The 59,230-nt window shown below is 34.9% G+C and overlaps 4 protein-coding genes, 2 long non-coding RNA genes and 3 pseudogenes across 14 annotated transcripts; 4 read left to right on the top strand and 5 right to left on the bottom strand.

Annotated features, from left to right (window-relative positions):
• The first annotated feature begins 3,794 nt into the window (after nt 1-3,794).
• On the top strand, nt 3,795-4,667 carry LOC147944730 (uncharacterized). Its single transcript, XR_015598144.1, has 2 exons — nt 3,795-4,008; nt 4,154-4,667. It is a non-coding gene; the product is annotated as an uncharacterized LOC147944730 (long non-coding RNA).
• Nucleotides 4,668-6,002: 1,335 nt separating this feature from the next.
• On the bottom strand, nt 6,003-6,983 carry LOC147944729 (uncharacterized; annotated as a pseudogene).
• Nucleotides 6,984-18,035: 11,052 nt separating this feature from the next.
• On the top strand, nt 18,036-18,974 carry LOC147944728 (uncharacterized). The gene is made up of 2 exons (XR_015557701.1): nt 18,036-18,207; nt 18,545-18,974. It is a non-coding gene; the product is annotated as an uncharacterized LOC147944728 (long non-coding RNA).
• Nucleotides 18,975-23,495: 4,521 nt separating this feature from the next.
• LOC104787721 (F-box/LRR-repeat protein At1g67190) lies at nt 23,496-25,214 on the bottom strand. 2 transcript variants are annotated; one of them, XM_010513332.2, is made up of 2 exons: nt 25,062-25,214; nt 23,496-24,875 (listed from the first exon to the last, which is right to left on the bottom strand). In XM_010513332.2, exon 2 carries the CDS (start codon nt 24,868-24,870, stop codon nt 23,611-23,613), a length of 1,260 nt encoding a protein of 419 aa, XP_010511634.1. In that variant the 5' UTR covers nt 24,871-24,875; nt 25,062-25,214; the 3' UTR covers nt 23,496-23,610. The 2 variants fall into 2 exon arrangements, with proteins under 2 accessions (XP_010511634.1, XP_010511633.1); XM_010513331.2 differs by having other exon boundaries at nt 23,496-24,885; nt 25,062-25,195.
• Nucleotides 25,215-29,063: 3,849 nt separating this feature from the next.
• LOC104789657 (mitogen-activated protein kinase kinase kinase 20-like) lies at nt 29,064-30,021 on the bottom strand (annotated as a pseudogene).
• Nucleotides 30,022-32,777: 2,756 nt separating this feature from the next.
• LOC104789656 (MADS-box transcription factor PHERES 2 pseudogene) lies at nt 32,778-33,783 on the top strand (annotated as a pseudogene). The gene has a single exon (XR_015557700.1). The product of XR_015557700.1 is annotated as an MADS-box transcription factor PHERES 2 pseudogene (transcript).
• A 638-nt stretch (nt 33,784-34,421) lies between these two features.
• LOC104787720 (uncharacterized) lies at nt 34,422-37,154 on the bottom strand. 2 transcript variants are annotated; one of them, XM_010513329.3, is made up of 7 exons: nt 36,867-37,154; nt 36,505-36,630; nt 36,272-36,408; nt 35,996-36,176; nt 35,094-35,690; nt 34,817-35,002; nt 34,422-34,709 (listed from the first exon to the last, which is right to left on the bottom strand). In XM_010513329.3, exons 2-7 carry the CDS (start codon nt 36,625-36,627, stop codon nt 34,533-34,535), a joined length of 1,401 nt encoding a protein of 466 aa, XP_010511631.1. In that variant the 5' UTR covers nt 36,628-36,630; nt 36,867-37,154; the 3' UTR covers nt 34,422-34,532. The 2 variants fall into 2 exon arrangements, with proteins under 2 accessions (XP_010511631.1, XP_010511632.1); XM_010513330.3 differs by having other exon boundaries at nt 36,505-36,645; nt 36,867-37,082.
• A 205-nt stretch (nt 37,155-37,359) lies between these two features.
• On the bottom strand, nt 37,360-39,597 carry LOC104787718 (protein FLX-like 2). Its single transcript, XM_010513328.3, has 5 exons — nt 39,436-39,597; nt 38,624-39,235; nt 38,328-38,473; nt 38,138-38,229; nt 37,360-37,899 (listed from the first exon to the last, which is right to left on the bottom strand). The coding sequence occupies exons 2-5, from the start codon at nt 39,205-39,207 to the stop codon at nt 37,624-37,626; spliced, it is 1,098 nt and encodes a 365-aa protein (XP_010511630.1). The 5' UTR covers nt 39,208-39,235; nt 39,436-39,597; the 3' UTR covers nt 37,360-37,623.
• Nucleotides 39,598-42,231: 2,634 nt separating this feature from the next.
• On the top strand, nt 42,232-58,731 carry LOC104787717 (protein SWEETIE). Of its 6 annotated transcripts, none has more exons than XM_087451053.1 (48): nt 42,232-42,559; nt 42,877-43,084; nt 43,328-43,434; nt 43,859-44,095; nt 44,208-44,297; nt 44,375-44,462; nt 44,619-44,683; nt 44,981-45,085; nt 45,196-45,285; nt 45,406-45,486; nt 45,599-45,667; nt 46,280-46,405; nt 46,753-46,856; nt 47,300-47,432; nt 47,511-47,617; nt 47,921-48,022; nt 48,167-48,334; nt 48,468-48,554; nt 48,668-48,761; nt 48,886-48,954; nt 49,049-49,171; nt 49,576-49,644; nt 49,750-49,854; nt 50,076-50,164; nt 50,338-50,489; nt 50,847-50,996; nt 51,160-51,209; nt 51,324-51,423; nt 51,518-51,574; nt 51,672-51,739; nt 51,854-51,947; nt 52,192-52,376; nt 52,706-52,850; nt 52,940-53,008; nt 53,256-53,312; nt 53,400-53,486; nt 53,559-53,687; nt 53,763-53,966; nt 54,067-54,501; nt 54,783-54,848; nt 55,174-55,271; nt 55,405-55,501; nt 55,606-55,768; nt 56,161-56,471; nt 56,556-56,690; nt 56,814-56,978; nt 57,072-57,197; nt 57,386-58,731. In XM_087451053.1, the coding sequence occupies exons 24-48, from the start codon at nt 50,122-50,124 to the stop codon at nt 58,433-58,435; spliced, it is 4,236 nt and encodes a 1,411-aa protein (XP_087307179.1). In that variant the 5' UTR covers nt 42,232-42,559; nt 42,877-43,084; nt 43,328-43,434; nt 43,859-44,095; nt 44,208-44,297; nt 44,375-44,462; nt 44,619-44,683; nt 44,981-45,085; nt 45,196-45,285; nt 45,406-45,486; nt 45,599-45,667; nt 46,280-46,405; nt 46,753-46,856; nt 47,300-47,432; nt 47,511-47,617; nt 47,921-48,022; nt 48,167-48,334; nt 48,468-48,554; nt 48,668-48,761; nt 48,886-48,954; nt 49,049-49,171; nt 49,576-49,644; nt 49,750-49,854; nt 50,076-50,121; the 3' UTR covers nt 58,436-58,731. The 6 variants fall into 6 exon arrangements, with proteins under 6 accessions (XP_087307179.1, XP_087307174.1, XP_087307173.1 ...); XM_087451048.1 differs by having other exon boundaries at nt 42,243-42,559; nt 50,333-50,489; XM_087451047.1 differs by having other exon boundaries at nt 42,298-42,559; nt 50,333-50,489; nt 54,064-54,501.
• The last annotated feature ends 499 nt before the right edge of the window (nt 58,732-59,230 follow it).

Here is a 59,230-nt window from a genome sequence, read left to right as displayed (position 1 = left end):
GAGAGAAATTTATATCCGCAGAAGGATCGGGATAATGAATAAAAGAGAGATGGAGAGAGAGGATTCTAACTTCTTTATAATTGGAGTTTTGTGAATTGTATTCGTATCTTACAACGATCGAATTCGATCGTTTATATAGAGGTAAAAAAGTAAGTTATTATGTGTGCATAGTGACGGTGGGCTCCACACAAAATAATAAATAACGAATGATTTTAACCATGAGATTTTTGTGTTGCCTCTTTTATTGACTTTCACAACACTCCCCCTTGGAGACCAGTGTCACTATGTCCCTTGCGTAATATCTTCTGTTGCCTCGTTAAAAACCTTTCTAGGAAAACCCAATGGGAAAAACCTTAGTAAGGTAAAAAGAGTACAAACTCGCAAGCTCCCCCTCGACTGATCAGGATCGCATCTTACAAGTCTTGTTGACGACGCATTCCAATGTTATGAACATGTTTCTTGAACATAGTCGTGGGTAATGACTTTGTGAAGAGATCTGCAGAATTCTCGGATGATCGAACATATCTTACTTCAATGGCTTTATTCTTCACGAGTTCTTGGGTGTATGAAAAGAACTTTGGAGGGATATGTTTGGTTCTATCACTTTTGATATACCCTTCCTTTGTTTGAGCAACACATGCAACATTGTCTTCATATAAGATAGTTGGCTATGTATTCTGATGAATTCCGCTACTTGATTTAATGTGTCGACTTATCGATCTTAGCCACACGCATTCTCTACTTGCTTCATGAAGTGCGATAATTTCAGCATGATTCAAAGAAGTAGCTACGAGTGTCTGCTTTTGAGAACGCCATGATATAGCAGTGCCTCCAATCGTGAACACATATCCTGTTTGTGAACGAGCTTTGTGTGGATCTGATAGATATCCTGCATCTGCAAAACCAATCATTTGACCATTTAAATTGTTAGGATAAAATAATCCTAAGTCAATAGTCCATTGAAGATAACGAAAGACATGTTTAATCCCATTCCAATGTCTTCGTGTAGGTGACGAACTAAATCTAGCCAAAAGATTAATTGAAAATGAAATATCAGGTCGAGTGCAATTTGCAAGATACATAAGGGCTCCAATTGCACTTAGATACGGTACTTCAGGACCAAGTATCTCTTCATTTTCATCAGGTGGTTGGAAAGGATCACTCTCAACATTTAGTGATCTAACAACCATTGGAGTACTAAGAGGAGTTGCCTTATCCATATTAAAACGTTTTAACACTCTTTTAGTGTATGTGGATTGATGCACAAATATACCCTTTTGAGTATGCTCAATTTGTAGACCAAGACAAAACTTTGTCTGTCCGATATTTTCATCTCAAATTCCCCTTTCAAATAGTTTGTTGCTTTCTATATTTTATGTTGAGTCCCGATTATATTAAGATCATCAACATATACCGCGATTATAACAAATCCGGAGTTTGTTTTCTTGATGAAAACACATGGGCATATAGGATCATTCACATATCCTTCTTTTGTTAAATGTTCACTGAGACGATTATACCACATACGTCCATACTGCTTTAACTCATATAATGATCTTTGCAACTTTATTGCACATAACTCTTTGGATTTAGCTTTTAATGCTTCTGGCATATTAAATCCATCAGGAATTCTCATATAGATATCAGTATCTAATGATCCATATAAGTATGCTGTAACGACATCCATGAGACGCATCTCTAGATTTTCGCCAGCTGCTAAACTCATTAGAAATCTAAACGTTATTGCATCCATAACGGGGGAATATGTTTCCTCATAATCAATCCCGGGTCTTTGAGAAAATCCTTGAGCTACAAGGCGAGCCTTATATCTCGTAATTTCATTTTTCTCATTTCGTTTTCTAACTAATACCCACTTGTATCCAACTGGTCTCATATTTTCAGGCGTGAGTACAATAGGTCCGAATACATTTCGTTTATTAAGCGAGTCAAGTTCGACTTGTATTGCATCTTTCCATTTTGTCCAGTCATGTCTCTTTTGACATTCATATAGAGACTTTGGTTCTGGATCCTCACTTTCCTCATCTATTTCCCTTGAAACAAGGTACGAGAAAGTGTCATCAATATCATTGATTTTATTTCGATTCCATATCTTTCCAGTATGGATATAGTTGATAGAAATCTCATGATTTTCTTTAGGCTCATGATGCTCAATACTTTCATTAGACTCATGATTTGTATCTTCCAAAATGCTTTCTGCTATTTTGGGCATATCATGCTTTTCAGCTTCCTTTTGTTTTCTAGGATTTTTATCCTTAGAACCAACTGGCCTACCACGCTTCAAGCGTGTTTTAGACCCTCGTGTATCATCTGCTTTTCCACATTCTTGTGGTATTTCAATTCTAGCAGGAACATTTTCAGCTGGTATATATGATTTAGTTACTGTTTTGGTATCAGCAAATGCATCAGGAAGTTGATTTGCAATACTCTGCATATGCATGATTCGTCGAACTTCTATTTCAGACTGCTTGGTAGGAGGATCAAGGTGTAGCAAAGATGGTACACACCATTTTATATCTTTTCCTACTTGTTTATTTTCTCCCCCTAGAACCGGGAAAACTTTGTCATCAAAATGACAATCGGCAAAACGCGCCGTAAAGACATCACCAGTATGTGGTTCTAGGTATCTTATAATTGATGGAGAATCACAACCAATATATATACCCAACCTTCTTTGTGGTCCCATCTTGGTACGTTGTGGAGGTGCTATAGGCACATATACCGCACAATCAAAAATCCTTAGATGGGCTATATTTGGTTCTCGACCAGATGCTAACTGTAAAGGGGAATACTTATGATATGCACTTGATCTTATCCGAATAAGCGCTTATGCATGCAAGATGGTATGTCCCCATACAGAGGTTGGAAGTTTTGATCTCATGATCAATGGTCTTGCAATCAATTGCAGATGTTTAATTAATGATTCCGCCAAACCATTTTGTGTATGAACATGAGCTACAGGATGTTCAAATTCAATTCTTGTTACCATGCAACACTACAAGAAAAACTCTTCAAAGCCACAAATCAGCCACAAACCTTCTATAGCTATCATATATTAGACAGAAAGCAGACACAAAAAATATTGTGGCCAATTTGTAGCTAAATTGTGGCAATTTGTGGCAATTTATAGTTGTAGTTAATTAGCCTCAAATTAGCTAGAAACAAGTATGTGGCTAATATGCAACAATCTTTGCCATAATTTTTTTGTGGCTAATTATCAACACATTGTGTTTCAAAGATATTTGTAACTATTTCTTGGTTAATTTGTGACTTTTTATGTTTTTTTCTTCTCATATTCTGTAAACCTTAAATTAAATTTAAAATCCAAACATTAAACCTCAAATTCAAATTCAAAACTCAAAATAATAAACAACAAACCTAATATCAGTGTAATAGTGATATTTCAATATGATATATATTATTTTTATGTATAAACCACAATCTAAACAAAGTATATAATTATTATATATATTAAAAGTCCAAATTTTTTTCCTAAAACATAAATTGTAAACCTTATACTATAAATCATAAACCATAATTAAGACCAAAATATAACCAATATAAAAAATCAGTTACATATATTACTTTACATTAAATCATTCAAGAATGTTAGGCTTTCTTACAACGCCATATATGGTACTGAATTCATTTTTGGCTAAGTCGAACTTTCTAGTTTTTTTTTTAAAACATAGCCACGAATGGCCACGTAAATGTTTGTGGCTATATTATCAATTTTTAAAACCCTAGATCATTTATTTACCTTTCTCTACTTATACGTTTATCTTTTTCATTTTACAGCGACCTACCCTTCTTTTCTCTTTCTTTCCCCCAAACTAAGTGAATCATACTTCTTCTCTTTTATTGTCTGATCAAGTTTGGTCATGTTGTTGTCTTCTAGTTTTTACTGGTTTTGGAGGCCAGAAGGATTTAGATTCTGTCAAAGTTACGGAGAATTGGAAATCGGAGAAAGCTGATGAAATTGAGACAAAGGTTAGTATTTTTTTTCTTATGGTTGTTTACAGATCTGAGTTATCGGTAACTAGATCTAACTTCTTTGTACATATCTCTTGTCTATTGATTTTTTTTTATTTTAGTTCTTAGTATAACTAATAAAAATTTTATTCTTAATTAACAGATCTGGCTTTGGATCTTCATGTGAGATGTCGTCACATATGAAAATCTGTGAATTGGTGATGATGCGGTGATGAGATCTGGAGATTTGGAGACGAATTTGTTATGGAAAGTGTTGGAGATTGTGGGTCTTGGAATCTGTCAACTCTTTGAGATCTGAAATTGAGAAACAAGACATGAAGATACAAGACCATGTAGAGGGAGAAGGAGCGAAGAAGATGGTGGGAGAAGGAGTGAAGACGATGGTGGGAGAGTAAAAGAGCTATCAGAGCCATTATCCGGCGGAGTTATAGTGCCAGTGGTTCATGTGATGGCTTTTGGTCCTGTGGCGGGTTGTTGGCGGTGGCTGTGCTAAGAACCGTTCCATTCCGAGATGGAATTTTGTTTTTGTATTTTATGTTTTAATTTAGTTTTTTTTTAAATCAAATTTATAAGATAGCCACAACTCTATTTGTGATTATTAGTGTCAAATATAATCCATGAAAAGCCACTAAATTTTAAATAGCTACAAAGCTATAGCTATAACATTTTTCTGTTGCAATTTGTAGCTATAATAGATACAAATATGTTTGTGGCATATTTGTGTCTAATTGCCTCAAAATATTTTGTGGCTAGTTCGTAGCAATTTGTCCGCGGATAGACACAAGTATCAGATAGCTACGAGCTCAAAGACACAAAAAACATTTGTGGCTTTTTGTGGATATTAGCGTAATAGCCACAAATATATGGACAAAGCCACAAAAAAATTTATGTCTATATGCAGTTTTTCTTGTAGTGCAATAATCATTAAATGCTTGGGATGTGAATTCACCAGCGTTGTCCAGTCTAACTCTCTTAATAGGATAATCAGAGAACTGAACTCTTAATTTGATAATCTGATTTAGAAATCTCGCAAATGCCAAATTTCGAGATGACAATAGACAAACATGTGACCATCTGCTAGATGCATCAATCAACACCATATAATAGTGGAATGGTCCACATGGTGGATGTATCGGTCCACAAATATCGCCATGAATTCGTTCAAGGAACTTTGGTGATTCTTTATCAATTTTGGTTGGCGATGGTTTTATGATTAATTTTCCAAGAGAACACGCTTCACATGTCATTTTATTCCCCTGATATATCTCATTAATTTTCACTGAATGACCATGTGAGCTCTCTATAATTTTTTTCATTATTGTAGTGCCTGGGTGACCAAGACGATCATGCCACAATGTGAAATCTTCTGGATTTCTTTTGATCACAAGATGCGATTCTATTGCATCTATATAAGTATGATGCGAACCAGAAGGAAGTTCTGGAAATTTTTCCAACACATGCCTTTTTCCAGATTTATTAGAAGTTATATACATACACTTCTTTCCATTCTCAGTGGCAGACTGAGTTTCATATCCTTGAAGGTATATGTCTTTAAAACTCAACAAATCACTTTAAGAATTCGGAGAATATAAGGCATTCTTTATGGAAAACTTTGTTCCATTAGGCAATACAAAGTTAGCTTTGCCACTTCCTTCAATCAAGTCTGTAGGACCGGATATTGTATTGAAAATAATTTTTGTCGGTTTTAACTCAGAGAAAAATCTCTTTTGTCTCAGAATAGTATGTGTTGTTCCACTATCTGGTATACAAATTTCTTTGATATTTTTCCTTGTAATTGTTTTGTTTGAATCCTCATCCATTTCTATAATAAAGATAAACGTTTAATAATATAAGTAAATTTCATTCATAGAGAAACATATAATGATTATACATTATCTTATTTTAAGAAACAACATTATTTTAAAACAACTGAAATACATAATACTTATATAATGGTATTACTAGAGACTACTAGTCTCACTACAAGCATTTCAGTTATCCGCATGAGCGGTCTCGTCGAACTCGTTCACGAAGTCAGATGCATCGAGGTAAGATGTACCCTCAAAATGCTCTGTGAGGTTCACTTCTTTCCCTTTTCCCTTTTGGGACTCTTTGAACAATTTGCAAAGATGTTCGGGGGTTCGACACACATGGGCCCAATGCCCTTTCGATCCACATCTATAACAGATGTTCTCACGCTTCTGTGTGTTACTTCCTTGGGATTCTTTTCCCTTAGGACCTTGTTCAGATCGAACCCATTTATAAGACCTTTTGTTTTGTGGGTGAAAAAATCTTCCACGTCCGCGATTAAATCGACGACCACGACCTCGATAGGTTTAACTTCCTCTCTCTAGATTTTTCACATCCGTTGCATTTACTTCTGGAAATGCCTTTGTTCCCGTAGGACGAGAGTTGTGGTTTTTGAGGAGAAGTTCATTATTCTTCTCCGCCAATATGAGAGTCACAATTAACTCAGAAAATCTCTTGTATCCGCAATTTCGATACATCTCTTGGAGAACTCGATGTTCTTTATGAAAAATGAGGTAAGTTTTCTCGAGCATTTCAGCTTCGGTAATAGGCTTACCACAATATTTTAATTGCGATACAATCCTCAGCATAGCGGAATTATAATCCTCCACTTTTTCAAAGTCCTGGAATCTCAAAATTTTCCAGTCCTCTAATGCATGAAGAAGAGTTATTTCTCTCTGGTTGTCAAACCGTTCTTTTAAAGCTTGTGACAGCTCTGCTGGGTCTTTTATGTGCGCATAGTTATGTGTCACATTTTCATCAAGATGTTTTCTCAGGAATATTATTTCCTTGGCCGTATCTTTGGCAGGCGACATATTTTCCAATTTTATGGTCTCCGACAATTCTTGCGACTCTAAATAGAGTTCCACATCTGTCGTCCATGCTATGTAGTTTGCTCCAGTAATTTTGAGAGCCGGAAACTTAAGCTTCTCAATGTTTGCCATTAGTTATCTAAACACCAGCAATACATATTATTAGCAAAATAATTTTATTTATTTTAGAATGCACCATTTATATTAATAATGCAAGCGATTACAAAGAACACAAATGCATAGAAAAGTAAACCAATGTTAATGGTAAACTCTTCGTGGGTAAATTCTCCAACGAAGAGACCATAAATACAAGTGATAATTGCAATTAAACAAATAATTAAAAACAAGCTAATCATTTTCCAAAATGAAAACTTAAACAACTTTCTTTAGAAAATTTTATGAGGAGTGATGCGGTTTTAGATGAATGAAAGAGTAAAAATATGAGTGTATTTATAGATGGAAAATTACTGTTCATAGCCGTTTGAAATGTGTAAGATTTTTTGAAAATTTTTCTTTGTGACCGTTGGTGAAAAGTATTAAGCATAAAATAAATCATAAATTGAACAATCGATCAGTTATAATTTAGCAATTTCAAGTATATGTTAATATACAGGTGGCTGAGCCTCCTTATATATTAATCATAATATAAATATAATTTAACAGTAATATTATGGTGACGGAGTCATCCATGATATATCATGGTTTTTGTGGTTTTTAACCATGATATAAGGAGTCTTTTAGTGTCTTTTCATTTGTTTCTAGATTGTTTTTGAGTCTTTACAGGTTTTTAGCATGGAAGGAGCAAAATGGAGCAATTAGGATCAGTTTGGAGCAATAATCCACAAGAAATCAACTTGGAATCGATCAGAGGAGATGGTGTCGATCGACACTGCCTTAGCATCGATCGACACCCAGTCCAAACCGATGAGAGAGCCAAATTTGGAAGTTTTACAAAGTTGCCCGAAGTTTTCCATATTTGCAAGACTAGTCCCTGACGTGTTGTTGGACATATATATATAGTTTTTAGGTTTTCCAAACCCTTAAGTTTTATTCTAGCAAGCTTTTATTTTCCCCTGCAACTTTTGAGAGCAAAACCCTGTGAGAGATTTTAGAGAGCTTTTGGAGAGAAGAATCAAGACTCCTTCAGAGAAGATTCAGAACTCATTTTCTTCTCCCTTTAATCTTTTAATGTTATCTATTTTATTCATGATTTGTGTTCATACAATTATGTCTGAGTAGATCTGCTTGTTAGGTTTAGGGTTTTTCACAGGGATTTTATGAATTATTAGATCTGTTTATTTAGGATTCATTATCTATCTAGATCTTCATCTTAGGTTGTTCTTCATATTAATCCTTGATTGGCCATCTAGAATTAATACTCTAGGAAAATAAATTGATATGAGAATATAATTGATTTTCCTGATAAAACCTTTTGATGAGCAAAATTATTTCTTGCAAAGAGATTTGATTTAATAATTTTGTGAACAATCTAAACCGGATTTTATTGCTGATTTTTTACCTAGAATTTTACAAAGAGATTTGGACTTTCTGGTTTTAAATTTAGTTAATATTTGCAGTGAGAACTGATTTATTTTACAAAAGTGTTTAGAGTTCTAGATCTGTTCTTAATTGCTTGAATCCTAATTTATTGATTAATTTAATATTTCATAATTTCCTGAGAAATTCCCTAGGCCTAGCTTTTTGATCCATTGAATTTACAACAGTTTTTATTTAATATTTTGCATTGTTTATTTTAATTCAATTTAATCTGTTTAGCATAATTATAAAACTCTATAATTTACTGTGTAGTCTTGAGTCCTTGTGGAATTCGACCCCTAAGTAATGCAGTGATCTCTTAATTTGAGAGAGTAGCTCTAGGGTAAATTTGAGCATATCAAACCACGTAAGAACAGTAAATAAATTATGGTGACGGAGTCATCCACATTATCGGCGGCTGAGCCGTCCATTGTTATGGTGCGTGAAGCAGCCACTACAATAATTACTTATAGGGGCGGAATACCTCCCACTATAGTAACAGATAAATAATGGTGTTTTGAACAACCACTGAAAAATATATATAACTTTTTTTTTTAACGAGGCGACGTACCGCCCAGTAGAATAACGTATATAGTATAATAACATACATATTATAAATATATAATTATAACCCACCGTAGAGTGATCGTGCTGATAACGTGTTATAAATAAATGTTTGATTCTGTGGTGAATATAATAAATAATGTAGAGAGAAATTTATACCCGCAGAAGGATCGGGATACTGAATAAAAGAGAGATGGAGAGAGAGGATTCTAACTTCTTTATAATTGGATTTTTGTGAATTGTATTCGTATCTTACAACGATCGAATTCGTTCGTTTATATAGAGGTAAAAAGTAAGTTACTATGTGTGCATAGTGACGGTGGGTTCCACACAAAATAATAAATAACGAATGATTTTAACCATGGGGTTTTTGTGTTGCCTCTTTTATTGACTTTCACAACAATATATATATTGTCTACAATATGCATAGGATTAAAACATTTGTTTTGCTTGAAGTGGGTTTGTTATTTTAAATCCTTTTGCTACTTAACTCCCATCACATTTATTGATAACAATAACATAATATTATTTTTATTAATTATTGGGCTCATTATAAACCATCCCATTAGCCAAATTTTTACATTTGTAAGAAATGTAATTCAATCTTTGATATGATGATGCATTCTATAATTGGATTGATCACTGGCCATTGCATTAAGATCACTTCATATTTAAGTAATCACTAATTTTATATATTTAAATATGATTAGGTTTTGATGGATCTAAAATTTAACTATTTCAATTCAAGATCCAAATTTTTACGTAGGAATCCTCGAATAGACCAAAATATATCGGATCATAGATATTAATACCGTATTATGATCGACTTAGGGGCCAGGGTAAGTCCAAGTGGACTAAAACTGATATTAGATCATAGATACTACTACTAAGTACTAACTACTAACTATGCCTGATTTAGAGGGACAATGGACATTAATAAAATAAATTACTATTGTTTCAATTCTAATAGGCCTACTAAATGAATGAATATTAAGATCCATTGTAACAATTGTAAGGCCCAAAATCAAACATCAATGTTTTTCCTTTATAAATTACCTTTTCAATCAATTTTACTAAATACAAGGTTCTCTTTCTTTCTTTTTTTGTTAAACCTCATACAAAGTTAGAAACCACTAAACTAGATTATTTATTTACAGAAAAAAATCACAAAATTGTACATTACAAAAAAATACGGATAGGAATTGTTAGATCGCACGTTTAAGATGTTTTTGGCCGACTTGTAAAACATTTGCTTTGTCTTTTATCCATCATTAAACAGTTTTCTGGATTAAAAGGGTGAAATGAAAAAATTGTTGTTCTCTTGATTAAAAAGGTGAAATATGGATATATATATTTTTTTTGGCTGAAATAATTATGCCTTTGCTTAGAAACCCGACTAATAAATAATCGACATTAACAACATAATAAAATCTTAAATTTCCTAAGCCTTAAACCCTAATTTCAGTAAGAACTTTAACTTTGATTTTGGATCCTCTATGCTTGGACTTACATCCAACGAATTCAGCTTAATGAATAACTCTCTACATCTTCTTCTTTTTCTTTTTTAGTCAAAACTCTCTACTTCTTTTAATTCAAAGTCTCTACCAAAATAAAAAGTCTCGCATCACCAACCTCCTACAGAGTAATAATATTATAATAAAAGATTGAAATAGACGGATTTAGTTTTAACCAATCCACATTTTAAGGAAATTTTACGTTGAAAACTGATGTATTTCTGAAAGAAAGACAAAAAAAAAAAAAAGACGAAATCAAGAATTAAACAACTAACTGTTTTTTTTGTTCATATGGATTTATATATGTTGACAGCTGACCAAAAATGTATACGATATAGCTGTTTGCATAATGATGTACACAACTGCACATGTTTCATGCTTCTAACTAGTTATTCAACATAAAATACATTTTTCCAGTTGTCGATAAAATAATTTTAAAAAACTTTTACGAACGTGAATTAAGAAGTCGCGTGGTATTGTGGTAACCGATATTTTCAAGATCACACAAAATTTTCAACTCCTTTGTATGTCCTTACAAAATTGTGTATAATTTTAGACTTTTGTTGAAGATTTTTTTAATGACAAGTTCTCTTTAAACAGAGAAACAGAGGAGGAAAGATTGGTTTTCTTATTAACTCAATCGATGATCTGTAATACAGAGACTTGTTCCTTTTATATTAGGATACAAGAGATACAAGGTTTTAACCTAGTTTCTAGGTTCTTCTAATCTTTATTACTCGTGGCGTTATTGTTGTCGTCCGATTGTAAAGCAGCAAAACGATTCTTGACTGTGATAGTTGTACTCTCCGCAGATATTGTCTTATTTGCTAACTTCCTTTTTTTGTCGTTTGTTGCAGGTATCCGTTGATCCTTTGGAGGACATTGTTTGTCTTGTGGCAACATATTAGGCCTTGGACCTAATAGGCCTTTTTGCAAAGACATATGGTTTTGGGTTTTGGTCTTCACATTCCCCCGCAAACTTGGAGTGGGTGGCACACCAACGCCAAGTTTGAGCCTGAGAATCTCGAATGGTCTTTGAGGAAGTGACTTGGTGAATATATCAGCGAGTTGATAATCAGCTGGGATATGATTCATGATGAGGTTTCCAAAAGCGACCTGTTCACAAACGTAGTGGTAATGTGTTGCAATGCAGGTCCGGTCTTGTCAAAGTCAGATATTGCAGACGTCCGGCCAAGCTACGAAAGTATTTTGGATTGGAAAACAGAGCAGATTGTTGTTGCTTTCTGTTAAGTTGCTGAGGGAGAGGTGTTGCAACTGATGCACAAGTAGACATTCCAGCTGTAGCAAGGAGATCTTCTGCATATTTTTGTTGTGACAAGAACATTCCAGTCTCGTTGTATTGAATTTGAATCCCGAGAAAATAGTGAAGCTTACCGAGATCCTTCATTCGAAATTGTGTGTTCAGTTGAACAAGGAGATCAGAGAGCAGTTCAGAGGAGTTTCCTGTGATAGCCATGTCATCAACATATAATAGAAGCATGATGACATTGTTACCTTTGTAACAGACAAAGAGAGATGGATCTCTCAAGCTGCAGGTGAAGCCAAACTCTAGTAGAAATTTGTTGAACTTATCAAACCAAGCTCTTGGTGACTGTTTGAGTCCATACAGAGACTTGTGCAAGAGACAGACATGATCTGGATATCGTTCATCAACAAATCCAGCAGGTTGCTTCATATAAACAGTTTCAGGGAGATCGCCATGTAAAAAGGCATTCTTCACGTCCATTTGTTTTACTTCCCAGTTCATCATTGTGGCGAAGTGAAGAACAGCTCTTACTGTTGCAGTTCTGACCACTGGACTATATGTTTCAAGGTAGTCAATGCCCTCTTCTTGCTTGAATCCTTGAGCCACGAGCCTAGCTTTGTATTTGTCCAGTGAGCCATCTGCATTTAGCTTGACGCGAAAAACCCATTTTGATCCTAGAACATGCATATCTGGAGTATGAGGAACTAATGAGAAGGTGTTTGCTTCTTTGCAATTACACATTTCTTCATTCATTGCTCCTGTCCAATTTGGATCCTTTAAAGCTTCAAATACTGTTGCAGATTTGGGGTAAGAGACCTTTTGAGTGAGAAGAGCATATCTGGGATTCGGTTTAGATATCCCTGCTTTGGAGCGAGTGTTCATTGAATGGGTGGAGACTGATGTAGGAGGAACATTGTTCTCTGCATTTTCAGCTGAGCTTTGCACAGTAGAAGCTGATAATTGAGAGCTGTTGCGTATAGGAACAAGATCTAAGCTTGCCATACACCCAGAACTCTCATTATCAGTCCTATGTGGTAAGTCAGTTGGAGATTCCGTTGTGAGGCTTGTTTCTTCTGCATAATTAGTACTGATTGTGGTCTCATTTTCTGTAGCAGGTGGTGTCGTAGGAGGAAGAGAAGCGGCTTCGACTGAATTGTTGGAAACATGAACTGACGTTGTGGGGGCAGATACCGCAGTTTCCACTTGATCACTGACCACAGTTGCAGGTGAGAACTTTTTCAGCCAAGATGTGTAAAGAGGAGTAGGTGCTGACTCTTGCAAATCTTTGTAGGTGGTCATGAATGGGAAGGTTGTTTCTTCAAACACAACGTGTCGACTGAGATAAACACGTTTAGTGGGAGGATAAAAACAATGATACCCTTTAAATTTTTCAGTGTAGCCAAGAAAAATGCACTTTAAGGATCGAGGATCGAATTTGGTTTGCGCATATGATCTGAGAGTCGGAAAACATGCACAACCAAAGGTGCGAAGAGCAGAGTACTCTGGTGGTTTGCCGAAGAGAACTTCATATGGACTTGTATTGCTGTTGAGACTGCTATGTGGTAGGAGATTGGAGAGAAAGTTTGATGTAAAGAATGCTTCCACCCAGTAGCTTTGTGGAGTTGCACTTTGAAACATCAATGTGAGAGCCATCTCTGTTAACTGTCGATGCTTCCTTTCTGCAATGCTGTTTTGTTGAGGTGTGTGAGGGCATGATATAAAGTGTTGAATACCAGAATTTTGCAGATGTGTAAGGAATTGATGACTTATGAACTCTCCACCACCATCTGACTGAAATGTGCCAATTTTTGTTTGCAACAAATTTTCAACCAGAAGCTTATACTTGATGAAGATAGAGCAAAAATCAGATTTTCTCTTTAAAGGGTAAAGCCAACAATATCTTGAATAATTGTCAATAAACACTGCATAAAATCTGAATCCTTGAACAGAAGAGACAGGAGAGGGACCCCAGAGATCACAATGCACTCTCTCTAAAGGTCTTGAAGCAATAAAGGTAGAGGAACTAAATGGCAATCTTGAACTCTTCCCAAGCTGACATGATTCACACACTTTGCTGGTACTTTTATTAATTTGAATTGCCTTATTTGCTGATAAAAACTGAAGAACCTGCTGATTGGGATGTCCTAATCTCTGATGCCAAACTTCATCACTTGTTTTGATTTGTTTTGTTGAGTAGTGCATCTGAAACTTAGGATCATCCAGCTTGTAAAGCCCATTATTTTCCTTTCCCTTTGTCAGAACTTTGAGTGATGCTTTGTCCTTAATAATAACATCAATATCATCAAATGTGACAGCACATGGATAGTCTTTAGTCAATTTCGATACTGATAGAAGTGACTTTGCTATTTCAGGGCAAACTAACACATCTTTAAGAGGAATGTTACCTGACGTAGAAGGGAGATTGGCGGATCCAACATGAGTGATAGGGAGGAAGTTTCCATCGCTTGCCATCACCATGTCACTGCCATGATATGGCTGAGCTTGCTGAAGACGTTGAGTGGAGTTGGTGATGTGTGCAGTAGCAGCTGAATAAGGGTACCAACTATTATCTTCGGTGACATCTGTGATGTGTAAGGCTGAGAAAGCAGAAGCACTGATCGCAGGCTGAGGTGGCTGCTGATATTCTTCATCAAAGCGAAACCAACATTCAAAAGCATTGTGGCCTCGTTTTCCACAGATTTGACACACCGGTTTTTCAGTGGAGTTGATTGATGGTCTAGGTGAGACAGTCGATGAGAATTGCTGCTGAAATCCTCTACCGCGAGTTGAGTACGAACCTCTGCCTCTGCCTCTGTTGCCACGACCACGAGATTGATAGCCTGAGCCCCTTGACATGTGAAACGCTAGATGTGGTGAGACATCAGTGGAGACAGAGTAGCCTTGGATCTTATCGTCATAGCCAGTGAGGCGAGATATGACGTTGTCATAGGTGGGAGCAGGAATACGATCCATTGAATCCTCAATCACGGTGATTATAGGTTCATATTCACGGCTTAAACCTCTTAGTGCAGCAAAGATTTTCATTTTCTCGCTAACTGGGTCTCCTATGGATGCTAGTTGATCACAAATGTCTTTTATTCCTCTAAGATAATCAGACATACTCTTATCTAATTTCTCAGCGTTTTGCAGACGGCGTTGTAACTCAAACAGCCTAGAGGAGGAAGTTCTGTTGAAGTGAGAGATTAGAGTTTCCCATACCTCTTGAGCCGTTTCAGAGCCGGTTACCAATCGCAGAACATTTTCAGACATAGAACCGAGCAGCCACGCCTTAACAACCTGGTCAGATCTGGTCCAGCTTTCATAGTCTGGGTTGAGTATGTCTTCAACCTTTCCATTGTTGTTGTTGCGAATGGGAATCTTCTCATCTGGTTGTTTAGCAGCACCGTTAACGAAACCAAGAAGAGACTGAGTGCGTAAGAAGGATTCGAACTGTGACTTTCAAATGAAGTAGTTTTGCTCAGTGAGCTTTATAGTAACACAGTTAGAAATGTGTAGAGAAGGGGAAGCTTAAGGTTCCATTATTTCGTTCATAGCTCTGATACCATGAAGAAAGAAACAGAGAAACAGAGGAGGAAAGATTGGTTTTCTTATTAACTCAATCGATGATCTGTAATACAGAGACTTGTTCCTTTTATATTAGGATACAAGAGATATAAGGTTTTAACCTAGTTTCTAGGTTCTTCTAATCTTTGTTACTCGTGGCGTCATTGTTGTCGTCCGATTGTAAAGCAGCAAAACGATTCTTGATTGTGATAGTTGTACTCTCTGCAGATATTGTTTTATTTGCTAACTTCCTTTCTTTGTCGTTTGTTGCAGGTATCCGTTGATCCTTTGGAAGACATTGTTTGTCTTGTGGCAACATATTAGGCCTTGAACCTAATAGGCCTTTTTGCAAAGACATATGGTTTTGGGCTTTGGTCTTCACTCTTTACTATTTTATGTTAGCTAGGATCCTACTTTCCATCTTAATGTAGAAGTTGGTGGTTCAATTTACAGTTGACAATTGATAAAATGTTATTCTATTCTAAAATGTTCTGGTTTCTGACTTAAGATAATATACGGTTTAGATAAAACCTTTAAATTATTCAAAATAAAACCAATATAATATAATAAACATATATAAATCATTCTATTTTATTCATGGTCAATTGATTTAAAGTTGGAAATTCATGATATTTTACAATTTCTATATACTAATATATTTTGTTAAATTTGTATCTTAGGTTTCCAACTAAAATCTAATTGGTAATTAGTGGATTGAACCTAACCTTTTATATATTAATGATAGTTCACTCAAATTTCCAGTGTGGGATTTGAATTGTATCCCAACAATCCCCTTTAAACCAAAGACCACATGTGAGATCTTAATACACCTCTTCGAGATGATAACTCCATATTGAACCGATCCTACTTGGACTGATAATAAATCATTTCTTGGCCCCTCCTTAATTGGGTTAACAAGAGAAATGTTTGTACCCATTTTTTTAGGTCACCAGAACTTGAATCTTTAGCTCTAATACCATGTTAAATTTGGGCTTATCTTGGATTTCCAACTAAAAACCAATTGGTAATTAGTGGATTGACCATAACCTTTTATATATTAATGATAGCCCTTTAGACTTCCGATGTGGGACTTAGATTGTATCCCAACATATTTTAACTTTTTTTTTCCCTTAATTTATATTTTAAAAATCTAAGAAAATAAACAAACATAACTAAACATATGATTTGGATGAATTTAACTGAAATAAATATTACGTATACGGACGTTACCTTTCACAATTAATAGTTTAGTAGTAGTGATCAAGATTTGAGTAATACTCTTTAGTCTTTCGTGACAATTTTAAAGTAATAGTTTAATAATAATTAGTATTACTATGAAAAATATAATTATTCAGAGACTTCATTAGCAATCTTGCATGTCTCCAAAAAGAAGAAGAAAGCTGAGTGTATTATAAGTTGTCTTTTTTTACATTAGTTTTAATTAATAAGATTTTGCACACAAAAAAAACAAACATCAAGCCTACGAGACGGATTGTGCAGAGTTAGTCGAGATGGTGCAGACTCCAGACGACTGGCCGGCCTTCGCGAATTTGATGGAGGATTTCTCATTGCTCAGATCGTCATTCCCTTCCTTCACCCTTTCCAAGATTTCTCGGGAGTCCAATGCCAGAGCTGACTGTTTGGCCCGCTTTTCAAGATTTTTGCCTTCTGAAACTTCTTTTGTAAACAGCTATCCTCCACTTTGGGCTACCAATCGTGGAGTTCTCTTTTAATTTTATTGTTTGGTTGAAAAAAAAAAAAAAAAAAAAAAAAACAAACATTTCCAGTTATTTAGATTATGTAGATATTACAGTTCGTTAATGGGTTACACGAGTATTGGCACAACCCATATAATTGGGTTGACATGTGTAGTACTAGTTCATCTATCTAGTCGACACATATGGAAGAAGTTTTCCAAGCTGATATGAAATGCTCACTGGTACCCATGTTTTGGCTCTATTCTAGTCCAGACTCCAGTGAACCGTATCACGAATATTTGGATGTGCTCAAATGCAACAAAAGTCATGTAGTGATCGCTTACGCCTCAAAGCAAACTAAGGGAAATTAAAGCAAGCTTTGATTATCTTACATAGTTACATTTCAATTTTATGGTAGAAAATTTCAAGTTTTCAGTGATCACTCATCATTAGACTTTACAATTATTTTTATTATTTTTTTATAATTCAGGAGTGATCCTAAAGGTTTCCTAGGCCCAAAGACTAATCTCCTGGGGCCGGGAGAAACTATGTTAAATTTCGAACCCCTATAGCCAATGCTATTCGAACCCAGGTGACGGAACTTTTCTCCCTTTACCACTGGACCAAGGCAACTTGATTTAGACTTTACAATTATTTTCTAGAGTTTAGAAGGTAAATTTTTTTTTTTTATAATACCTATCAAGTAATGGAAGAAAAAGATTCAAGTGGCGGAAGCAATAGCAACTAATTAAAATTATCTTTGTGAAAAGCACCACACAAGATTTCTTATCTCTTTTCCGATTTACCTCACAAGATTTCTCTATTTGGTATAAAACTATTTTCTTTCTTATTCAGGAGATCACTTTACAGAACTTTGCTAAGATACATAATGTATGAAATAAACAAGTAAAACAATCAAATTCCCCAAGAACCATGATTTGGTGTTGCCTTAATTCTTAAAATCTGAATCTTTGACTATACTAAACCATAGTACTAAACTAATAACCATCATATAATATTAGTTAAAAGTTTGAAAAAAAACAAGGTCACGAGACTCACAATAGTCACAAGTCACAACCTTTGACATCAGCCTCCACCACACACACACAAACACAATATTAACAATATATATTTATGTGTATATATATTATTCTCCTCTATTCCATATTCTCCATTTCACCTCTCTCATATCTCCAAGTCATCACTACCAAGAGGTTTCATATCTCTTCTACTCTCTCTCATGTTTTTTTCTCTTTTTCCTCTTTTTCTGAATTCTCATTGAGTTTTCTAATAACAAATTTACCTATTTACATGCATATATATATATATATATATATATATATATAGTTACAAGTAAAAATGATGCTCAATCTTCTTAACTTTTTGTTAAGATATATCTTAAAGTGTAGTAGATACAAGATTTATCTCCAAGTGAGCTAGTATTTATGCTAATCTAATAAATTCAGAATAGTAATTAAGCCCAGAAATTAATCTGGAATTACTTTCTGTACGTAATTGGAAGGTCTAATTAGTTTATTTCTTCTTCTTCAGTTGTTCCACATATATTAGATGGTGGTGAGGATGAGATTTGGGAAGATTATGGAAGGCTTGAAGTCAAAGATAAAGACGGGACTAAGGATGCGGAAGAGATCATCATTATCATCAAATTCATCTTCTTCATCATCTTCATCATCGTATGAGAAGATAGACAAGAGTGAGAGCATGAGATTTGAGTTGAGAAGTAGAAAGGCACACAAAATTATCCAAGAAACCCTTCAAATTGCCGACTCTCCCACTTCAAGAACTTATGCTTTCTGATATCATCTTTTTAACGTCCAAAACATATTCATACATAGAAAAATACATATGTATTTGCGTGTACGCATCTGTTTATACATATCCATCTAAAAATTGTACGTGTGTATGTATGTATGTATGAAAGGTTATATGTGTGATGTGATGGATCTTATCTTTTGCTAAATTGATGATTAGGTGATTACATCAATATATTAATACTCATAATTATGCTATAATTAGTTGTATCGAAAAGAAAAGTACATTATAGATGTAAATTGAATATTAATATTAAAAGAAAATCTTATTAATTGTAATTTTTACCAAGTTTACTATATTAAGGGTATTAAAATACGGTAAATACCTTTATATCCTTGACCATATTATAGAAATACGTACTGTTATTTTGGGGAAAAAACCATAAAAAATAATTTTTAGTGTTGAAATACATTTTTTTTTTGTTAAAGTTGAAGTACAATTTAGCCAAGTTACGTTTCTCATTTGTTTTTGGGAGATAACAATGAGATTTCAAATCAGAATTTTGTGCATGTGGAGAAACAACTAAAGTTGTCATTGACCTTTCAGAACCATAATAAAACAAAACCGAAAATACACATTTTTAAGGTTTTCAAAACAATAAACTTCACTTTTTCTTTTAATATTTGGTTCATTAACATTCTCTATGTCTTTTTATTAGTCTAAAATTTGTAGAACTACAAATGTAATGTTTCTTATGTTTAAAGTTCGTAAAAGAAATAAAAATAATAATTCCTTAGACGAATAAACAACCACATATTCACATAAATGAAAGTTGTTACATGGGTTTCTTTCCAACGTCAGTATCATTTCTTCTATATATACATATTCGTGAAACGTTTGTGATGTGTTGTTCAACCAACACTTTGAAATTTCATGTCATAATATTTCATGTCATAATTTCTCCTATTTGTATGGTAAAATATCACGATCTAGATACATGTATATATATATATTATATATATTTGTTTTAAGATTGAAATTTGTATCACAATCTAGATACAAATTTATTGCCGACAAACAGAAAAGAACACAGATATGTCTAGCTTTTGTTATGGGTTATTGTCAGTACATCTGGTGTATCTCAACCTAAGGCCATCTTTATTGCTACAACACATATTGTGTTCTTAAGGATTTTAAAATAATAAAAATGTTAAATAGTGGATATAACTAATCTTAAGTAATTGAAAATTGTTTTTATACAAGAACTGTTGAATATGTGTTCTTAAGAATAGACTATTATTTATTTATTTTAGTTTTTTTAAGATCACTATAACTGATCTACCGTTAAAGATACAAAAATTAGTTTTAAAAGAATTACTCACAATATATTAATTAAGTGACACACCAAACGCCGGTGTTTAGAAATTAGTATTAAGGGTCGTTGATCTATATAATCTTTCTCCAGCTAATTAAGATCACTTTTATTAATACATTAATTAACAAATTTTATCACTAAAGTAACACGAAAACGAAAGAAACACTTCTTGAACCTACTGCTCTACAAATAGAAATAGAGATAGAAGATTAAGTAGTTCTTAAAGATCCATTTTCAAAATAATAATAACAATCATGTGTAATGTATGATTTGTGGCTTATATTGAAGAGAAACAAAGTTAACAATTACGAAGTTCTTTTTCGTTTTGTAGAAAGGTTGATGCTATCTTAAACAATTTGACATAAGTGGTGTCGTTATGTATTTGACTCTTCATAACCTAAAAAAGAGGTTGACACATAATAGAGGTTTTTTAATTAGGTGACGAGGCATGCATGCCCATACCTATACATTACTACAAACCAAATTTTACATACCAAATCCTCTCTTTCTCTTTTTTTTTTTTTTAATTATAAGATATATATACTCAAGAAATTGAACTTTGAATGGATTCAAATATTATATTGAGGGATGAATATATATACCAATTTATTGAATTAGATTCAAATAGAATGTATAAACTATATAATACCAGGTATATAAAAATATGTAAAGTTATGTATTTAATACTAGTTAGGATTCGAGAAGCTGTCTTGGAATGGAACAAGGCATGGCAAATAGGTCCCCGACTGTATAAAAAGGACAAGAGAGATAGAGAATAATATTACACATCACTAAGATCCAGCAGTGTGAGGACAATTAGCCTTTCATTAATGACAAAAACAAACACAGTGTGAGGACAAAAGCTTACCATTTATTCCACCTTACAAGCATCTAACAAAACCAATGCAAGCTCCACAGTTGGGGAAGAGGACAACAAATCTATGTTATATAGAATAAGAATTGAGAAGAAATTAGAAACTTCAAAGGCACATGAAAATGAAAATTCAATGGTATCTAACTAAATATTGTTCACATAATATGTTGGTTTTACAAATCCACAAGTTTTGTGAGAGGGAGAGATAGATGTGTGACACATCATGTGTCAATTGAGTCGGTCGTCCTCGGTGTAAGCTTAGTTGAGTACACATATTATTTGAGCTTGGTACCATCTCTTTTTTTTTTGTTTTTAACACTAGAATATATACTCCATTTATAATTGCAATTTTAGTCTGGCAGAATTTTACCTTTAAACATTAATTAAAAAAACTAAAGGGGAAAAGGTTAATTTTTGTTCAAACTGTTGATTGTGTAGAAACCAGTCCTCAGTTAGTATTTTTCCTTTTTTTGTTTGTTTGGTAGTGGACATGGAGACAATGTCTTCCCAAAAATTATTCAAACTTAAAAATGAAGTAAACTAAGCTTGGACATGCCTTGAAAACTCAGTTCCTCAGACATCATCTTCTAAAATAGACACCATACTAGGCGGAACACCCTAACAAATGAAACCCTTTGGGCAAGGTAAGAGCCTAGTTAGCTATACTATCGGCTAGTCGGTTAGTCTCTATGCAAAAAACAGATTATCGAGTCCATTGATAAAAAGCCTTGGCACATCCACACCAAAAAAAAGAAGACAAAAGGTGAAAATCCCCAATTCTTTTTATTAAGAATCCAACTACCAACTCCGAATCAACTTCCACCTTAAGTCTCAAAACTCTTCTCCCCCAAGCAATGTAAAGACCATAGTACACACTGCATAACTCTGCTAGAGGAGTCATCGGTTAATATTGTTTGGAAAAACAACTAAACTTGAAGGGAGCAAGTGAAACATTAGGAGAAATGCAAAGTAAACATGTGGTCTATTTTAGGAAAGAGATCAACTTGGAGTGTGCTAGGAAGATCCTTTCTCTTTCCAAAACATTATGATCTTTGGCCACGGGGGTTCAAAATTTAACATGGTTTCCCCCGGCTCCAGGAAATTAGTCTTTGGGCCTACAAAGCCTTTAGGATTACTCATGAGTTATCAAAAAAAAAAAAAAACATTGTGATCTTATGACAAATTCAGATCTCTTCTTATTTTTTTTTCTTTATTTTTTAGTCTGCATGACAATGTGACTACTTCACAAAAAACATTGATTTTGATATGCAGTCACACCAAAAAAAATTGTGATCAAATCACAAACCCACATACAATTTTGAACTATTCATCTAACTACATAAACTTTGATTTTTCAGCCTCTAAAAAAAAAACAATTGAAAACTCTGTCCCAAAATTCCAATTCACTGTTTAATGTTAAGAACTTACGTTTAGATTTAGTAACAATCGAAAGGGTTTGTTTAAAACCACACAAACTTTTACCTTGCGCCACCTTAACCACATAAATCTTAATTTCAACAGCCTAATAATCTTAATCTTAACTACAATATTATAGAGGCAAAAATAGAGGACGATTGGAGATGTCCTACCCCACAAAATATACGAAGACGTATTGGCTAATACCCCATGTGATCGTATTTCGTATGACGATTAATTTAACTACTTTCGAGAAATGGAAACTATGGTTCAAAACGTCTCTTTGTATGCAATAAATCAACTGATGAATCTCTCAATAAGAAATATCTTAAATTCCCTAAGCGAAGCTTCAAACGTTTATTACTTTATTATGTACGGCCAATCATGTAATTGTATTTTCCAAATAGATGTTCTTACATCAATTATGTGTGTTTAACTAAGGCTTTGAAAGAGTATTGTAAACGAAACAAAACCGTTAAACGAGTATATATTTTAGACAATTTTTGGAGTTACATTCTAGTGTGTATACTTTCTTTTTTTAGTACTGTAACCGGGTTATAGTTTGTCGTCCCTAACATATTACTGTAGATTAAAGTTATGAATGGTAAATTAAAGACGGTCCTATCCGCAAAAGAAATAAAACGATTAAATCCGCTTTATCCTGTAACTACTCAAAAGAAATTAAGTTCTAATAATTTAAAAATCTATTTGTCTATAGCTTGGAACGAACTCTATTATGTTAAGTCGACAAACTGATGAAGTTCAAAAAAGTATGTGTTGGTAAGAACTAAGAAATAAGGCAACGGTTTCCGCGGGTTTTACCTATAACGGAAAATTAGATCTAAACCAAGTTTTCAAAGTTTGCGTAGTTTAGATTTGATTTCGGTAATTTATATCAAAATGCCAAAAAGTTGGGTGGTTTAGAATTCAATTGCGAAACTTTTGTAGGGATGGGTTGCAAATTGCAAACTAACGTACACTGAACAGCTGTTTTAAATCCAGTTCCGTGCATAGATTTAACTTTTTTTTTAGTTTTTCATAGCGAGTTTTGGAAACAAAGCGAGGAACAGAGAATATATTCACATTAAGTTCAAAAAGACTTTAAAAAATCCAAAATTCAAATCTTTTTACACATGTTTCAACTTGTTTTCAAATAACATCGAGAAGAAGAAGAATCGTTTACTCGTACTCGAATTGTACCTCGACATGAATGTACTTCCTCATGAGTTGAACAATGGACCATGTGAATGTAGCCAGAATTTGACAATCTCCTTGTGTTTTGGTTTCTGAGACAACCCCATAAATGACCAGCTTCTTCAGATTCGGACATCTTCTCAGCAACTCCTCGACCCAGATTGAGAAAACATCATTGATCACGGTCCATCCGAGCTCCAACACAGTCACATTAACCAACTGAGTCGTCCCTTGCAAACTGTAATGAGCAGCTCCATCTTTCAGGTCGTAGCTTAAAGAAAGATGTGTCAGTTGAGAGAAACCAGCAGCAATAGACTCAAGATCGATGATCTCATCGTCATCATCAAAGACCACATCCCACAGACGGAGTTTCCTAAGTTTCTGTGATCTTGAGATCATCTGATAAAACTTTGGCCAAACCATCGTAAAGTGATTAACATCAACAACTTCAAGGCTTTCAGAAGTTTCCATGATATCAAGATGAATCACACTAACATCATCAAGCTTAAAATGCTTCAAAGTCCCGTTTCCTATAAGCTCAAAAAGCTCGAGAACACAGTCTTTCATATGCAAGAACTCAATACTATCAGCCTCCAAGATAAACTTATCCAAACTAATCCCATCGAAATAAACACTCTTCAGCGTCGGGCTACTAAGTTCAATCGTCACTTGAGCATCCGACATGGCAATCTCAAGACTCACAAGCTCCAAACTCTCAATCATAGGACAAGCACTAAGCAAAAGATTCAAATCCAAAGCCGAAATACTAACATAACTCAACGAAAGTGATCTCAAACAAGGAAACCTCTGAAAACTAGGTTCAACACCAGTGATCGAGTTATGAGCCAAAACCAAATCCTCAAGCTTTTGTCTCCCACAGATCTCAAGAATGTTAACATTAGGAGTGGTTCGAACGTTATAAGACAAACGACGCAACGTGTCTCTAGTATACATAAGCCAAGCGATAACAGTACCAGCGGAGAACTTGTTAGCATCATCCATCACAATGGAGAGACCTTGTAACCCCGTGGTTTGGAAAATGGTTTGAGTTATAAGGATCTCGAGACGGTTGGTTGTGAGGTCTCGATAAAACGGCCAATCAGCGGAATTGAAAGTAAGGGACTGGAGATGTTTACGATAAGCTTCACGCCATTTTCTACATGTGGCGGAAGCAATCACGACGTCTCGAGCTCCACCGAGACGTGAGAGTATGTTTCCAATAACTTCCACAGGAAGATAGTCCATAACTCCTAAACAAAACTACGAAAAAACATTAGATCCAAATGTATCCCTTAGTCTAAATCACCAGAATCAAAAAAAAATGCTAGAGGATTAGGTTCTACGGGAAATGGAATCTTAGGGGGGAAAAAATCGCGTAAGTCTTGAATCAACCAGCAGAAATGAAGCGAAAATCAAACGTAAAGATATATACATACCGATTTTGGTTCTCGGGGATGAATGAAATGGCGGACGACGGTGGATCTGCGAGGAAGAAGATTGGAGGAGGCGATCTGGTTACTTTTATTAGAGGAGATGAAAACGAGAGAGAGAGGCGACGACTTTTTTTTCAGACAAATAAAAAGAAAAAAAAAAAGAAATTTAGTATTATTTGGGTGGTGGGGTCGTGGCGGGATGTGAAAAGTAAACGGCATCGTACTGAAAAAGAGTTTTTGAAAAAAAAATATTTTTCAAGAAATTTGCTTTTTGCTACTTATTGTTTAAAACTGACTTTTGGTTAGTCAATTGGATTTTAAGAAATTTTCATTGAAATTATTTCAACAGTTCAATATTTTTATATTTGATATGGTTAGATTTTTATAAGGGAGAAAAACTAGATTGACCCAAATTAGGAGGTTAATTACTAAAGTAACTCATAAAATATAAGGGTTAGATAAGTTATTTTTTTGCCTAAAATACCCTTGTTTATTTTGTTAGGAAAAAAAATAAAGTCAAATTTACCCTCCCAGAATTTTTTTTAAAAAATCAAAATATTTTCAAAAGTTTGTCGGACTAGTTGTGACAGATTTGTTTTGGCACAACCGGTTTAATTTTTGTATGACAGACTTATTTTGGATGACAGATTTTTTAATTACAGTTATGACAGATTTATAATTGATGACTGATTTATTTTTTACGACAGACTTATTTATAAAGACACCACAGACTTTCACAATATATGACAGATTTGATATAATATCTGGCAGATTTATTTTCCACAGTTATTTCAGATTTATTTTCTTGTTTAAAAATATGTCGTAACATGACAGATTTTTTCACATATAAATAATTACTAGGTTGACCTCTAGTGATAACAGATTTGTTTTAAGTTACGACAGATTTTTAAATTTAAACAAAAATCTGTCGTTTGATAACAGATTTATAACATTTTTTAAATATTGCTAAAATGACCTATGTGAATATCATATGTTATGGCAGATTTGTTTAAGTTATGACAATTTTTTTGTTTGCTTCCAAAAATCTGGTGTTTGATAACAGATTTATTAGCTGTAAAATGTAAATATATTGACAACAGATTTGTTTTAAGTTATATTTTTTCAGTCATATTTTTATTAATTATATTTTTTATAAATCATATTATGAATGATATTTAAACTCATATATTTAAAGCATATTTTATACATTTTTATTTTCCTAAATCATATTAAAAAATTAACATCATATTTTAAAATCCTATTTTTATAAATTTATATTATATTTTCATAAAATTATTTTAATATTTTTATATACTTTATTTTTAGTTATAATTTCATGCATTATATTTTTTATAAAACTTATTTAAACTATATCATCTTAAACTTCATATTTTTAAATCATATCTTTATACATAATATTTTTATAAACTAAATTTTGAATATTTTTTATAAATTATATTTTAAATCATATTTTATTTTTATAAATTATATTAAAAATATAAACATCATGTTCTTAAACATTTTTATTTTTCATTAATCATATTTTTAAATCAAAATATCAAATACTATTATTTTTTTTGGTTTTTCATTTTTTTCCAAAAAAAAAAAAAAACAAAACAAAATTCTGGGTTTTTAGTCTTTTTACCTAAAATTTGTGTCATTCTAGTTATTGGATAGGATAGAGTGTTAGTCTAGCAATTAATTGCCAAATTTGTGTCAAACTGGTATATTTTGACTTTTTATAATCTATATAATAATAACAATCTGAATAATGCGAACAAAAGTTACCACCTTTCCTTGTATTTTTTTGTTAAAAATTGTTTTAGATGTTTTTTTAAAAAAATTCATACGATTTTGAAAATGTTATTGTTTTAGATGTCTTTTCATCATATTTTTTCATCACAACTTTTCGTTATAACAGGTGTGTCTATTTAATTAGTCATATTTTTTTTAACTCTTTATATATATTTGTTTTTCATCAATAAATAACAAATCATTATTCGTTCAAACAAATTTTTCGTTTGATGTTGAATCTAAATAATTTGAATATTAATATCTAATATTCAACATTATTCTATAATCAAACTAAATATTTTATAAATAATTATAGCAATATAGAAATTTAATACAACTTAATATATAGTTTACAGTTGCGTCTATTTATCTTAACTTTTGTAAAAAAAACTGTTTTAATATTTAAAATTTGTTTTCTTTTTATAATTGTGTATTTTTATTATATATTTTCTTTGATACATTTTCACTCATTATTAAACTGACAACCAAAACTTGAATTTTTCATTTGTTTCAGTTTTTAGTGGCAATATGCTAGTCTATTTTCTGTACAGAGGATTCACTGGACCAACCCACTTAAGTCCAGAAACTATATGCAAGCCCCTAAATTTGATATGACTCCGACATACTTTTTCCCACTAGGACTTTCTCTTGTTGTTCCCTCTTATCCTCCTCTGTCCACAATTCGTCCAATGTGTTGTGAGAAAGACTTGAAATAGGAAATGACTCCTCAAATCGTCAAATCACATTATCATATCTGTATTTGAACCTCCAAGACTTGGTAACCCAATGTGTTCTTTTTCATATCACTTTATCATATCTGTATTTGAATCGTCCAATGTGTTCTTTTTCACTAGTTGCCTCAATTGGTTGTCCACAAAGAAATAGAGGTGCAAGGTTCTGAAATTTAGCATCATCCTCATATGACACCTAAAGTTCTTGCTTCCCATGTGCGTATGTTTCTCAAATAGTAATATGACTTTCTGCAAATTCCCAAGCTTGTACTTGACTTTCCAAGACTTGAAGGTATTGCTTTGTTTCCATGTGCGATGTGTTCTTTGTCCATTAGTAAGCCTCATAATGAACAACTTATAGGTTGGAAACTGCAAGTTACCACCAATGTAATTCAGAAACTTTGTCATAAAGCCTTTGAAGGGATGATGGTCTTTGACGGCACCCACACTAGAGCCCTTTAACTCTGAACTTATCTTGTACCAAAGCTCTATAAAACATTGGATATGCCGCACGATTGGAGTTTATATCTGCTGACGTTTCAGTCCCATAAGAGACAGCAAAACCATTTGAGTGCTGCACTTTTACAATGAATCATTTGGCTGAACAAATACCGTCTCAGGAACTGCAGAAGCTGCTTGACATAGCTCTGGTGGTTTAATCGAATCAGACATCTCTACTGTTGTCTGTAATGTTGTTGTTTCACCTATTGTTGACTGTTGCTGAAATACAACAGATTCCTCTTTGTAAATCGAATCCTTTTCTCGTCAAGCAACTGTGCCATTACTTCAAGCTTCTTGTCATCCTGTATTGTGGCTTGAGGGGACAAATTTTCAAATGGATGGCCATATTCTGCATCTCTCCCTGGTTTGTTTAATGCCAAACAAAGTTTGACTTGGAAACCTCTACTCCTCAAGTTCCCAAACTGCACAAGTAGTCTGGACTTAAACTGAGGCCAGCTGCTAAATGGAACCCTTTTGCTCTCCCTATTCTACCAGCTCAAAGCATCCCTACCCAAACTAACTGATAACAATATATTCCAACTTCACACGTGCAGCTTGCTAACCAAGGGATAAGCATCGAACCTCACACTTGACGCTAAGAGGTTATATATGAACCAAACAATATCAAAGATCCCAACTTTTTATATGGTATTTTGTTTAACCCATGAGAAAAAGAAACAGAGGAAGCTGCATAATCGAGAGATATTAGGACTCTAAATAAGTAAACTGTGAGTAGCAGAGAAGATTAAAGAGAACATGAATGAATCTGGTACCTCGAACTTGAAGAAGCTATATATCAACGAAAACAACATTCAAATCAACTATTACAAGATTCTACTAATTAAGACATCAACTATTATACATAAACTCTACTAATTAAGACAGAAAAAAAAGTAATCTTTACATAATTCTACTAATTAAACATAAAAAAGTGAATGAATCATATCAGTGTTGACGAGGTCTCTGGCTGATTAACTCATCAACACTTGAAATTAACACATGCTCTTAATTTCGCAAGCATCAGTCTAATTTTCTCAAGTTCCAGGGCCAAATCCTTGGGATTGTCAGTCTTCAGCTTTGCCAACTTATCTCTAGGTACGAAGCTATGCCTCAACAATGTTAACGCGTCTTTTCTCTCATCTGGTTCGGGCGCAAAACAGGTCATGAGAAAGTTTTTTGCATCGCAAGGATTAGGAAGATTACTCGGAAACAGTGGCTCGTAGCAATTCATGAGATCCTCAGAGTAATCGTTTGTATGCCACCATGGTCTCTTTCCAGTGTACATCTCCAACACAACACATCCCAACGACCATAGGTCAAGTCCTTTCCCTATCTCTCCGTGAGAGATCGATTCAGGGGACATATAGATCGGTGTTCCCGCAAACGGTTGATCAGGATGCCACCACTTGCTGTCTCCCTCTTTCTTCGACAACCCGAAATCAGAAATCTTCAATTCGTAAGATGATCTCCACGCACCCTTCTTGTTGTCGTAGACACGGCTAGGGTAAACAAGGATGTTTTCGGGTTTGAGATCGTAGACATAGCCGTGTCCGTGAATCGTCGCCAAACCCTCGAGAAGCATACGTGTAAACTCTCTGATCATCGGCTCAGGCAATTTCCCGTATTCGAAACGGTCCATGAAATTGCTTCCTTCAGCCGCGTACTCCATGAGAATCTTGTATTCCACGTCACCCTTACGGTTCACTTTCGCTTGCACTCCGTTCCCGTAGCATTAGACGATTCTCGAGCATCCTTTGAATTTTGACAAAAATCTGAAACTCTTTGTAAAGAGTCTGGGGCTCTGGGCGTGTGCATTGTCGGAGGTTTTCACGGCGGCCTAGAGAGTTTTGCCGTTGTGTTTTGTACTTGAAGAGGCTCACCAAACCGAATGCACCTTCTCCTAGAAACTTCTCGAACTCCAAATCTAACACCACCATCGCAAATCGCAAATAGAAAGCTTTCTATTTCTACTCTTATCTCTTCTCTTCTAGGGTTAAGAAATTTGGTATCTAATTAATTATTGTAAGTAGCTTGGAGTCGGAGATGAAGAGTCTCTCTCAGCTTATATAACGAGAAATAAATAGATTTCCATTCCAATTTCCTTTTTTTATTTTCTGTTTTTTTAATTTATTTACAAAGAAAAAAAGGAAAATTTGATAAAAGTTACGGAAAAAAGGAATTAACAAAAAAGTACCATTGTGATTTTTTTCTATGCAACAGGATTTTCATCAAAAATAAGTATAGGTTTTTAATTTATTTATGATAAAGGATATATTTTACTAATCATCAAATTTTTTCATTTCTACTATTCAACAAGATTTATCTTCTTTTATATATTTTTTTTTGTTAAATGTTTTTAATTTATTGTTGATAAAGGATATATTCTACTGATCATCAAACTTTATAAAAGACAAAACGAAGACTAATCACAATTAATTGAGCTTTCTATTACTTTCTTGATAATTTGGATATCTATTTTCATAGAATCTAAATAGTCAAAATTTGGACAAAATCTGAATTAGAGTTGCGGATCCTAGTCTATATATAATAGCAATCCGAATAAATGCCAGCAAAAGTTGTGTTTTTTCAATCGTACCTTTTGGATAATTTTTCAAAAAAATCTGTAAAAAATTTAAATTGTGTATTTTACAAAAAGTTGTGATTTTTCATTGTAACGTTTTTTTATAAAGTTGTAACTGTTCATTTTAGAGTTTTGTTTTTTTGAATATCGTACCTTTTGAAGCTATATATATTTGTCTGTTTGAACTGTTTTTATTTTTTTGCCATGACACAAAATAATATAAAATTTCAATCTCAACGGTTTTTACAGCTTTCTAAATTATTCTCTAGCTAGCATTTATTCTTTTAATAGTAAAGAATTTCCTCCAATTTTTTATTTAACAAAAGATTTTTTGAAATGATTAATCTAATTTACAACTTTTAGTTAATTTTAAATATAAAAACTTAATGAAAATACCTAGAGTTTTTTTCCAAGAGTTAGATGGATTATATAGTGAGCTTTTTGAATTTGACTTTTCATTATGGTAATAAAGATGCCTTCTATTTAAAAGCAGTTTATATGGGTTATTAGATATAAATATAATCAAGTGCAGACACAACCATTGCGATTTTTCATAGTACCTTTTCGTAATAATTTTGTTTTTTTTTTTTAAAGTTCAAACGGTTGTATATGTTCATTATAAAGTTGTGTCTTTTTACTATATTTTATTTATATTTTTCATCACAAATTTTCGTTATAATAGGTGTGTCTATTTAAATAATCATGTCTTTTCAATTCTCTTTATATTTGTCTTTTCATTAGTAACTAATAAGTTCGTTGAAACAAATTTTCTATTTTATGTTGAATCTAAATAATTGATCATTAATATCTAATAGTCAACATTGTTTTATAATCTAACTAAAATTTTAGAAATGATCATAGCAATAGAGAAATTTAATAAAACTTAATATAGAATTTACTGTTGCGTCTATTTATTGTAACTTTTCGTTAAAAAATAGTTTAATAATTAAAAATAATAATAACAATCTGAATAAATATGAACAACAGTTGCGATTTTTCGTATTATTTTTACAAAGAAAAATTGTTTTTTTTTGTTTTTTTAAACTCAAACAATTGTATCTGTTCATTGTAGAGTTGTATCGTTTAACTATATTTTATTCATATTTTTTCATCCTAACATTTTGTTCTAATAGGTGTATTTATTTAAATAGTCATGTCTTTTGAAATTCTTATATATTTGTCTTTTCATCAATAACTAACAAATCATTGTTTGTTGAAACAATTTTTCCGTTTTATGTTGAATCTAAATAATTTGGTTATTAATATATAATATTCAATGTTATTCTATAATCTACCTAAAACTTTAAAAATGACTAGGTAATATCTGGCATCAGCGGTTGGGATATCCGGCATTTTCTGTTCTTGCTTTGTTACCCATATTTCTAGTATTTCAAATTGTGCTAGTCCTAATCCTTGTGACGTTACGTTTTCTCTTTGTTCTACAATTTACATGTGTCATACCAACGATGAACATTCTTTTGTATCCAACTATCATAAATTAATTAATAATCAGACATCTAAACTAATTAATATATAAGCCACTATAATAGTTGAACAAAAATCGAGAGTATAGATGGTTCTTGTCGTTTAAATATCTTACAACTGATTTTTATAATATATAATATAGTTATTATCTATATTGTTATTTTCTATTCCACAAATATTTTTCCTTTTGTAACTTTATTTTTTTTAATCACTTTACTTTTTATCCATTTAAATTGGTATTTAATATGAAAATTACAAAAATTAGATTTATATATCATAAATATTTTAAATTAATTTTCATACAACTTTTTACTAACGTGGACATCCTAAATAAAAATACATCTCACATTACATATGTAAGTGCAAAATTTACCCTTAATACAATATCTCTATCTTCACGTCCCATAAAAAGTATAATATCTAAATAGGATTAATAACTATCTTTAAATGATAGGGTTATCATTTTATACTCAATTGAGTGCCTACACGTAGGAGTGGAACGGATACGATATTTGAGATTCAACCAAATCTAAAGCTATGAGTGAGCAAGGAAATAAACCCTAATGGGAAAAAAGCACATTTCATTTCCTATATAAACACCTCATTCCAACAAAACAAGACACACAACAAAGATAGTGAACATGAGAAGAAAAATGAAGCATTTCCTTATAGAAAATGAAGCATCAAGAAAAAGAAGCTTCATCAAACGGAAAAAGGGATGATGAAGAAACTTGCTCAGCTGTCGACTCTCTGTGACATCAAGACGTGTGCGGTTATCTACAGTCCATACAACCCAGACCCTGAGGCTTGGCCATCAAGAGAAGGCGCTGAGAAAGTGATATCAGATTTTATGGAGGTTTCGACAGGTGATCGGAATAAAAGGATGTTTGATCAAGAACGTTTTCTTCATGTGAGGATTGCTAAAGAGGAAGCGAAATTGCGAAAAATGCGTACTGATAACCAAAATTTTGAGATTCAAAATATTATGTTTGGTTGTCTTAAAGGAGAGATTGATGTGCATAAGCTTGGTGAAAAGGATCGTCAAGATTTAAGTTCTTTTATTGATACCTATATAAACAAGCTTACTTGCAGGAGGCAGAACCTTATGGAGAATGGTGAATCTTTTTCTCGTTTACCTCCTTCTGTTGTTGTAGATGCAGTTGTTGTCCCAGTTGGAGATTATGATCACATGAATCAAAATCAAAATCAGCAGAAATCGATTCAACGCCAAGGTGATTTTCTTATTGAACCTTTTCGACAGATTCCACAGAAAACTCATCAATTTAATATGAATGTGAATCTAGATTTGAATCTGAATCTGAATCTGAACTCGAACCAAAATATGATTTTGGATTTGAATCAAATTCCTAATGTTGAAGAGGATGGAGACCCCATGGACTGGAACCATCACCAACCTAAAACTGATGATATTGCTATCACCGCTACTGATGTTGGTGCTCCTAACACCACCAACAATTGATTTAGAGTTAAAAAGGGAGTTGTTGTTTTTTTCTTCTAAGTGAAGTATTTAATCGTTTGTAATTGTGTTTTTGTCATTTGAAAAGACAAAACTTCTATGTGATATCTTTTTGGTTTCTATTTTTTTTTTAATAATAATTAAAGGTTTTGCTTTTAAGGTCATTTTAATGTTATTATGATTACTAGGTATATAAGTATTTTCTTGGAAAAATCTTAATTTTATTTTAAAATTTTTAATCATATCGAAGAAAAGAAACTAGCCAATAGTTATGTTTCAATGGTAAGTTTGGTTCATCAATTCAATGTGAGAACAAAAATAATAGAGAAGTTTTTTTATTAAATTTGGCTACTGATGTGATTCCTACATATTGTCGAGAACTATATTCTAATATCATAAATAACACATAATATTATGAAAACAATCTATAAACCCCCATGAACTTTCATATAGCACCACAAACCCACAGATTCTGAACCTCGATCTCTGTCAACACAATTTAGAAGTTGAAATCCAGTTTTCCCCTAATTCGAAAGTTTGAATCCTTGGTCTTTCCCATAAAGGTTGGTTAACGCGGTTTATGACAAAAAATTGATGTCAAACCAAAAACCGAATACAATAAACCAAATTGAGACCCGATTCGAGTTATTCACAACGCAAAATATATACCCAGTTAGAAGAATCCCCAAATTGAAAATTTTCGAACCCTAGTTATTATAATATCAATTTATTTTTTTCACCAAAACAAAAGAAGAAGAGAAATCTCTAAAATATGTATTAAAATTCAAAGTTACTTTGATTGTAAAATTCAATTTATTTCATGTAAACGAAAATAAACAATGGGAGATATCGAGATACTGTTAACATTCATAATTTCAAAATCAAGACATGGTCATATTTTTTATTTAATAGTTACGACGCTGGTACATCATCTGAAGATCATTGCAATGCTTGCAGGTCCAAGGAAGCAGGTAAGGGTCTAAACAATAAGAGTGGATGCGCCGGAAATTGCAGAGGTGACATCTTATGAGAAGCTCCTCCGGCTCAGTCAAGTAGCATTTGCTGCAACCTGAAACTCGAGCCTGCAGAAACAAAACAATAAACACAAGCAAGAAGAATGTTGTAGTCAAGATCAAGAGCGCATATGTAAAAACTCAAGACTCTCTCAGAGTCAGGGAGATGGCAGTACCAGTGCATTGAAGCCTCGTCTTTCTTCTTCTTCAGGGAGTACTACAAGAGTGTTATTTGTTGAAGATAGGTCAGGGACTGTTTGTGAATATATGTTTTGGTCGGATGATCCAGCGTCTTCTATTTTTGTTATGGTGATGAAATTGGACTTGCACAATGGACATGTTGTCTTCTTCCTTTCTGCAACCTGCAGATGTAATTTCATAATTGCATTTGCATCAATTACAATATCCGGATTGTAGGAGTGTTAATTTGAAAGGCGAAGAAGATAAACTAACCAAACGGTCTGCCCATTTCTGGATGCAGGAATAACAAAACCTATGCCCGCAAGGGAGGATGCCTCTACTGGAACTAAACTCGGTCCAGCATATGATACAAGAAACCTGTGCAGGAGGAACCTTCTCAGTTGCTTCTGTCTCTTCTCTTCTTGAATCAGTTTTGTTGTAGTTTGACCCATCCTCTTGCAGTTTTCTCTCTGTACTATTTGATCTCGGACGTTTAAAAACAGCTGAATGACTCCAATTCTCAGACTCCTCTATTTCATCCACGTCCCAGTTTTGTGTTGCAGAGTCTCCAGGATGTCGAAGAGCTGATGTTTCTCCTGGTTCGAAAACACACTCCCTTACATTTTCATCATCAGGCTCTCTAGTATCCTGAGTCTTATTTCGGTTCTCGTCAGAATTGTAAAGCCAACTATGATCAGATTCCTCATCAGATTCAAGGTCGACAAGGTTTCTGCACAAGCGTTTCTGTACTAACCGCCTCTTTCCTTTCCCTGAAGATTCAGCCACGCCAGTGTTTTCCTTGTCTTCAAAAATATTACTCGGCCTCTTTGTTCTTAATCGCACTGACTGTCTGTTTGCTTCTGTATTTTTCTAAAGACCAGGGACAGGAACTACCAGAGTTATAATATACCATACACAGAACAGTGATGCAATTCAAACATTCTACAGTGACCACCTATTGCTAATCTTGGTAGCTATATCGCAATATGAAACTAAACCTAGTGAGTATATAATTACCCCGTCTCTCTCTCAAATCATACAGAAGCAAAGGATTGTACTATTACTAAATTCAATAATGCTAAACTTGATAGGTGGAAGATAAAGAATTTAAATCTATAGAGCACTAGATTCTGCTTGTATATAAAGCAAATAGATAAGAAGAGAACGAGTATTACCTCTTTCAACAAGACAGAATCCATCCAAGTAGCAAGCTCAGAAGTGGATCCCCTCCTGCTTTCTTCACCATTATTAAAGTATTTATCAAAAGTTTCGGTAGTCTTATTCACTTTCTTAGTAACTTTAGCTTCCCCTGAAACCGCGGGAAGTTCCATAATCAAAGGTCCAACCTCTTCCCCACTGTAAAAATAAGGCTATATCAATCATCATTTAGTAAAACCAAGACGCTATCCTACGCAATTCATATACGAAAACATAACAACAATAAGCAAAACCTTTCAAACATATAAGGCGTCTCAGAAACTCGTCTCCCTTCCTTTACACATTCTTCAACCCATTGATGATTTACTACTACTACTGTATTAAACTTCTTTGCAAGATCGTACTTTTTCCCTTCGAATTTCCAACACACCTACACACATACACAATACAGCAAAAAAGGGCATGACTTTGTTTTCTCCTTGGTAGTTAAAATCTCGTAAAATACAGAGAAACAATCCACACGAACCAAATGCGTGATGGATCTTGACATTGCCCCAACATAACTTGCTCCAGAATGTGAAATAAGCTTGATGAGCTTGAACCTCTCAGATCCATGGTAACCACTCACAGTTGCCACTACATTTTCCATATCCTACAATAACAAAAGCTACAAAAAAACTGAAACTTTCGACATGAAACCAAAATTGGGAGTGCAACCCAAACATCGCCGAGAGAATCAAAGCTAACATTTTTTGTATTAGACTAACCTAATGGGCCAGAATCGCGAAACCCTAAACTTAAATTACGGCAATTGTATCGAGAAATCAAAACCCCCTTTTACAGAAATCGAACAGTGGAACCCTAGAAATTGAAAATTTTCTCTATTACCTGGTCTTAATTGATACGAATCTGCTGCAATTATCTCTCTTGTGTTGGGAATTATGTCTCCTTCGTTTGCCTCAATATTTTACTCTCTCTCTCTCTCTTCTGTGGTCTGTAAACAATGGAAGCCAAATAGCTAAAAGGAGAGGCGAAAAATTTGATGGGAGTCTGGCGGGAATTTAAAATATCAAAATTTTGATCGTTTCACAAATTCGTAGGTGTGCATAATTTTGTCAGCCTTCCACCATTTATAAATTCCGATATGCATAATTCTATTGTAATCATAATATTATTAGAAATTATCATATGAGTATTTTCAAGTATAAAATTCGGAAAATTGCGACGGTTGGACCGTTTTTATTTAGGTTGAGAGTCTTGAGTAAATCTGTTTGTTATGAGTGTACTTATGACAACTGCATCCAATCAAAGCAATAGTGTGTACTTCGTGTTTCATTCAGAGTAAAGTTAAACTAGAGATTACTATGGACAGGTAATTCAATTATAGAAACATTTGTAAACTCTTTTATCTGACTGAAACATATAGACAAAAGAACTGGTGAAAGAACGAACAAAAAATGTATCTTCTTTGTTCTGATTTTTACATCTCTTTAGTATCACAATTAAACGTCACCAAAACTTGAAGAAAACAGATAATAGCACTCAAAAGTTCACCACTGTACCAACTTCTCTTTATCCAGACCGGCAACAATTCCACAGTTCAAGGAATATAGCTGGTGAGTTATTATATTATGTACTGATGGCCTCATCTGCGACTAGGGTTTCCGTGTGCACCGGCTGTTGCAGCTGACCCATACGGAGTATTGTTGGAAGGTCCAGGTGGAAATGGAGCGCCGTATGGTCCTGTGGGTAACCTTGTTGTTGGGTCATATGAACCTGGAGGGGGTCCTCTTGGGAAGTTGTAACCGGGTCTTGGAGGGTAGTACTCTGGCTGAGTTACTCCTGGATAAGGGTATTGAGATGCAGCAACAACTGGATTTGGTCCAGTTGCGTTACCAGCAACTGGTTGAGGAACATATCCCTGCAAAAAGTAACAAAATATATATAGCCAAGCACATTTAGATCTTATCCTAGGTTGGTCAATAATGTGGAAAGTTTTGATAAAATCTTGAGCCCCATCCTTTTAGTTATACTGTCGTAAAGATTTTGAGCCCTAACTGTATAAATTTGGAAAACTACAGTGGATCTCAGTGCGCGAGTGCACATTTGTGGCATATAACCGAGCAAGTAAAAAGGCTTGTAAAGAGAAACTAACGCACCTGATGACCATAAGCATCGTCATAGTAACTGTTTCCACTCTGATGCCCAGAAGCGTCCATTTCAGCATTTATGTTGCTACCATAAGGGCCACCTTCATTTGATTGACAGATACAAATCTTAAAATACTGAAAAAGTTTGTGGACAAAAAAAAGCTAAATAGAATAGAATTCTAGATGAATAGCTTAATACCGGCTCTTCTGTCTGAATTTGCACTGTTCATTAACTGTGCTTGAAGTTTTTCTACTTCCCTAGCCATAGTCATGTAGTTCTTCTCCATTGCCTGAAGTGACTCGAGATGGTCGTTGTAAAATTTCTTCTCATAATCATATGTTGCCCTGCAGAATCATATGAAATAAAGATTCATCCCAACCTTCATAAGAGGAAGATACAATGGGTGACAAACTCAACAGCTATAGAAAGAGTGTTACTTTTCATTCATATAATCATAAGCGTTACTTTTCAACTTCGACAACCATATTAAATACCTGCATTGCTGGTACTCCTGTCTTAAACTCTCAAGTTCAGACATCAGAGCAGGTATCTGCTGAACATCTGAACTAGCTTTCTGAAGTTCCTGAGTCAACTGATGCACTTTAGACATAAGCTCTTCCCTCGCCACAACCAAGCTACGTGCCTCAGCATGTGCTTGTTGCAACTCCAACTTCACAGCCTCAGACTTCTGAAGCTCAGTCTCCATTTTCGCAACTTTCTCAGCAAGACCCCTCATCCGTTGCTCTCTCTCAGACTTCATAGACCCAATTTGCCCTTGCAACATCTGCAATTCGTGCTGCGCTGCAACTAGCTCTTGTCTTAAAATACCATGAGTTGCACCAAGTCTTTGATTCTCTATAGCAAGCCTTTGCAGTTCCCCGTGTTGTGCCACGAATTTTTGCTCCATAACTTCATGTGGTGGCAACATGTTGTAAGAAGGATACACACCCTGAGCAGCTGAAGGCGGTGGTATAGCACCGTGACCAACAAAAGCCTCCGGGTGCGCAATACCGCCGGGACCTGGAGGAAGAGGACGCCTCATATGATGAGATGGATGGATTCTTCCGTTGCTTTCCATCAAATCAAAAGCTTCAAAGTCCTTTTATCTGTAAAATCAATGCAGGAAACTAATAACATTCAAAATCAAACTTATTAAGAGGCGAACAGAACAATCATCGGAATTAGGGTTTTTAACATCACTAACATCAACTTTGAAGCAATGATTTAAGATCCTGACTAATCCCGATTAAATTCTGAAAAGGTTTAGGTTTAGAGATTCTATCAATAGAACGAGATCGAGTCGTACCTTGGAATGGTGTAAGAGGAGGATAGGCGAAGCTTACTGGGGATTATTTGATTGAGTTTGCGATAGAAGCGAGGAAGACTAGCAGCAAACGACGACGGCGAAGTTGTTTTTTTCTTTAACCGGCGTGAATTTTTTTAATTTTTTTTTTCAGTTCCAGGGGATTTTTATTTATTTTCTATACTAGTAGTGTTAATAGTTTTTTTTTTTCTTTTTTTAAGTACTATTAAAAATTTTAGAAAAATTTCTCAAAATACAATATTTTTATTTTTTCAAAAAAATATCAAAAAAAAATTATTTTTAAAAATACTATAAAGATTTTATTTTTCCAAAAGTACCACAATTAATTTTTAAAGGTGTAAAACTTATTTTTTAGTTTTGGTGTTTATAATAATTGTCCTAAATTTAAAATATATATTTATAAATATTTTACCTAATAATTTGTTTTATATAAACCAAACAAAAAACGTGAAGTGACCTTAGTGTAGTGACAGGAGATAAATCCATTTGTAGAAGGCACCATCACACCTGGGATCGAGTCCCGGCTTCTACGAATGTAGGAATTTGGCTAATGGACCGGCCAGTTGTGGCCCAATGGTTGACAAAGAAAAAAAAAACAAAATAGTAGGGGTATTAGACTTTGCATGATTCCAATGGGAGATATATATCTTCAAGGGTTTTGCATCAATTGATTCTCCTAAGTTAGTTAGTCATGGAAGCAGACGCCATTGCCCTAAATTAAGAAACTGAATTATCGAAATGTTACTTCCTGTTGGAGATTCATCATCACTATATATTTGATGAAAAGTTGAAAACCGCTAAAAAAGCTATTATTCCCTATTTCCAGGTCCTCTAGAAATTCAGAGCTATCTAAAAGACATACTTGCCTTGGCCCCCAAAGACTCATACAACTTTAAGTTCATCGGTAGACAAGCGATTAAGCGAAGCATTGCTTTTGGATTTAGGAATAACGGTTCCGGCCAAAGATGGAGTTATGAGAAATTGCAAATATTTTAGTAATGATCACTATCATAGATACAATGGGACTAGCCTATGCTATGGTTATAACGGTAACGGTATTTGCGTCTACCAAATCAGAAGCAATAAAGTGGTCGAACGGTTCGAACATCTAACTACTTCCTCGTCGTTGGTTTTTCCCCACTTTTGGTGAAAAATGGTTGTCTAAAAACTATTAAAGTTTTGTCTTTTTCGTAAGGGTGGATTATTTTCTTTGGTTACCCGTACCATTGCGATATACCTATACCGCTTTGATATTCTCACCTTTTTCGTATCGTTCGCTTAGGCGATTACTGCTTACTTTCTCTGCTTTGTCTTTTGCTATAATACTACAAGCAAGTTGAATCAAATGAAGCATTTTTTAGAAAACTATCGTGCATTGTCTAGAGCTGGTGAAAATTTGCACGGTAACCAACTGCAATAACTAATAACTGGCAAACCACCATAGAGATGAGGAATCTTATGATGCTTTTAAGTGCCTCATCAAAGTGCAAGATCCAAGTCATGGTTTTAACAAAAATAACAAATGATCCAACTTCCAAGTGATGTGGTGAGTAACAAAGTACATTGTCATATTATTATTTGCTTAGCTCATAGTAATTAAGTAAGCTTTATTAGTTATGGATTTGAACGTATGGCGCAATATGTGTCACATCACAAGTAAGAGACGCAGGTGCTTCTATCAATGGAATTTTTAGACTATGATTTGATGAATATCGAATACACCACTTATATCTTTACAATCTCCCTCAACATATTGCGAAGAAAACATTTTCAACATTCTTGTTGGTGCGGGATTCAGCACCCCCGACATACCGAACTAAACCAGAAGTATTAATTGATTATTTAACCGGGAATCCGGTTAGGGGATCAATTAGGTCATCAAGAGTTAATTCGGATGAAGCATAATCTTGGAGAAGAAGGAACCGACATCCACTTCGGCGCGGCGGCCGACTCAAGCAATAAGGCAGTTTTCCATATGTCACTTCGTCCGTTAAGGAAAGTTAATATATTTAGCGATCTACTAATATGTATAAATAAGGGGAGACTTCTCCATTGTAAATCATCCAGAATCGAATACAATAACCGAGTTCTCTTTTCGTTCTTAGCAATAAACCCTAACTTCTTTGAGTTCTTCTTCTTTACTTCTAATTTCAAGGTTTAGATCTATTTTCTAGAGAGATTATCTTATTGAATTTGTTTCCCCTCTTAAACAAATTCATTGTGGAAACCTAGTTTCTACAATTCTAGATTTCCAAACCAGTCAAGTAATATCATTATAACATAAACATCTTCCCTTGTATCTACTCTGGTGTATCTGGAAATCACGGAATAATTTCATTTTCAATAGGATTAGAGATAGTCCCATACTCATGGTTCTCCAAGCACAGGCGGGGATGTTCACAAATGGCTCCATGATGAACACTAGATCACCAAGAAGAAATGATTCACAACCACCGACTCAATATTGGAAAACGTCCCATGTTACCATACATGCAACTATGATGCAAGTTTTGAAGCAACAACCAACAATACAATACAATACAATACAATAGAAGCAGCAACAACAAACAACACGACATCATGTCTTGGGATCAACTCTTTTTTTTTTTTTTTTTTTACACTCGATTACGCCGTTGTAATAACTTTTACTCTGCCCACCTACTAGTTAAATATGGATGCACGCATAAACTCTGTTTTTTTTTATTTGTTTTGTTACCACCTCAATGGTTAACAGAACAATTGTAAATTTATTGGAATTGTTAATTCGACCCGGAAACTAAATTAACCCGACCCGGAAACTAAATCGGGCTTCTCTCCTTCTCCGAACCCCAATAGATCTGATTCCTCCGACTCTTTCTCTCTCACACTACTCTTTTTGTTTTCCTCTCCTCAACTCTGTCTGGGTTTGCTCTCTTCGCTCTATGTTTCTTCTACAGTGCTAATGGCGAAGAATAATGCCATCGACAACGTTCCTCTGTCGCGATTCGGCGTTCTCGTTGCCCAGCTTGAGTCGATTGTGGCGTCAGCTTCACAGAAAAACCCTGACCCTCTCCTCTGCTTCGAGATCCTTTCTGATCTTATTATCGCCATCGATGAAGAGCCCAAGGTTTCCTTTCCCTTTTTTGATCGATCCTTTCTTAATATTTTTATCTCGAATCATGCTCAGTGTCGTCATTTTTGCATCTGAAAATTAGAAGAACGATGATTAAGTCTTTGTTATTCATAGACTTTGATCTGTGTGATCAACTAGTAGGCCATTGCTTTGTTCTTTAAAATTAGCGTCGGATTCATGTTGAACTTGATTCCTTGGAAAACACTGTGAGAATGAATTTATAACTAGGAACATTACATTTAAGTACCTCTCGTTGTGTATATATTTTTGTGATACTTCTGATGGGTTCTCAACGATCATGTGTATATTAGGAGTCTTTGTTAGTCACGCAAAGAAAATGCGAAGATGCCTTGTATTCTCTGGTTACTCTTGGTGCTCGAAGACCAGTACGTCATCTTGCCTCAGTGGCTATGGCGAAAATAATTTCAAGTGGTGATAGTATTTCGATATACTCTAGAGCTAGCAGTTTACAAGGGTTTCTTTCCGATGTGAAGCGCAGTGATCCTCAGCGAGTTGCAGGTAGGCTGTATTTTTTGTTAAGATTACTGGCAAACTGTAGGTTTTAGTGATGTTTCGGAATAAAGATTTATATTCGTCACCCTCCTAAGCAAAATAAAAAATTATCAGTTTTGATCTGCTGTTTGGTATTCTATCGAGCACATCAAACATCAATACATTTCATAAAGTTCATCCATGTGGAAGTTTTCTTTTATGCTTATATGGTCTTATGCTCCAAAGTTAATAGATATTGTTTTTTTCTAGGTGCTGCCCAATGCTTGGGAGAGCTGTATCGTCATTTTGGGAGAAAAATTACATCTGGCTTGTTCGAAACAACAGTTATTGTAACAAAATTAGTGAAGTTTAATGAGGTATCACAGTTCAACTTTACACTTTAAGTTCTTTCTTGCATGCGGAAAAGTAAATTTTGATTGGTTTAATCTACCTCAATGGGTCATGTCTTTTTATCAGTGCCCCAGTTGGAATATTTAGAAAGAACTAGTATGAAAATATCAAATAGGTATCTGATTTGTTGGCCGTGAAGGGAGGAATTAAAGCTCTGCAACTATTGCTATTGTGTCCTAATATTTATTGGGGATATGGTTTGGTATAAACTAATTTAACTATGCCTAGTCTCTGAGTCTGCTGTTTCAAAAATTTCAATTATTGAATTTATTTCTACCCAGCTATTATTATATAGAATTTGTGAAGAAACTTGGGCTATCAAAGAAAACTGACCTGTGTCACTGTAGCTATTAATTCTTAATTAACTCTGTGTTGTTTCCCTTGTTTCAGGATTTTGTGAGACAAGAAGCCTTTATCTTGCTTCAAAGTGCTTTGGAAGGCTGCGGTGGTACAGCTGCTGCCACTGCATACTCAGAAGCATACCGTCTCATCACAAGATTTTCCACTTCGGAAAAATCATTCGTTGTGAGAATTGCCGTTGCTCGTTGTTTGAAGGCTTTTTCCAACATCGGGGGACCAGGTCTTGGTGCTAGCGAATTTGATACTTTAGCCTCTTACTGTGTCAAGGTCAGTTTGATGTGCTAGTAAAACTTGTGTGTTTTTTAACCCGTTCTTCTTCCAATTTCTTGGTGGGCTGATGTCTATCTCTGAATATGTATATATGCCTCTGTTAATGTAGGGTATTGAAGATCCAGAATCATCTGTCCGAGATGCATTTGCGGAGGCTTTGGGCTCATTGCTTGCACTAGGAATGCATCCTGAAGTGCATGTAGGCTTATTTACTAGTAATTTGCGTGCTTCTTGTCGTCATAATTTTGTGGTTATGAACTTTGGTTTTTTTGTTAGGTCCAACCTAGAGGTAAAGGTCCATTTCCACCAGCAAAGAAACTGGAAGGTGGTCTGCAGAGGCATTTAATTTTGCCCTTCACAAAAGGTAGTCTTAAGACAAGATCTCTGTGTGTAAATTTTTGGTTCGTTAACTCTTCAGACTCGGGATATATATACATTTTTTTAAAAAAGTTTGCAGTAGAGCTTTCTTTCGTTTTGCGGAGCACTAATTCCTTTATAAAAAAATACTTAATAATCGCAGCGATTGGATCTCGGGCAAAGAATACACGGTTCGGTTTGGCTCTGTCATGGGTGTTCTTTTTACAGGTAAACAATTGCTGGAATCTTTTCAGTTTTTGTGTTGTCCTTGTGCGTTGATTAGATTTTGCATTTCAGACTTGACATTGAGACCTATTATCATTAACATTTTATATGGGCATTTTTAGGAGATCACAGTATCACACCAATTGTTATCAAGGGTTATTATCTGCATACTGCCTATATTGCTATATCATATGATCTATTTGTAGATTCCAGTGATTATCTTTAATTTTTTCTACATACATATCTACAGTTCGGCACCATGGCCTTGTAAACTTACAAAGTGTTGAATATATTTTGCAGGCCAATAGGATAAGGTATTTGGATTCAGATAGTGAGCTGCAAGACTATTCTTTGCACGTCATGGACATGTTGCGGGGTGGCTCCTCAATTGATGCCCATGCACTTGTAAGTCACAGTTCTTTCATTTCCTTGCAATTCCAACCTTGTCATTTTTGTCTTGCATAAGTTCTTCATACATACTTCTATATTTAAAATATGTATTCTCGTTTTTGAAGGCGTGTGTTCTTTACATCCTACGGGTTGGCGTAATTGATCAAATGATGGAACCAAGCCAGAGAAGCTTTTCCGTTTTTCTCGGAAAGCAGGTTTTGCAGTTTTACTGAATCACTCTATTTTACTGCTAGTCAGAACTACATATTCAAAAAATTAATTTGTGGTTCACATCATAATCAAGTAAGTTATGTATTTATCCGAAATAAATGCAGCTTCAGTCTTCAAATGCTAGTCCATCAATGAAAATAGTTGCTTTGCGGGCTTTGTCATTCACGCTGAAAACATTGGGAGAGGTGAGGCTGCTACTGGCGTAAACTCTTCTGAATGAATATTTATCATGAAACTTCTGCTAGTTAAATTTACTAATTAATCTTTTTAGCTCGATTTTTATTTGCGTACCTGCAGGTTCCCCATGAATTCAAGGAATTTTTCGATGATACAGTGGGTGCATCATTATCACATTTTTTGGACCTTGTAAGCTTTCAGATATCTTGTTTTGACAGTTACTCTCGACACGAGTGCTTTTCATCCCTTATACATTTCCTGGCAATATTTGTCAGAGAAATCTATTTCTTTCCAGCATTCAGATATTCTTGATCTTTTCAATCTTCTAGACTCTGATATTCCTTAGCTACTTGTTTCTTGTTTAGTACCAACAATTGCACTGAACGACATGTATGTTTGAGTTGACAAAAAAAAAGACATGTTCGTTTGAACTTCTTGCTACCACTGGATATAAAACTGTTTCATCTGCTTTAAAAGTTAGGTAAACAAAACATTTATGAAAAGAAATAGAGGGTTGGAATAAGCCGTTATGGCGTTATCACTGTAATCGATAGGTAGGTAAACAAAACCTTGATGCATTGAAATAGAGGGTTGGAAGAAGCTGTTAAAAAGTAATTTATGATTGCTTTTTTGAATGTAGGTAGTAGCTTGATATATTGACATTTTCAGATTTGGTTTTGTGCAGTGTTTGTTAATCTCACCTTTCATGCCAACATCTATGTCTGGGTACATTGAGTCAAATGACAACCCAGAGGTAATTGTAAATGCATAATTTATAGACGTAAACTTGACTTTTTTCAGGTACGTGTTGAGGCTGCTTTAACTTTACGTGCGTTGGCTGAGGTTGATCCCACTTGCGTTGGTGGGTTGACATCTTTTGCTGTAACCACTCTTAATGCTTTACGGGAAAGTTTATCTTTTGAAAAGGTAATACTAGTGCTTCCAGTTCATCTCAACTGAGTTGGGTTTTCTTCTTTCAGTATGATGATATTGAGGTGTGGCAACAAAAACGTCAATAGAAGATGTGAAGGGACATTCTGATCCGAATGTAGAACAAAAAAGTCTATCAGTGATAATTAATATGGTGAAACTGAAGATAAAAAAATATCATGAAAGACATCATAGTTTCCCTTTTTATGCTTATGACGTCTTTGGCTTTCATATAATTGAAATTCTTCATCTTCAAGTCTCTATAATAGACATTATCTATTGTGAGCTGCACCAACTTCATGACGGGGAATGACTTAATAAGTCACCATTGTTGTTTTCTGTAGGGAGAAAAATTGAAAACTGATCTTGCTTCTTTGCATGGGCAAGCAGCAACATTGGCAGCTCTAGTCTCCATTTCTCCTGGACTATCTCTTGGTTATCCTGCTCGGTAATAGTCTTCATAACTCCTTATGGTCACATCATATTCACTGTTTCAGCATTTCAAACTCAATGTTAATACTCGTTTTCTACAAATTAATTATTAGGCATTTAATTCATACATTTAGGCGGATAGTTTTTATTATATCTGTGAGCCGATGAAGAAATCTTCCCACTAATCCTGTAAATTGCTACCTTTCTCATTGCCTTAGACAAATAGATGAACCTTCAAACTTTTAGTACTTTCAATAGTTTCTGGGCGTTTGTTATTTGCTCTTTTTCCTAATCAAACTAGTTCATGGTCATACTTTGTTGCGTATCTTGAAAAATACAGGGGATACTTTGTGCTAGATAGTCAAAATAGTTCTCAATCTGCCGCAACATTTTAGAATTGCCAATACAGAACTTCCATTAATCCAATGGCAATACTTTTCTGTAATTTTTTGGTCACAGATTGCCAAGGTCGGTGCTTGAAGTTTCAAAGAAGATGCTAACAGAATCAAGGAGAAATTTTACAGTTGCCTCAAGTGAAAAGGAAGCAGGATGGTTATTGCTATCATCACTGTTAAATTCTATGCCAAAAGAGGTAAAATATGATCCGTATGTCTTTAACTGCGGTGTCCACAGCATGTATTGTCTTATGCAATTCTATTTGATTATATAGGAGTTCGGGGACCAAGATTTTGATATTCTAATCTTGTGGACTGACGTCTTTACTGGAAATCCAGAACACTTGATCAAACAACAGGCAGACTTAAAATCTACTTTAAGGTAACTGGCTCTTGATACATCAAGCCTTTATTTAACGCCAAGGTCTCAATATTCTTTCCCTATGCTGTATAGTTGATCTAAGCTCCTGGAAGCAAACCATGTTTATTGTCTTAGTTCATCTAAGCTCCTGGAAGCGAACTGTGTTTATTGTCTTAGTTTATTTTTGACACATTAGTGGCTGGTTTGAGAGGGCTGAGTCCTCACTTCTCCCTGATTGCTTCATGTCCAAGAGGAACGAAAGTGATGACTCATATATTTTTGTTCGTGATAACAAGTAAATGATCAGTGTTTTCCTTTTGGTAGTGTGTGGTCCGCTGCAATTGACGCACTCACAGCTTTTGTACGACGTTTTGTATCTTGTAATGATGGTATCCTGCTCCAACCTGTACTGGCAAACCTCCGTAGGTATGGTATTACTACTGATTTTTCCTACAGTTTCTGTCTACATGTACTTGCCAATTTAATAATTCGGCTATTTTTATTTGAGAATAAGTTCTCATATCCTTTACCTGTATGATGAGTTAATTGACAGTATCTTATTCAAAACAGCGCTTTGTCTAGTGTATCGACAATGGCCAACAAACGGTTTTCTGATGTCAAAACTTTGGTCGACACACTCATCATAAGAATATTGATAGCTTATCAGTCTATCCCAGATCCCTTGGCCTATAAAAGTGAGCATCAGAAAATTATTCAGCTATGCACAACACCATATAGGTAAAAAATAATGTCATCCCAAACTGCTTGTCTTTCTGAAACCCCTTTATAAATAAATGCTAAGGACATAGCTTGATAAATCTCTTTGTTAATCTCTGAACTAGTGATTCCTTCATGTTTGTTTAATTGAAAGGGATCCTTCTGGATGTGAGGAAAGCTCGTGCTTGAAGGCGCTCCTTGACAAAAGAGATGCATGGCTTGGTCCTTGGATACCTGGCAGGTGCCTACACGCTCATCTGTATTTATTAGTTTGCATTCCCTAAGGATTTTTTCTGCATTTGTTTCCTCACATGTTTCACGCCTGGAGATGTAACTTCTTATGAATTTATCCAGGGATTGGTTTGAAGATGAGCTTCGCTATTTTCAAGGTGGGGAAGATGGTCTAGCACCAAGTGTATGGGAAAGTAAAGTTTCTAGTTTTCCGCTGGTAAGCGCAATGGCTTTTTGGTGGAATTTGTTCTTAGTAGTTGAGCTGGTTTTTTTTTGGCTACAGACTTGTTTTTTTCTTTTTTAATGCTCAACTCTTATGCAAAATTTCTGTAATCATGAAGCCAGAGACTGTGAAAAAGACATTGGTGAATCAGATGGTTCTCTGCTTTGGTATCATGTTTGCTTCTCAGGTTTGTGATTACTGTATGTCCAGATAGGTCCTTGTTTTGCTAATGACATTTGCTATTTTGGTAGTCTGAAATGATTGTAACCTTTTCTTCGCAGGATAGCCAAGGGATGCTCTCACTTCTTTCGGTCATACAACAGTGTATGAAAGCTGGAAAGAAGCAACAATGGCGTACAGCCAGCTTGACTAACATTTGTGCTGGACTTCTTGCCGGTTTAAAGGTGCTTCCAATACTTGTATATGAGTTTTGTGCATTTTTACAAACCGTAGTAGAAAAATTGGTCAAGATAGTAGTATGGTATTAGTACAACCATGTTCTGGTGTCTACCTCGTGTATGAGTGTACTGAGGGCTGAACTCAGGTGGTGTTGGAAAGCTAGAATATACACATTTAGCATGACATTTATATTAAGGATCGTAAACATTTGTGGTCTATATGTAGAGCTGATGAGTTTTGTAGCACCATTCTTTGAGTATGGGACGGGTGTGTTACCATGCCTAGGCATTGTAAAGACTATTGTGCTGCATAAATCATTTGTATCTGAGTTCAGATCATTTTCTTGTTAAATGAACACAATATGGTTCTGCTACATTCAAAACTTCATGTTTTTTTACTTATCTCTCAGGCTTTGTATGCTCTACGTCCCCAGCAACTAACAACGGAAGTATTAAGCTCCGGGCAAACCATTTTTCAGGTATTTATGTCAATAAAGATGGTAGTTCAGAATTCTGTACCTAATCTCAAAATTGATTCTCGTGTTTTCTTATATATATATCTATTGGTGTTTTTGTTTCTGTAGAATATTTTAACAGAGGGAGACATTTGTGCGTCGCAACGCAGGGCAGCATGTGAGGGTCTAGGTCTTCTAGCTCGTCTTGGAAATGACATCTTTACAGCAAGAATGGTCTGTCCACGATGCAATTCTCTACATAAAATTCTTTTGTGACCTTTATACTCCTTTAAATTGGATACTTATGGGACCCTACTTTAGTGTATACCATGTCTCTGCTCTTGCTTTGTTCACTTGTTTCCTTTATTTGAAAACGTAAAATCTTTAGCGGTAGGATGTATGACAAAACATTTCCTTTGTTTCTCACATTTATATTTTTGCATGGTGATAAATAGACCCGAGGGCTTCTTGGTGACCTAAGTGGAATAACAGATCCAAACTATGGTGGATCAATTGCTCTTGCACTTGGTTGCATTCATCACAGGTGGAGTTGGCTTCTAACTTGTTTAATATGTGTGTGTTTGTGATGCTTTAACAGCAGTTAAGTACAGATGTTATCCATCTTTGCAGATATGTATTGATTTACATAGTGGAAGCTACTTTGACATGTTTATCTGTTATATTTTGAATTTATTTTCTACATGGTGTGCAGTGCAGGAGGAATGGCATTGTCGTCCTTAGTACCTGCTACTGTTAGTTCAGTCTCATCTCTGGCCAAAACTTCTGTTCTTGGTCTTAAGATCTGGGCCCTGCATGGGCTTCTTTTGACCATTGAAGCTGCTGGTTTATCATTCGTATCTCATGTTCAGGTAAACAATTTCGTAGCTCATTAAAGGCTTAGACTGCACAGTTTACATATCTAGCTTTTTCGCTTCAAAATATCTCATTTTGGTGTTCGGGCTGTTGGTTCATCAAACTAAAATGAAATCCAGTGCATCTATAAATTTGGCTAAATTTGTGACTTGGTGATCACCTGAATCTGATAATGCTTGACAGAGAAAATAATTCTCTGGTACAGTTCAATAGCTGCAACTCAAGATGTTTAATAAAGTTTATCATCCTCATATTAGGTGCATGATTATAATTGCTTACTATTGAAAAGGCTTCTTTCCCCCAGCTTGATTTAATATCTCCATCTATTATGTCCATTCTGTATTCATTATTAGGCAGCATTAGGACTTGCCTTGGACATTTTGTTGACTGAAGAAAGTGGATGGATCGACCTTTCTCAAGGCATTGGACGCCTTATTAACGCTATTGTTGCTGTCCTTGGCCCTGAGCTTTCTCCTGGCAGTATTCTGTTTTCACGCTGCAAGGTACTATTCTAGACCTTCCAGCCTTTGTCTTTCAAAAAAAGAGATGCACGCATTTTTAAGGGGATTTACTATACCCCAAAACTTCGAACCTTGCATCACAGTAATGCTTGCATTTGTATGTAACGCAATCTGTTTTGCTTGTTCTAATTAAAAGTTTTTGCAGTCTGTTATTGCAGAGATTAGTTCTTGGCAAGAAATTCCGACACTACTTGAGTATGTGAATGTCTTTCTCTTTGCCACCATCATTTTAATACATTGTTACAACTAAATTATTTCTTTTCATCCTGTCTCAAGCTTAATTGTTATTCTACATCTTAACAATTTCAGGAGCGTCTGTTTTACCCAGCAGCTTATTCTTTTTGCTCCACAAGCAGTTTCAGTACATTTACATGTGAAAAATCTTCTAATGACGCTGGCATCAAGACAGGTACAGGTTTTTCTTTTTTTGCTATCTCTTCTTTCATAGGTAAGTCTTCAAGGGATTCTCCTGATGAAAACTAGTTGTATCTTTTGTGAAACAGCCAATAATTAGACGTCTATCTGTGTCAACTCTTCGGCATTTGATTGAGAAAGACCCGGTAAACAGCTTGCTCGGATCCAAATTTTGATTTCCAGACTCCTAAAATCTTGGAAATAATGGTATCATTGGAATTTATCGCATTCTTGTGGTTTTAGGTTTCTGTCATTGACGAGCAGATAGAGGACAATTTATTTCAGATGTTGGATGAAGAAACTGATTCGGAGTAAGAAATTGTTCTTTCTAGTAGATGTTCTCGTTTATTGAATGTTTAGTTCTTATGTAAGCTTATGATGAACTTGATTTATTTATGGACTCTGGAAATGTTGTGCTCTTGTAGGATTGGGAATCTGATCCGAAGTACCTTGATACGCCTTCTTTATGCAACATGCCCATCACGCCCATCTCGATGGATGTCAATATGCCGCAACATGGTAATAGCAATGAACTTTTTCATACAAATTTCTTGATTTTTTTGGATTGCTGCAGTATGAACTATCTGACATGGAACCATGTCAATTTATTTGTTTCTCATGATTGCTGCCATTTTGCTTAAAATGTTACTGTCAGTTTTTTTTTTTTTTTTTTTTTTTTTTTTTTTTTTTTTTGTGTTATTATATATCCAGATCTGACTTCTTGTCCCCATAATCAATTGATTTTTTTTTACTCTGCTGACAGGCCCTTGCAGCATCCGCTGGAAGGAGTGCTGAAACGAACATTGCAGAAAACGATCTTGCTAACACAGGAGAGAACCTTGGAGATGATGATGAAGACATGGTTTCTAGCTCTACTGGAAAATCTAGACGTACCAATCCTGATAAAGACAAAACCTTGAGATATCGAACCAGAGTTTTTGCAGCTGAGTAAGTGGGAAATGTTTCTTTGTTTTTTACCCTACCTCTCTGCTGAATATCGTTGACATCAATATTTTCAATTAATGGTCTGGAACAGTTTTTAACCATATAACTAGAATTGATGGAAAATAAAAGTTCACCTGAGATTTCAAAAGTGTATGTGAAGGGTTTCATCATTGAGCCTATGATAATAGAAATCTGAACTGTTGGTTAATCCTGAGCAGTTAATAACTTAATGGTTGCTACTCTAGTCAAACTGCATAAGAGTTTTCATATGTTCTGTGTTCTAAAAGCATGTCCTGTTTAGCTAAGTCATCCCAATTGATTTTCGACTGTAGGTGTTTGAGTCTTTTGCCAGAGGCTGTAGGAAATGATGCTGCTCATTTTGATATTTTATTGGCGAGGAAACTTGCTGCTGATAGACAAAGCTCTGGTGACTGGTTAGTCCTTCAACTACAAGAGCTGATATCTCTTGCTTATCAGGTAAAGAAAAGAAATTAACTTTGTAAAGAACCATTTCAAGTATTCTGAAAAGTGTTCTGAGAGTTGACATGATCTACCAAATTATTCAGATAAGCACTATTCAGTTTGAAAACATGAGGCCAGTTGGAGTTGGACTTCTTAGTACTATTCTTGAAAAGGTGAGACTTTCTGGTAGTAAAAGATTTCTGAATTGTAGTTACATGTGGTTCCCAACACTTTTCTATGTTTGTTTATTTTTCTTCAAAAGTTGTCGATTTGATTGTTTTTCACCTACACCCGATTCTTTTCCTCACAACATGTGTTTTTCACCAATATTTTGCTAGCTTCCTAGTCTCATTCACCTTGTTGATCTGGTGTGGTAGTTCACATCAGAATATAATTTATAATTTTGTGATACTTGTGCAGTTTAAATTGGTAGCCGACCCTGAACTTCCTGGACATCTTCTTCTGGAACAATATCAGGTGCTCCCCATGCAAAATTATTTCTCAACGAAGACTTATTTAAATTTTTAATTGATCATGATAGTTACGGACAATTTTCAAACTTAGGCTCAACTTGTGTCTGCTGTTCGTACTGCCTTGGATGCAAATTCTGGCCCTGCTCTTCTGGAAGCTGGGTTACAATTGGCCACAAAGGTGAGCATGACATTCGTTTCTTCCTTCAGATTTTGTGCCATTATGTTACTAAATTAATGTGTTTAATTCCAGATAATGACCAGTGGAATAATAAGCAGTGATCAAGTTGCAGTCAAACGCATATTTTCTCTGCTTTCACGTCCACTCACTGACTTCAACGAATTATATTATCCTTCTTTTGCTGAATGGGTCACAAGCAAGGTGCATAAGCAACAAAAGATTGTATTTTCTAATTTTATTTGGCTTTCACTGACTAGACTTATTCTTGCAACGTAGATCAAGATCAGGCTTCTTGCTGCACATGCCTCGCTTAAGTGTTATATATTTACTTTCTTGAGGAAACACCATGGTGAGGTGCCAGTAGAATTTGAAGCACTGTTGCCATTGTTTTCCAAGAGTTCGGATCTGCTCGGGAGGTACTGGATTCAGGTCCTAAGGGGCTACAGTTATGGTTGCTTATGTCAGAATCTGAAAAGAAGTGTGAGTCAACACTTAACAGTCCTGTTTTCTCTCTTTAGCTGAACACTTCCATCCTTCTGCTCCCCTATCTTCTAATAAGATCTTTGATTTGCCGCAGCAGTGCTCATTCTTAGACGAAATCCCGCCACATACTGTGTCGAGAAGGCTACAGCCTTGTCTGGAAGAGGCATGGCCTGTCATCCTGCAAGCTTTAGTCCTGGATGCTATGCCTGTTTATCATAGTGTGGAAGAATTTTCTGATAGCTCCTTAATATCTAGACATCGCATGGTTACTCTAGAGGTTGAAGATTATCAGTTTCTATGGGGCTTTGCTGTACTTGTCTTATTTCAGGGGATGCATCCAGCCTCTAATACGCAAGTAATACCTTTTAGCTCAGCTAAAATCAAATGTAGTGGAGACTCCACCATCAATGAATCTTCATTCCAAGGCCTAGAGTTATATGAAATTGTATTACCAATTTTCCAGTCTCTTTCTGCTGAAAGATTTTTCACCAGTGGCTTTGTCAGCGTAGATCTCTGCCAAGAACTTTTGCAGGTAAATCCACTTAAAATATTTTCTTTCGTTTGAAATATTTATCATGCCATTCTATTTTAGCTCTTATTATCATCAGCTACTAAAAGAATTTAATATAGGTTTTGAGTAACCACATGCTTCTTCTTTGGCACAAATATTCTGCACATCTACTCAACCCCACATTTTTCATATTTTTCCTAACTGGCTTATGATTTAGCCATGTCCAAGCGCAATAGGCTGTAAGCTTTAATTAGTCATACACTACTCTAATTGGATTCACTTTCCTTTTGTAACTCATCCAGGTTTTCTCGTATTCCTTTCATATGGACAGTTCATGGGATATTCTTGCAGTATCAGTAGTGCAAGAGGTAGGTACAAGAGTTGTTGATTTTATTGAAACCATCGTTTTAGGTCCTAAACATTATCTTTGGCTTGCGTATACTCACATTTCCCTAAGATTGGAAATGAGGTTCAAGGACATTTGTATATATGTATTCTTTCTCTGTTCTCGTTTACCTTTATTAAGTTGGAAATTGGAACAATGACATACTATTCCTTGTAGGAATGGTTTAAACTCTGTTAGATGGGTGTCCTCGTAACAACTGATTCCTGATTTATTTACCAGGGGTATATATTCCTTATGCGTTATCAAAGATGCTAGTTCTGACGAAGTTTTTATTTACGTTTTAACAGATTTCACAAAACTGTCCAAAAGATTTTCTTGAAAGTGAGCAGTTTGCCTACTCGACCATTGAACTCTGTCTGGGGTACCTTTTCAAAATTCTCCACAGGTGTGCACTTTACCAGGAGATTTTTGGAAGCTGTGTTCATTTTTGTTTATTTTGAACCTGATAATTCTAAAGAGAAATATACTGACTACATCTGGAAACAACCGTAACAAAGATCCCTACTTTTCTATTTCAGGCATAATGAAATTTCACCGGATGATGACATTTGGGATAATTTGCTTTCTCCTTTATTTATCTCCATAAAGACTATAGTGACACGTTTTGAGTTAAAGGTAACGTGTAAATTTTGAGGGATCTTTGCTTTATATGTTGCAGTTTTGGATCTCTGTTTTATTCATTGCACGCCTTACATCTAACTGATTGTTGGTTGATGCAGCATCATTTAAATTCTGCATCTCTGGCATTGTTATTAAGTGGCTACAAGTGCATCCGGGAAGTCCCCACTGACGCATACCTATCAAAATCTCTTGAGATTGTGAAGTCCACCAATGAGTTATTGCTTGAGCTTACCAGAGCCTCATCACAAAAACCTTCAACTGGTATGATAATTGGATTCACATTTAATGTGATAATATGATAAAAGTAAAGGACGCTGTCATTTTAGCTTCCTAAAATAAGCTAAAATGACAAGAGTTTGTATAGGATGAATGAACAGATAGTAAGTTTATCTAGAATTGGAACTGGGTTAATCTTTGGTCGACTAGGCTGTTTAGGGGTGGTTACAGATGGTGTCAAAGTTCTGTGAAAGGTTGGATTTGCTTGATGGTACATTCAGTATAGATCATGTATGCTTTCTGTCTGTCTTACGTAAGCCCCGAAGTTGCAAATGCAGAATTGTGAAGTTGATTTTCTGCAACTGAAAGCTTTTGCTTCCTTTATTGGGACATTGAAAAGTTTGTTGAAGCTTCTTAATCCAAACGTTTTATTGCAGATGGCACTAATTTTGCTGCCGATAGTAGTGTCCATATAAGAGCAATTTTTGGTGCTTGTCTGCACATGGTTGGTGATCTGACTAAAGATTGTATCAATGGTATCCATCTTGTGGATAACAAGAGATCAGGGTTACGCAAGCTTCTTCAATTGAAGCTTGTATTCTGTCTGGAACAACTTTTCTCACTGGCTAAGCTTGCCTACGAGTTTGACTGTCCAGTAGATGAAACTAATACCAATTCTATCTGTATTGCCATGTTGAAGAGTTGCCAAACTAGTATAGCAGCAGTAATGAAAGATTCTAATGTTCAGGTATCTGAGACTTGCCTTCTTGTTATATGCTAGTTCTATCATTAATTATCAAGCTCTTAACAGTATAAGTTCAAATATCTATAGGTTCAAGCTACTGTTTTACAAGTGCTAAAAAGCCTTGTTCAGCGTTACAAAAACCCAGAGGAGAAAAATTTTGCGGTCTTCTTTGTCGGCGAACTTGTTGGAGATATTGTCAGTCTAATGCAGAGGGCGCTTCTGGTTGTTTTCTCGTTTCTTCCTTCCAATTTCAACAGAGTTTACATTCTAGAAGAAAAGAGCAATTTTGACGTCTTTTTAGATAAAAATTATGATAACTGACTTCGTTCTTATTCTTTTGGATAGAAACCTATGAATAAGGAATCAGTGGTCATAGCTGGTGAATGCTTGCGGTTCATAATGCTACTTCAGACACACTCAATTACTGATGAAATTCAGAGGGGATTCATGAGCCTTTTTCTTGAAGTGGTTCTTGTGGTTTTCTCCAAGACTTCAGATGGTGTTTCTCAGGTTCCATTCCTAGCCCGACCAGTGAAGTTTATGTTACAAATTTTCTGCTCCAGTGTTAAACGTCTTTTTTTATTGTTTCATGGATAATACCAGGAAGTCCTTGAGTTAAGAAATGTAGCTGTGCGGCTTGTTTCCCATCTAGCTCAGTTACCTTTGTCGGCTGTTCACTTTAAGGACGTTTTGCTGTCGCTGCCAGCAACACACCGGCAGCAGCTTCAGGTTCGTGAATGCATTCAATTTGATTTACTCACCTGAAAACATTGTGTTCGAAAGTTTTAATGGATCCCAAATCCCCCATCCTTTTAATCAACTTAACTTTTTTCTTTATTTTCCTTTGATGTGCTGTAAGCATTTTGCATGCAAAAATTGAACTATCTAATTGATGTCCTTGTTCTTCTGATGTTTAGGATATCATCCGTGCTTCCGTCTCTAAAGATAGTGCCCTTCCAAAGCCAAAATCCTTGGTTCCACCCATGGATATCAGATTACCAGCACCTATGGTAGCAACACCTGAAAAAGTTATCTTTACTGCTGATATGGTTAAAGCAGAAGTATTGCCCACTGTGCCAGCATCATTCAATCAGGTTAGCACAATAGAAAGTGGAATTGACGAAGAAAATGAAGAGTATGAAGAAGAAGATGATGATGATGATGATTGGGACACTTTCCAGTCTTTTCCCGCTTCCACAAATCTTGAAGGGCCAGAGTCTAAGACAGAAAGTGTTCCTGAAGAGGAGCCAGATCTTCCTGGGAGTTCTTCTATACAGGATAATGAATCAAATACTTCACTACTAGCAGAAGAAGCTGATGATCAAAATCTTGCATCTGACCACCATGCCGCAGACACCACAAGAGAAGATTCAAATGACAAAAGCAAAGAGGTTGAAGAGGAAACAGTAGAGCCATGTTTTACGACAAGAGAAGACTCGGTTGACAAAAGCAACGAGGTTGAAGAGGAAACAGTAAAGTCATGTTTCACGACAAGAGAAGACTCAGTTGACACAAGCAAAGAGGTTGAAGAGGAAACAGTTGAGCCATGTTTCACGACAAGAGAAGACTCGGTTGACAAAAGCAACGCGGTTGAAGAGGAAACAGTGGAGTCATGTTTCACGACAAGAGAAGACTCGGTTGACAAAAGCAAAGAGGTTGAAGAGGAAACAGTAAAGCCATGTCTCATAGAAGAAGCTCTTACAAGCCAGAATGACAAAACCTTATCTGATGAACATCCTCTTGAAATGAAGGAACAATCAGTTGAAAGTAAGAATTTGGAATCTGAAAATATTGGAACTGATACCAAACTTGATTCAACTGAGTTAGATTCACCAGCACCAGATGATGATCTTGAACCGCAACAAATTCAAACGTCAGTCGAGGATGAATCTAGCAAGGAACATGTTGGGGCTGATGTTATAGTAACGGAACAGACAATGGCTGAAAATAAGAGCGAGGAGGATTAAATATTTTAGGAGACTGGTGATACAAAATTTTACTGTAAACATTTTTATGATTCATTTGTGTTTGTCTTTATGCGTCATTTCAGTTGCTGTGAATGCGCTCTGGTTTGGGGATAAACCTTGAAATTGGTTTATTACATTGTTTGGTTTTTCTACTGTGATTTCTTGTAAAAATACCCCTCTCAATCTCTGCGCAAGTGCTAATTAGCAAAAGTAGAGAATATACAAGTAAACATGTATTTTACTAGCGACAGTGTAGAGAAAATTAAATTAAAATTTCAATACTTTATTTTAAGAAAGATAGACATGGATTTAGTGAGGTTTCTTGCCTGCAAAAAAAAAAAAAAAAAAAAAAAAAGGATCATTGGTGGCTCTGTAGCATGAATGTGGAAAGAAACTTTAGCAACAAAATTTATGTGCTGTACGTTGGAGATAACCAGAAGAAGAAGAGATACATTGTGCAAGTCTCTAACTTGAACCAGGCTTTTATCCTCGTATCGTATATTCGTATGGGCGACTTGACGATCCCTTGTAACTTTGCTCACTGTAACTTGTTGCATCCAAGGATGTATACTTCTTGCAAGGTCAATCTATAAGGTTTCACTGCTGCATGTCAAAGCTATAAGGGGTCCATTGCTTCCTCGTCCATATTAAAAAGCTCAAGGTAATACATTCTCTTATAACTAAAAAAAAAACTATAAATATTTTAACTAATTTTAGAATTTCTTATATCTTACTTTAGTGTAAAGTAATTTAATCTTCATTTTTGAAAAAATGATCACAGAAAAATAGTAGGAA

This window comes from Camelina sativa, chromosome 5 (genome assembly GCF_030686135.1).
Source record: "Camelina sativa cultivar CO46 ecotype springtype chromosome 5, ASM3068613v1".
Taxonomy (NCBI): Eukaryota; Viridiplantae; Streptophyta; class Magnoliopsida; order Brassicales; family Brassicaceae; genus Camelina; species Camelina sativa.
The sequence above is the reverse complement of the archived record's forward strand: the minus strand, read 5'-3'. Positions and strand labels throughout refer to the sequence as shown.

Excerpts from the sequence above, each read along its gene's own strand:
- LOC104787721 (XM_010513332.2), bottom strand. The coding sequence starts at position 24,870 with ATGGACTATCTTCCTGTGGAAGTTATTGGAAACATACTCTCACGTCTC.
- LOC104787720 (XM_010513329.3), bottom strand. The coding sequence starts at position 36,627 with ATGGAAAATGTAGTGGCAACTGTGAGTGGTTACCATGGATCTGAGAGG. Across the intron at positions 35,691-35,995 it reads ATTCTGTCTTGTTGAAAGAG|AAAAATACAGAAGCAAACAG; the intron begins GTAATACTCGTT and ends CCTGGTCTTTAG. Across the intron at positions 34,710-34,816 it reads GACGAGGCTTCAATGCACTG|GCTCGAGTTTCAGGTTGCAG; the intron begins GTACTGCCATCT and ends TTGTTTCTGCAG.
- LOC104787718 (XM_010513328.3), bottom strand. The coding sequence starts at position 39,207 with ATGGAAAGCAACGGAAGAATCCATCCATCTCATCATATGAGGCGTCCT. Across the intron at positions 38,474-38,623 it reads CAGGAGTACCAGCAATGCAG|GGCAACATATGATTATGAGA; the intron begins GTATTTAATATG and ends ATGATTCTGCAG. Across the intron at positions 38,230-38,327 it reads AAATTCAGACAGAAGAGCCG|GTGGCCCTTATGGTAGCAAC; the intron begins GTATTAAGCTAT and ends AATCAAATGAAG.
- LOC104787717 (XM_087451047.1), top strand. The coding sequence starts at position 42,395 with ATGGCGAAGAATAATGCCATCGACAACGTTCCTCTGTCGCGATTCGGC. Across the intron at positions 51,424-51,517 it reads TGACGCTGGCATCAAGACAG|CCAATAATTAGACGTCTATC; the intron begins GTACAGGTTTTT and ends TTTGTGAAACAG. Across the intron at positions 51,740-51,853 it reads GATGAAGAAACTGATTCGGA|GATTGGGAATCTGATCCGAA; the intron begins GTAAGAAATTGT and ends GTGCTCTTGTAG.